General features: G+C 45.4%; 1 long non-coding RNA gene across 1 annotated transcript; it reads right to left on the reverse strand.

The window, feature by feature from the left end:
- Nucleotides 1-12,085: 12,085 nt before the first annotated feature.
- On the reverse strand, nt 12,086-52,123 carry LOC139059890 (uncharacterized). Its single transcript, XR_011514479.1, has 3 exons — nt 51,989-52,123; nt 27,270-27,340; nt 12,086-12,320 (listed from the first exon to the last, which is right to left on the reverse strand). It is a non-coding gene; the product is annotated as an uncharacterized lncRNA (long non-coding RNA).
- Between the last annotated feature and the right edge of the window lie 19,966 nt (nt 52,124-72,089).

The raw sequence follows: 72,089 nt of genomic DNA on the forward strand, positions 1-72,089 counted from the left end.
GACTCTCGTCTATAGACAAAGAATGAAAAAGAATAAGCAAAGTCTGTATCGACTTTTGTGTATATGTATACGTAGCCACAGATTGCAAGCAGACAGAAGGAAACAAACATTTTATCGGCTTTTTCTTAGGCAGACTATAGAATGACCGACAAAATGAAATAAGGACCCTATCAACTTTTGCCATGACCATCTATAAACGAGGAGTAGACAGGAATAATCGACACCATAGCAACTCTCGTGTATACACAATTTATAGAGGAAGAATGAACACGAATAAATAGAGAGTTTATTGACTTTTGTTTATAGGTATTCTATAGAGCAGACTAAGACAAAAAGAAACTAACAGCTCATCGACTTTTTTTTATAGACCGACTAAAGAAATGGAAGCACACAAAGAAATGTAAAGGTTATTACGTTTCGTCAACAGACAGTCTGTAAATTTTGTATACACAAAACAACGAATCTATAGAAAGGTAAAGTTGTCTTCAGGAAGTCTACAGACACACCATAGAAAGTCTCAACACATTCTTGTAAGGAGGAAATTACAATAAACGAATTGCGAGAACATAAAATAAAAAAATGTGAGGGCTGACGAACTTGGGTAAGAGGCATAATGACACCTGCGCTGTAGATTCGAGGAGCACAGATCTGGACCGGGGGTAAGAAGTGAATTAAAAGGCCGCAGTGACGCGCCGCATCGTAATCCGGACGAAAGAACCCGAGAGAGGTTGGAAGTTCCTGACATGGAGAAAATAAAACAAAAATAACAAAAACACACCACGCTGAGCTGGAAGAGGCTATACCGAACCTCAATCGCCTCTAAACACGTAATCGTCGTGCCGAGTTGTCTACCCAATACGGACGGGGAACGCTCCCGACAGAGGTGAAGCGTGAATGCCCAGGAAGGGAACAAGCGTTGCATGTAGGGGACCGTAGGAAACTGCGCAGCTGCAGCCAGTGAACGGAACTCCCAGTACTTTAATGGTTGCGTGGACACGCTCGGCTGCTGCGGGGCAGGCGAAGAAACGGCCTGTGCCAGCCTGCATGCGAACTCTCGCTGCAAGATGGAGAAAGAAAACACGTGCTGGGCCACAGGATCAGGCGCTAGTGGTGTGCCATGGCACTCGCGCAACACCAGCACCATAGAGGTTCAAAAGCGTTCGCACCCTTTACGCATCCCTTTCGATCCCTTTGGATCTCTTGCGAGCAGTTATTTTACTACAGTGCCGTGATATCACGATGGCACGCTCGCTCGAACGTTATGTTTCGAGCCAGTGACCTCACGTTCAGGATCGGATGGTCGTCCACTTGGTCGGGTTTGGCGATAGAAAAGGTTTAGTGCACGTGTAATGGGTTGTGGCGTGTAACGAGGGGTGCTTGAAACTAAGCACGAAAATAAAAAGAGACAAATGCACTGCATTCGTAAGGAAGAAACTAGTGTTCTTTTTCATGCAATTTTTCTTAACATGGCTCTTTTAAGGCCATCAGAATGCTGCCGTTCCTAGCGATGTTGTTTTTATTGGTGAGCCCGTTATAGTACTGTGTATGCAATTTCTTTTCCTGCCCCATGTATTCGATGGACACGTACTGAAGGCGAATTTTCGCCGTCGCCATTGCCGCTGTCAGCGAGATGTTAAGAATTAAGACCAAGTGCGGTAAGATAGCACCCCATAGATCGTATGGTGTAGGCGCGAGAAAAAGCGTACGAGGGTGAGCCGAGAAGAATGATGGCTTGATGCGGGCCGTGTTCCAGCGAGTCCGACGTTGAAGGTACCGTGATCAAGCGCGCGCTAGGGGAGAAGAGGGAGCGTCTCCTCCTCCAGCGAGACCTTGCCTGCGCAGGCATAGTTGATTGCTCCTAAGTAAACTGGCCGAACGTACCGCGTATTGAAAAAGCTTTGTACACTACTTGTGTTCATGTGCGTGAGTGTTTGTGTGTGCGTGCGAGAAAGCATTACCTTAGTGTTACAAAATTAGCCAGCTAAAGTGCGCTAAGAACAATTTATACTTGGGAGTCTCTTCCCGAGATAATGAAATAAAATTGAAAGAGATAGATGAATGACCCGGAGGTGAACAAGACATGCGTTCGGTTTGCTACCCTACGCCGTGAAAGGGGGTTAAGGAACAAAAGCTAGAAAAGAAGGGTGAGAACACTGAGAAAGCTGGTTCATTAGGGGCTGCACGTCGACACCACATCCACTTGAGGTCTGTAGAGCTTGGTTTCTCAGCTTGACATTACAATTCTTGGGACGGGCCCGCACCGCATGGGCAGCATATGTGATTGTCCTTGCAGATAAAATGCGCACTTTACGGTGGCTGCCGCATGTTGCAGAATTGACGGGATATAAGAGTGGTCTGACGAGGCCTAACTTAGCGCTGCTGCGTTCGCCGCATATTGAAGATTTGATGGGATTGGAGCCAGATTGCGTATAGAACTTGCTATGTTGGAGGCCGATTTGTGAAAGCGTACACACGTAAGGATGAAATTCAAGACATGATACTTCTAGTGCTCCTCTGGCTTGCACATAAAGTTAGTCTTTCTGCCCACATGATGATGAGGCATGAATGCGAGCAAGGAGTGCACAAGTGGTCTAAGCTTCGCACTTTGTGCAGAAACAAAAACTCGACAGATGGTATAGCAGGCCTAGTGCTCACAAACCGAAAAAGGTAAGCAGTTTAGCCCGAAAGGCCAAGCACAACTACAAGAAGTCAGAGTTGTAGTTTTATTGGCCATGTAAATGACTAAACATTCGTTTACTTACTAAACAAACGTACTTGACGCACGCTTAAGCAAACATCAACACATTTCACTCGGTGACGGTGGAAACTTGTCATAACAATGCTGCCGTGATGACGAGCATCGCCAGTGGAGAACCCACGTAATTTTGACAAAGAAAATGTTTAATGCGGCCACCCACTTCAACATTTCAAGTGTGCCACATCTCAAAAACATAAGCGAACTGCAGGACTCGGCACTTCGGGAGGTCGCACACTATAAAGCTACCAGGTATCTCCACTTGCCTTTAGCTCCTGCGCGCATTGTGCCCTGTCGCCCGCCGCAGATACTAGAGAGATTTAGATTAGGGGACGCAAGCAGCTTGCGCACGCAAGAACTAGGGGCCACGGTGCTGCGCATGCGCAGATCCAACATACCTGGCGCTGGACACGTACGCGCTCAGCCACGCGGAGAGCAGTGCGCAGCCCCAGCTGTGCTAGGAGACGAGTGGCGTCCTCCGCTAGCACGCCCTCGATCACGTGACCTCGCTCATGGGGACGCGGGAAGACTGCATGCACCAAGCCCGGCTCGCTCATCCATTTTTTCGAGTCTTTGCATTCTTGCACTTACATCCGCAGCATATGCCGCTCGAGCCGCTCAGTGTCCTCACACTTTGACTTTATCCGGGACATCACGGTGACAATGACGCTGAACATTCGCCAGGAGTGCCCGTGAAAGTCGTATAGAAATAACCATCGTTCCAGTGGTTGTGCCATGTTGCGTAATAACGTAAAAGAAAATCGCATTGTTGCATGGTAAAGCACACGGCAACAACTAGTTCCTGGTATGCTAAATTGTTCCATTTTAGAAATGAACACGACCGAGACGTCTTTAGTCGATGAATACTTTATCGAGCGGTTGCATTCAGAATATAAGTGCCAATGGCTTCATCGAGGCTTCAATTCTAAAGTTATTAAGCCTACTTGCAGCACAATAACGAAAACAATGGATGAAGCAAGTCTTGAGTTCACAAGTTTTTGTCTAAACTTGGGTCATTTCATAGGAAATAACAAGCAATTTTTCTTACCGTTAGTCTAGTTTATAAAAGAAGTGCCGCCGATCAGCAGCGGTTGGCGCACCTTGAGATGAAAATAGCAGCCAGTGATCCAGCACTTTTACTGTTGAATAGGAAGAGGGGGAAAAAAGGCGGTTAGGTTAGTATCATGTATTATGAAACATCGTGCCAGCGCACAATTTTCATAATGCTAATCACAACCAACTAGCCCAGCTGTCCATATTTAGTAGTATCATGTAGCCAAGCGAATTCGACTGCCAAGCACTCGCGGAAACTAAGATACTAGCAACGCTAATTCCACCATCATTGGTACAGAAATCCCGAAGAGCCTTACAGGGCATTTGAAGGCTTCAGAATGTTGGAATGGCATGCACCTAAATGTATGGACAGAGAACTTACTTTAATGTCCCTATGTTCCACATCTTCATGTGTACCTTTGAATTTCATTTTCATGCTGACAAGCATTATTGAGTAGCTATATTACTTCACAGCCGCTTTGATGCATGGAGAGATCATACATGGAGAAAAACCGAAACACACTAGAACCCCTTGACTAGTGCAAATAAGAGCTTTCGTTTTATTTCGGCAGTGTAGCTAAGCAGACGGAGCAGAAAGTTCTAGGAAGAGACCCATGAACTCCCATCCATTCACTATTTGATATCATATCTAAGAATAAAGCGATGACATTGTTCATACTAGTACAATTGAGACCATGTGGAAGCACGTGTTTAGCATGAGGGCTTAAAGTTCTGCCACGTATTAGCCCTCACGTTCTTTTTATTATACTCTCCGAGTTTATCCACCGGGGTGGACTGGCGACACGCTGTCGGGGCGACGCCGTGCTTTCCGTTGGTTTGCGTTTGTTTTCAGAGCAAGCCTTCAAAGCATACCCGCATTTCCTGCTTAAGAAAGTGCGTTCGCTTACGTTTTATCTGTCATTGTTTGCGCTAGAAGGAAAGTAAATTCTCCGACGACTGGGGCTCTTTCCTAAGTTCTATCATCTTCCTACGCCCATTTTTCTTTCTATTTTACATACTTTACATGAAACATGAAAGGTATTACTCCTCATTGCAAACTTAGTCAGTTTTTTTTTAAATTTGTTTCCTTTTGTGTGCATGGCTGCGCGTTTTATATTCGGCTTTGCTTCAAGTGTACCCAGATGCAGGCTCCGAGATGCGGGCTCGGCTTCTTATCTTTATATTTTCCTTGTGTAAATCTTACTGTTCTGTCTTTGTCTTAGTCCCTCAGGTGAATAGAGAGTTAGTTGATGGTCTGCATCGGTGATTCTTTGAAAAAATCCGATTATTTCAAGTTAGCGAGACGGTGAAACGCTCCCTCGCTTCTGTACCGCAGGAAAAGTCCTGCTAAGTCAAGTGCTCAGAAGGGCTTCCCAGAGGCGGGCTTCATCTTCTGAAACGCCCGTATGCCCCTTTCATCTGCGCCGTATCACACGGCTGCATGCTTTTCCCAAGAAATTGTGAGCACTATTTTCAGGAGATCAACATTGTCTACAGAGGCAGTTCCAGAGGGTCCCTCAGGAGCAGTGAACACGCTTCTATTAGGGCACTGCACAGGCTGATTGATGCCCACATCGATGTTTCCCCGCTCATGTGGCAATCTGGTCGTTGCCTTCGCTGCGGCCGAGGTACTAAATAGAATGGCTCGACGTTTCGTACTGTGGGTGGAGCGGTCCGCTACAGGTCACTCCCTTACGCGTGGGCTAACATTATGAAGCGCTGATTGGAAAACACACTCCGTCGCAGCGAATTCATTTCAAAGTCGTACTAAGAGGAATCTGCGCCTTTGCTGACAGGCCACTAGTAGCTTCTGTATGCATGTGGGAGTACTTTCCGTTCTCTAGAGAACTTGGGCAATTGCCGAACCATCCCTCCAGCCACCCTTTACGACTCAGATTTGTCCAGACGTATGTGAGCAGCATCCGCTTGGCAATTCAACGAGGTAAACTCCTGCTCTGCGAAGGTATTCTAGTTTGGAATGGCATGGGCTTCCGCAAGCTTCAGTTCAATGAAATAAAAACAAACTTAAATGTTTTTTCGTCAACATTGGCCTACAGAAGTCCTGTATGCTTGATGCATGGGTGCTTGCACTCGCTGAAAAAGTTACCTGCACACGTGGGCCGAATTGCTAGAGCAGCATACGAGGACTCCCAGCAGGGCCCCTACTCTAGCGCCATCATTACTATAAGTAACAACACTACAGCCTCAGTCAAGTTCTGGCTAATATACTGCGCATCAACAGTACTTCATTGCAGCAGGGAAAGGTCCATATAGGTGGCCCTCAAAAGCGACGGTAAGGGCCGATTTGCGCCCGAGCCGCACGCCGCACCGCCCACCTGCCGCACGCGTGCGGTCATGCGAAAAATCGCACACATCGCGCACTGGTGTACATATATCGGTTTACATTGAGTCCGCACATGCAGTAAAAACCAAAATTTGTGCACCGGTGTGCGACATGTGAAATATTTAACACAACTCCACGCGTACCTTCCTTTTAGACTCGTTCACTGTGCATAATAAAGGTCAATCCTTCGCTATACGCGTAATTTCACTGCAGAGACGTTCGTTGTACACCATTAAAGAGTGATAGAACAAAAAATGTTACGCACATAAATTTAAGAGACAGCAAGAGAGGGTGTGGATCAGAGCGCAAACGAGGATGGTAAATATTTTAGTTGACATTTACGAGAAGCGAATGGAGCTGGGCAGGCGGTATAATGCGTAGGGCAAGTAATCGGTGGAACATTACCGTTACAGAATGGGTACCAAGGGAAAGGAAGCGCAGTCAAGGATATAAGAAAATTAGGCAGGGGGATGGGAAATGTGTAGGAGCAAGTTAAAATTAGTTAGCGCAAGATAGGGGTAATTGGGGATCGCGGAAGAGGCCTTTGTCCTGTAGTGGACCAAAATATAGGCGGCGGCTGCTGCTGTTGCTCCTGATGAAGATGATGGTATATGCACAAATATATATACACTTGAGCTACGGACCATCGCAGGAGTAGCCAGCTGCCACGGCAAACCCGGGAGAGTAGGCTAACATTGCTTTGCTTTAAACTGTGGGAGTAGATGTGATTGAAATGTTGCTTCTTTCCCCCGCCCCCCCCAAAATAAAACTCGCTGCCATCTGTTAAACTTTCGGGTATGATAAGCGCGCAAGCAAGAATTAATAGGCAGTGACGCATTCTGAATTTGGATTTACATCAGCCTTTAGTAGGCTCTAAGTCATCTCACGCATGAAGAGCAGCTAACGTAAACACAGGCAAATGTACGCACATGAACAAGGCAGCCAGATGACCAATATAGCTGTACAAATCAGCGTGAGCCTATAATGACTCAGCTTTCTGACATCACACGAATGAAGTGACCCTTCGCGTCTACCTAGGCAGGGAAAATGTTTAGTCGTTGCTAGTCGGATATTGTGCTTGCAGCATGACGTCCATACCATGTCCCACGATAAAGGCCACCGCACGAAGTGTCGAGATCTCCTTCGCGCTAGGAGGCAAATCAATTGGCGGCCAGGAAACTCCGACCTGTAGCAACATCATGAACACCACGACCACTACTACCGTCGTCACCTCCACCTTGTATCTCACGTGTGATTTCAAGTGACTCAAGTGTATATGACGCAAACCAAACATTAGAATTAAAGAAAAAAAATTTCCATGCGCTGGCATTAGCGATGTGTGAAACGCTCTCGCAGCAACCCTTGAAAAGGTCGAGTCCAGGGTTTAACGTTCCTAACTAAAACTTGGGCCATTATCGAAGCCACCCATGGCTCCCAACTGGGGCTATTAACGAGAGCACGCGAACAGGAGACAAGCGTGTTGACATTTTGCCTTTTTTATCAAATTGTTGCAGCCATACGAAGGGAAACATGAAAAAAGTGACCACAAGGACCCCGTGGCCATTGCAGAAGCACAATGCAGGAATAAATGTGGTGTTTACACGCCAGCTTGAATCTATATCATTTGTCCCATGGCGCCATTAGTCTCGTGGCACTTTTTCGCGTTTCGGGGACTTTCTTTCAGGCTTGAAACAAATACTTTTATGTGGTCCGTGCTAAGCAACAGAAGGCTGTGCAGGGAGTTCTTCAAGATGGCGAAACATTTTTTTTCACTGACACTGTTGCTGTGATTATAATTTCTGAGAAGTTGAATAATTTATAGTAACACGTTATGACACTGTACGAAATGCAAATTAAAATAGTCTGACTTGCTCCAGGTAAAGGCAGACCATAGTACCTTGCTTCTGTCCAGCTACGCGGGACGCCCAGTACATGCAGGACAAGCAACTGTCCTTGGTCGTTTATATACCTCAGTACATAGCCACTTCGGACAAAAAAAAGTTTCTAGTTCATATAGCAAGTACTTGCTATCACTGCATACTTCAATGAATATTCTTAGCGACATGAACCCAATAATACAATGAGGATAACAATAGGAGCTTGTTGGTACGGCATATCTTATTTTGTTATAGCGCAAAAATTAAGCTTGACAAGGACAATAGAAGGCACATCTGACACACACAGCGCTACTTTCAACAACAGGTTTATTTCTCGTTCTCGTCGCTATATATACACCCTCGACCCGTCATACACCACGTGTAACATTTTTGGAAAAATAAACAAAAGATATAAACTGGGAACCACACGTAGGCATTTTCATGATTCACCTATTCAACGCAATGTACACGCTCAACGCGAACAAAGATAATTCAGCTCTTTTGATGATAATGAAATGGAAGGTTTACTGACGCATGCATCGCCGAATGTTGATATGTGTCTGGCTTCTATTATCAAGCGCGTCATTTCACACCTGCTTCTACTCATGATCACTGTTTCTTTAAATCTTGGTTCGCACTTGCATCTCTGGCAATGGATGGCAAGAAAGCCTCAGCGGCCACGTTCTTAACTTTGTTACTATGTTCTGGTAGCCTGTCATTTATGCATCTACCTGTTTGACCGATGTAGGATTGTCCACAGCTGAGAGGAATACGGTATACCACACCGGCGATGCAATCAACGAATTTGTTTTTATGTTCTTTTTCGCATGCGCGACGTGGGTTTCTTTCCGGCCTTGTGTTTTTACAGAGGCTGACCAATTTATTAGGTGCCGAAAACACAACGATAATGCGGCTCCTTCCAGCAATCTTCTTGATTCTATGAGAAAATCCGTGTATGTAGGGGATGACGGCAACCTTTCCTTTGTGCATGTTAGTGCTCGACACGTGCACCTGCTCCGAACTGCTTTGCTGCGCCTTCTTAAGCAGTCCTTCTGCGACTGACACAAGCACGTGGCTCGGGTAACCAGCGCAGCTTAAACGCGAGGCTTGCCGTTCGAAGCTATCGTACATTAGGTGTTGGCATGATTTTTTCAGTGCTTCGCTGAAACACATCTTCGCGATTCCCCACTTCACAGGCTTTGTATGCGCGGAATGAAATGGTAAAAGTGGCTTACTTGCCCTAGGTTCGTAACACCAGCAGGTTTCGTTATCGGTGAGCACAAACTTAATGTCAAGGAATCTAATCCTCCCGTCACATGGCATTTCAAAGGTCACTTCTAGTGGATTTAGACAGTCACGAATAGTGATAATACAGGAGCACATTCATTAGTAAAACAAGCAGATGAACAGTCAATTAGAACTAAAAAGTCGTCAACATATCTAAAAACTTTTACAACCTTAGATTCGTGAAGGCGCTGTGACAAGTTTGGCTAAAAAGAGATTACTTAGCACTGGTGCTAGGCAAAACCTATACACACTCCTTGTTTCTGCAGATACAGGATACCTTTGTTCTCGATAAACGTAGATGACAAATAAAACCTAAGTAATTCTAAAAAATTGTCAATTGTCAATTGTCAGTGCTAAACCTAACGGCACCATATGTATCTATGCAACTGTCAATACAGGTTAATAATTCTGATTGTGGCACAGAATAATAAAGGTCTTTAACATCGGCAGAGAAGGCCTTTAAACGTTGATTTTCATGAGCTCTTACAAAATTTAAAACCTCCTCAGAACTCTTTGTCAGGAAAGGGTCACTGATGTCTAACAAGTTTAGTTTTTCTTGAAGGTACATGGCGACAGATTTCTGCCTCGTGTCCCTCTCAGAAACTATCACCCTGAACGGTAGACCTTCTTTGTGAGTCTTAGCGCTGAAAAATACTTCCAGACTTGTGTAAAAAGATGAATTTGCAAGGTGTGATGAACAGCATCAAAAAAAGCAAGAAGGATTGTCTGGAAGTATTTTTCAGCTCTAAGACTCACAAAGAAGATGTGTTTCAGCGAACCACTGACAAAATCATGCCAACACCTAATGTACGATAGCTTCGGACGGCAAGCCTCGCGTTTAAGCTGCGCTGGTTACCCGAGCCACGTGCTTGTGTCAGTCGCAGAAGGACTGCTTAAGAAGGCGCAGCAAAGCAGTTCGGAGCAGGTGCACGTGTCGAGCACTGACATGCACAAAGGAAAGGTTGCCGTCATCCCCTACATACACGGATTCTCCCATAGAATCAAGAAGACTGCTGGAAGGAGCCGCATTAACGTTGTGTTTTCGGCACCTAATAAATTGGTCAGCCTCTGTAAAAACACAAGGCCGGAAAGAAACCCACGTCGCGCATGCGAAAAAGAACATAAAAACAAATTCGTTGATTGCATCGCCGGTGTGGTATACCGTATTCCTCTCAGCTGTGGACAATCCTACATCGGTCAAACAGGTAGATGCATAAATGACAGGCTACGGGAACATAGTAACAAAGTTAACAACGTGGCCGCTGACGGCTTTCTTGCCATCCATTGCCAGAGATGCAAGTGCAAACCAAGATTTAAAGAAACAGTGATCATGAGTAGAAGCAGGTGTGAAATGACGCGCTTGATAATAGAAGCCAGACACATATCAACATTCGGCGATACATGCGTCAGTAAACCTTCCATTTCATTATCATCAAAAGAGCTGAATTATCTTTGTTCGCGTTGAGCGTGTACATTGCGTTGAATATGTGAATCATGAAAATGCCTACGTGTGGTTCCCAGTTTATATCTTTTGTTTATTTTTCCAAAAAATGTTACACGTGGTGTATGACGGGTCGAGGGTGTATATATAGCGACGAGAACGAGAAATAAACCTGTTGATGAAAGTGGCGCTGTGTGTGTCACATGTGCCTTCTATTGTCCTTGTCAAGCTTGCGCTATAACAAAATAAGATATGCCAATAATACAGTCGTCTAACACGCCTCGTCTCACATATACGTTTTTGTTGTGTGCGTACGATGTGAGCTCACTGCAGTAAATACCGTGTGAAAAAAAAAGAAGAATGCGGATTTGTGGTGTAGCAATTAGAGAGCTCGTCTGCCACGCGACAGCCATGGGTTCAAATGACGCTGCAAGTTATGCATACGTTCTGTGAAATATCACGGTGTGCAGATGTACGAAATCTTGCTTATTCACCGTGGCGCGAGTCTACTGTGTAAAAAAAAATCAAAATGAAGAAACCACTGCTGCGCGCAATTTCTTTCGAAAGGAGTGGCTTAAAGCACGGCCGGCACACATTTAAGCCGCAATGTGAGCGCCCTTATTTTGGGCCTTTATACCCCAATGAAATGCCCCTTTTACCCGGCGGGTCAGATGGTAAGCGTCCTTATTTTGAATTTTAATACCACATAAAATGTCGCACTGATACGGCAGACAGCTCGTAAGCGTCGTATTCTTCAAAATTTGTACCACATAAAAGTTCCCGTTAACAAAATGGGCCGTATACATGCGGACCGCCAAACTAGGTGCTGGATATAAATGAGTCGTATATTTTCGGGCCCCATAGTAAGCGTCCTTATCTCGAACTTTTCCCTTGTATAGTCAGTGCTGTTGTAAGCGGGATTTGTCTGAGAGTGCATGTTGACGCTACAAAGACGGCTCCCTCTCAAATTGAAGCGCCGTACACCAGCGTTATTTGTACTACCACACCCAGAACGCATAGCTTATCGATCAATGTTAAGCGCCCTTAAAGAGGCACTCATACACTTCTTTAAACACAATAAAAGAACCTTGCCGATTGGGGGTCGTGAACATGTGAACCGAATAACATTGCATTGCATGCAGCAGGGAATTTAAAAAAAATCGTATCAGAAGCAGTGAACGCACGCTTGCTATCGCATCCGAAATGACGTCGTCGAAAGCTGATCGAAAACAGTTGACCAACGGTGCTGGCTGATTTCGTGATAGCGACAACATTCACACTAATACGTTACTGCTATATGTTTTAGATGACTAAATGAAGAAGAGATATGTAGTATATATGTCTGCGATCTCAAAGAGAAAATTGAATCCTTTTATTTTTTTTTTGCACTGGCGTAGCAGCGACTGCTGCTTGTAGCCTCCGCGATGGTAGCGGTATGCTCTGCAGCCTAGTCTACCACGGTCGCCACGGGGTCGCGCGATGAGTCCTTTCGCAGCTGTGACTCTCGGCTTGTGGAAAGGGGCCTTCACCTCTTCGCCTCTCCGCTGTGTAGCTTGCATGGCGCTACAGAAGAAGAAGAGAGACAAGACGGGTATTCGGTGCGATAACTTTACTTGTAGTTAAACGATTGGAAACATGTCTGTGGCATGACATTCGTGGGACGACGCACTTTAAATGATATACCGTTCTATGATTAGTGAGAAAAGTGTCCAAGGCCCCATCAAGAAGGCTGAGGTTAATGCACTTGCATGGTCGGTCTTGATTGCAAGCCGACTTCCGCACTCCGACCTTCCTATGCGTCCGCTTAACCCATTGAATAATTCCATTTTTAAGAATTATTAACATTACATCCAATCTTTGGAACTCCTTCCGTGTTCCTCTATCTGTAAAGTATTTTGCGTAATAATAAATATCGATTGATTCATTGATTGATACATACCCCCTTATGTAATGCCCAATCCAGGGCCATTAAGGGATAATAAATGATGATGATGATTATAAATACCCTCCACTATTCTTCCTTTCTTTTGGCAATAATGTTCTTACTCCATTTGTTAACGACCCTGCAAATACAGCACCTTATTGTCCGACTAGAATATCATAATCTACATGAACTTGCTCTCAGAATCACATTATTTTTTTCATTCAATATCATGACCATATCTTTCAGTTTACGTTCCATGTTTACTTTCAACTTTCGTTGTTACTTAGCGTGTTTTGGCCTTACATGTTAGTGCGGGTACAACGCGCTGATTGTATAGTGTTCAATGATATCGCTTAAGTGCTGTTGACCATCCGTGAGAGCGTGTTAAATGCGTTACAACAAATTTGTATTTGTTCAAACATTTTGTGTTATCTGTATGAGAGCAATTACTATTCCTGCATAAACGGTCTTCCTCACTCCTTCAACAAGGCACTAACCTTTGATCCCTTAGCAGGCTATAACACACTGCGCAACTATTCCGCACATTAGTTTTCAAACTGACCCCCTGGTCCTGCTTATTTGGCTGCACAATCAGTTGAGCGTGATGTACTTTATATAAGGAAAGATACGCCACAAAAATAAGGCAAAACAAAGACGAAGCGTTCGTCTTATTCCTGTGACATTTGTTTCCTGTTACAGTGGGTTATTTTAAGAAAGTAATGACTAGTATGGGGGCGTTTCTGGTTCATTAAAGCACAAAACCTTCTTGTTGGTCGACAGATGCTCTGTAGAAGAGGGCAAAAAAATCGACTCCGCTGTCCCGGCCCTGCGAAAGTTGATGACCAGTGAAGCAATTAAAAACCACCGCTACAGCTCCACAGGGGGGCAGGGGGGACAGTGGATATGTAATGCTTTATTCATTTAGGGTAGTGGTAACAACGGGAGTAAGGGTAATTTGGACAGCACGCCTCCGCCCGCAGCCGTGCCGCAACAACATTAAAATTAATTTCTTGGCTGCTACTTTCATTTACGAAAGGCTAGGGGTGTCACTGCCGAGAGTAATTAATCTTTACCGGCAAATGTATGCGGGCAGTGCTATGTGCTTGCTTCACATTGTTATTAGGAGCGCCTTATCATCAACTGTATGGTTTATTTTATTTTACTTACTTTATTTATGCATACTGCAGCCTATGGCAGGAGTAGGTTAGAGAAAAAGAAGTCATAAGAAAAACAAAACAAAAAAGAATAACATATTAAATATTAACAAGAAATAAGGCAGATGACACAAATGAAACTTAATATAACAGCAACACTGAGAGTCAGTACAAAAAAGAGAATGAGTCAATACACTGTAACAGCGAGAAAACACATAAAATCAGGTGTAATTAACTTTAACAAGAAATCGTTTATTGCCAGTGACTTAACTGTTCCGGGAATTAAGTTCCAAAATTCAATAGTACGTGGGAAAAAGCTGTATTTAAATTTATTAGATCGAGAAAAGTAAGGCTTAATATTAAGGCTATGGTGACTCCTACTTAACCGAGGAATGTCTGAAGGAATATATATGGGATGTGAGACACCATAAGGAAAATTGACGATGCTATGCAGAAACTTCAATGACTCAGTGTGACGGCGTATGGATAAAAGGGTTAGGTTCAAAGAAGATAAGGCACGAGAGGGTGAAAAATAGTGATCATAGCGGCGATATATGAACCTAATAGATTGTCGTTGTGTACTCTCAATGGAGTTAAGGTCGCACTGCTTATGAAGGTTCAAGACAGGAGAAGCATAATCTAGGATTGGGCGAACTAAAGTTTTATACATTAGTAACTTAATTTCCTTTGGAGAATTATTGAAAGTGCGCCTCAAATACCCGAGCTTCCGTATTGCTTTAGTGCAAATGAAATTAATGTGTTTTGACCAGGATATGTTAGTGGTAAATATGACGCCAAGATACATGTATTCCAAGACCCTGTGCAAGGGTAAGTCGTTGAAAGTGTAATTGATCAATAAAGGAGAGGCACTATTACAAAACGACATTATCACAATTTTAGTGAAATTTATTTTCGTTTGCCAAGTGTTGCACCAGGGACAGAAGCTGACAAATAAGGAATATATTTCAAGATGATCTTCTGGTGTGCTAATCACGCGATACAAAATACAGTTGTCCGCATAAAGGCGTATGCGTGAAGTGACGTTTCGAGGTAAGTCATTTATCTATAGTAGATATAGTAAAGGACCAAGAACCGACGCTTGCGGCACACCAGATGACACGTCAACAGAAGAAGAATTAGTTGAATTATAAAATACGAATTGTGACCGATGAGAAAGAAAACTGGCAATCCAGCTAACCCAGTGAGAATTTTTGAAGATCATGTTAAGCTTTATCAAGAGATTAGAATGCAGTACAGTATCGCAAGCCTTGGGAAAATCTGCAAATATAGTGTCGACCTGGGGTGCGATCGGAGATGGTTGTTCGGCGCGTTCGTTCGGTTACCGGCGCGCACGATTGGCCTACTCCGCGGCGACGTCGCCAGCCGCGGGGCGCCGCCCCGTTTTTGGTGACGTCAAAATGACGACACGCTCCTGTCAGTCATCCGCCCACCGAGCATTTCGTCCGAACGCGACGGGAGTTGAGAAGTTTGGAGCGATCGTACGGCTTCGCATGGCGCGTCTGGTGGATTGGATTGAATCCAACTGGCGGCCTTTTCGGCTGCAGAATGGCAGGTTTGCGAAACGCGTTTGAAGAAATGACAGAAAGTGAATTCCGGCGTCGTTTTTCTTTCTCGAAACAAATATTTCGTTGGTTGCACAGAGAAATCGACAACATCATCGGTGCCAGCGAGCCACTGGGATGTCGTCGCTGCCTCTTGAAAAGAGCGCCACTCTTCCCGTCGTTTTTTTTTTCTTTTTCCTTCTCGCTGTGCGCGACACCACCTAGGGACGACGCAAAGAACCTAATAGTTATAAATTGCAGTAGTCACACGTACTGCTATTTGAAAACGTGTTTGGGCTTGAGAAGAAAAAATGCATTTTTTTAGACGAAGATTTCATTCAATTGGAAGACGAGAAACATTTGGCTTTGTAGTATGCTGTTTGCAAGCAGACGACAAACGACGGAGGTAAACTTCCGGGGAGGTGACCGCTTCCTGATTGGCTGCTCTCTGCGCCCCGCTGTCACAAATTTTGCATACTGCAACTTTGTGACGTTGCAGCAACTGAACAGAACGCGTATCCAACAAAATATCTCCGATCGCGCCCCTGGGTGCCGATATTAAGGGCGCAGAGAATGTCGTGTGAGAATTCAACCAGTTGTGTTAAGGTGCTGAAACCGTTCCTAAAACCATGCTGAAAGTTAGAAAGGATGTTATTAAATTCCAGAAATTTCATTATATGTTTGTGAATTATGTGCTCCAGCAACTTACATGAATATGATGTTAATGAAATAGGTCTATAATTAGATAAGAGCTGTTTATTACCAGATTTGAATAATGGATGTACTTTGGCCAGCTTACATGAGGATGGAACAATGCCGGTATTCAGCGACTTTTGAAAGATGATGGTTAGGTAGCGAGCAGACCACGATGAATAAGGAACGAGAAAAGAATTGGGTATACCATCAGGACTGGTCGATCTGTGAGTATCTAACTGTAGTATTAGGTTCAGTACACCATGCTCATTAATCATGATATCAGTAATCGGGGTTGCCACTTTAGGAGGGTCAAAGGATGGAACTTCGTAGGTATCTGATGAAAACACAGATTTAAAGTAAGCATTAAAAGCATCAGCTATTATTAACGCATTATTAGTTGCTTCATCATTGACGATTATAGATGCCGATGTAGACTCTGTTGGCAAGAAAGAGCGCCAAAATTTGCGAGGATTAGTTTTTAGAAAATATTCTAAGCGTAAATCGAAAAAAACGATTTTTTGCTGATTTTGTAATTACTCCCAGTTCTTCCTTTGCCCTACAAGACTTGATAGCTTTATGATAGTCTGATAAACGCTTAACGCACCTGAGGCGTCCAACGCGGCATGATACGTGAAGGATATCAAGTGTGATCCAGGGTACATTGAGGTTCTTTTTCTTTGTTTTTAGCGGAACAAAACGTTGCATGCAGTCACTGACAATAGTTTCAAAGTTGCTGACTAGTTCGTTGATGTCACACATGTGACTAATCGTGTGAAATGCACCAAAAGAAGAAGCAAGAAAATCGGAGATAGCAATATCATCAGCGCGAGCGAAATCAGGAAACGTGGTGAAAGTCGACAGCAGCGCGAAAACGGGACAATTAATAGTAACTGCCACAGCCTTGTGGTCGGAAATTCCGTCAACAATATTACATTCAAACCACACTGATAAATAATTGAACCGAGAAAGACCAAGTCTAGCAGCGAGTCACCCCTTGTTGCTTCGTTAACAATTTGCTTTAGATCGAAGAACAAGGAAATGTTCAGCAATTCTCGACAGATGGATGTATACCGACCAGAAAGCGTAAATGATGGCCAATGAATACCTGGAGTGCTGAAATCGCCAATCAATATAAGATTAGACAGTTTGGGTGTTTGTATATTCAAATAATCATTAAGGATGCGCACAACATCGACAGATGAACCTGGCGGTCGATAAAGAATGCCGATTACAATGAACTGTTCCTTAAGAAAAATTTTACACCAGATAGATTCCATTTCTGCTGGCGCCTTCATAATGGAGAACCTAATGTCAGATCGATCGATAAGAGCGACCCCTCCGCCTTTGCTATCCTGTCGATCCGCTCGTATCGCCAAGTAGCCTGGGGGAGTGAATTCAGAATCATGGACGCCATTGTGAAGCCACGTTTCCGTAATGCCCACAATATGTGGGGAGTACGAACACACAAGAGACAAGAAGCCAGGAAATTTGTTTATAATGCTTCTAGCGTTAATATTCATAATCGAGAGTTTTTCATGCCTGTGCTTAGGACGTCAAACAGAAGACGTAGTAGAATGTCGGGCTGTGCGTTTGGGGGACTGCCTGTGGTCTTTCTCAAGGGCATCCTTATCATCGTCCTAGAACGTACCGACATTTATCAATGAGAATGTAATTGAAGTGAAGCTTCACCTCAGAGCCATTGTTGCGATACATCTGGGACGCTTCCCAAAGTTTTTTTTCCGAGTGCACGAATTTCCAAGGAGAAGTCTTCGGTTGCATGATAGTCGGTGTCTTTAAATTTGTGTATGTTCTATAGTATGGTTGTTTTCTCGGTTTGTATGCTTGTTCTGTGCTGTGTCTGTCTGTCTGTAAGTATATATAACTATGCCTATATAACTATCAGTGTCCATCGCCACTATGATTATAATCCGTCGTGATTGCTCAGTGGCTATGGTGTTGAGCTACTGAGCGCGAGGTCGTGGGATCGAATCCGGGCCACGGCGGCCGCATTTCGATAGGGGGCGAAATGCAAAAACACCCGTGCACTTAGATTTGGGTGTACGTTAAAGAACCCCCAGGTGGTCGAAATTTACGGAGTCCCTACTACGACGTGCCTCATAATCAGAAAGTGGTTTTGGCACGTACAACCCCATAAATAACAAAAATTGTCATGATTTTATAAGGCTCAAAAGTAAGGTTAAATGGGTGATGATGAGTAAAGGAGTGTTAACTTATATCGCCGCATGTGCCAGCTATCATGCAGCAAGATTTAAAAATATGCAAATGCCATGCAACTGGAGAGAATGTTTTGCCGTTACTTGGAGACGCTCAGATTATTTATTGCATTCCGTCTAATTAAATAATTTGTCCTAACTAATTCATACATTTCACGACTATTAAGAAATGCATACTGGTAAGCGCAACTTCGTAGACGGCACAAGAGAAGACACCATCGCACGGCATCAGCGCTACTCGCGACAAATTTTCATTGTGAAACGTGTTGCCCGCTTATCTCCACCGCTGCACAAGATCGCGCAAACTCACTGCCCCTCAAGCCACAAATGCGTCATATCACAGAGTGTGCACATTACACACACACACACACACACACACACACATATATATATATTGTTGCGCCCACAAAAGGCGTTACTTTGAAGCCGGGTAGAGTTAGCAGCGATGGCCTGGATCAGCTGAGCGCCTGGCGAGATTCAGCCAGCCAGCCACACGTCGTCTTTTTCGTTCACCACCCTCCGGTGCCCCCGCATACTTTTTGTTGAGGCGTGAACCCACTATGCTCCTAAGAGAGTCACATTCGTGAATCCACTACACACCTAAGAGCGTAACATTTCCCTCCGCGCAGACGAAGCCCGCCGGGCAAGTCTAACAGGCTATCGAGAAATAAAGGGCTTTAAACGGGCGACATGCGAAAGTTCAGTCTTTGCTGACCGTCGGCCATTTGATGTGAGACGTGCTATGCGGTAGGTTAATTCGCTGATGCGCTCCGTAATAACATAGGGGCCAACATAGTGGGCCAGCAGTTTTTCACATAGTCCACGTTTCCTGGTTGGTTTCCAGAGCAACACTAAATCACCAGGGTCATATATCACGTGTCGGCGTCGGCGGTCGTAGCGTGCCTTCGAGCGGTCTTGTGAAAGAAGAGTGCGTAAAGAAGCAAGTCGTCGGGCTTCTTCAGCAAGACAGACTGTCTCTGATATACAAAGATTATCGTGGCTGGAGAACGGGAAGATAGTGTCTAGTGTATAACGAGGCGGACGAGCGTAAAGAAGAAAGAAGGGACTGTAACCCGTAACTTCATGCTTTGAGGTGTTAAATGCGTACGTAATGAAAGGTAGCACGCTGTCCCAGTTCTTATGATCTGACTCGACATACATGGACAGCATGTTAGTGAGAGTTCTGTTCGTGCGTTCCGTAAGGCCATTTGTTTGGGGATGATACGGGGTGGAATGTCGAAACCTTGAAGCACATAGACGAAGCATCTCTTCGACCACGTCTGCAGTGAACTGCCGCCCACGATCGCTGATGATGACTCTGGGAGGTCCATGTCGAAGAATAACAAAACGCAGCAGAAAAATGCACACTTCGGTTGCAGTAGCCGATGGTATTGCAGCTGTCTCACAGTAGCGTGTCAAGTGATCGGCACACACGATAATCCAGCGGTTCCCATCGGATGAACGCGGGAAAGGACCGAGGAGGTCGATGCCAACTTGCTCAAAGGGAGTGCTGGGGGGTGGCACTGGATGGAGTTGACCAGGAGGAGCACTCGTCGGACGCTTATAACGTTGACACTCGTTGCAGCTGGACACATACTGGGCGGTCGTCTGGCGCATTTTGGGCCAGTAGAACCTTTCTTGAAGGCGGTAGAGAGTTCGCGCAGAACCCAAATGTCCAGATGTTGGATCGTCATGCATAGCGCGCAAGACGGAGACACGGAGACTCTCCGGGACCACCAGAAGATATCGTGGGCCTGTAGTAGAATAGTTCTTTTTGTAAAGAACCCCATCGCGAACACAGAAACGAGTTGATGGTGCTGATTGCCTTGCAGTAATGAACAGTGGTTCTAAAGTTCTGTCTTTTTGTTGCTCGACCTTGAAGGTATTTATATCAGGAAATCCCGGCTCCAGTGATGCAATATAGCAGTCGAAGTTGTCCGCGTCGCAGTCCGTCGTTGGAAGCGGCATGCGCGAGAGGCAGTCAGCGTCGGCGTGTCGGCGGCCGCTTTTATAAGAAACGGTAAAGTTATATTCCTGTAAACGGAGTGTCCAACGCGCAAGCCGGCCCGACGGATCACGGAGATTAACCAGCCAGCAGAGAGAATGATGGTCTGTCACCACAGTGAAGGGGCGCCCGTACAGGTACGACCGGAAGCGCTGTACTGCGAAAATAACTGCAAGACATTCTTGCTCTGTAACGGTGTAGTTACGCTCGGATTTACTTAAAGAACGACTCGCATAGGCGACGACGTGTTCCTTGGTGTCGACGCGTTGGATAAGGACAGCGCCGATGCCAATACCGCTAGCGTCCGTATGAACTTCTGTGGGAGCCGCATGGTCGAAGTGTCGGAGAATGGGGTGAGACGTCAGACGAGACTTCAGCTCACGAAAACTAGCTTCACATTCAGGAGTCCATTCAAAGGGAACGCCCTTCTGGAGGAGGCATGTCAGCGGATACGCGATGTTGGCAAATCCACGAATAAACCGGCGGAAGTACGAGCAAAGCCCTAGGAAACTGCGTAGCTCTTTTACATGGCGAGGTTGCTTGAAGGCTTCCACCGTAGCAGTCTTCGCTGGATCAGGTCGTATACCGTCCTTATCCACTAGGTGTCCCAGAACGAGTGTTTGGCGCTCTCCAAAATGGCACTTCTTCGAGTTGAGGACCAAACCCGCTTTGTCCAAGCAGTCTAGCACAAGATCGAGACGTGCGTTGTGCTCACTGAACGTGCGCCCGAAAATCACTACATCATCTAGATAGCACATGCATACTTCCCACTTCAAACCACGCAGGATGTTGTCCATGAAGCGCTCAAAAGTTGCAGGCGCATTACAGAGCCCGAACGGCATCACATTAAATTCAAAAAGTCCATCTGGCGTTACAAATGCCGTTTTCTCCTTGTCTGCCTCGTGCATCGGAATCTGCCAGTACCCCGACCTCAAGTCAACAGACGAAAAGTAAGACGCTGATGAGAGGCAGTCGATAGCATCATCAATACGCGGAAGAGGATATACGTCCTTTTTAGTGATGGTGTTGAGGCGGCGGTAGTCAACACAAAATCGCCATGAACCATCTTTCTTCCTAACCAGGATCACTGGCGCTGCCCACGGACTACAGGATTCTTGGATTACATTCTTATTTAGCATTTCGTGGACTTGGTCATTGATCACCTTGCGTTCCGATGGTGAGACTCTGTATGGTTTCTGTCGCAGTGGTTGGGCAGATCTCGTATCTATGCGATGGTGTATACGAGAAGGAGGAAACAATGGTGGCCCCTCTTGCTGGGAGAAGTCAAACAGTCGGGCATGCTTTAGCAGAATATTCGCCACTTCGTGACGCTGCTTAGTGCTGAGCGACTTGTTTACCATAGTGAGAAATGAGGAGTGCGCCGCAGGGCAGACATTAGCGAAATGGCGCTCATCCGCAGAATCACGGGTCTCTGTAAGAATGGCGAGCGATAGCACGTGATCTTCATGGTAGGCGGCAAGTTTCAGACCCTGTGGTAGTATTGCAGGTTCACTCGAACAGTTTACGGCCCATAAGTTGGTGCGTCCCTGAACAACTGACAGCGTGCAATACGGTATCAGTACATTCCTCTTGATGCAACTCAGGTGAACGGGCTCCACGGTAGCGTCAAACGTTCCGTCGGTGGTTGGAAAACAGGCGACTGAAACGTACGTTGCGGATAACGGAGGCACAACGGTATCCCGGGATACACAAAGCACACTTTCACGATTCGGTGGGCCTTCCATAAACGCAGCAGAAAAGCTCGTACCTACACTGATTTCACCCGTTTTGCAGTCGACAGTGGCACCACACAGTTTCAAAAAATCAAGGCCCAGGATTACGTCATGCGTAGAATGCGGTAGAACAGCGAACTCCGCGTTAAATATTTGGCCACCCAAGGTTACGTCTACATTACACACGCCCACAGGATACAACAACTCCCCACTCACTCCGCGAAACGTATCGGCACGGTCCCAGCGAAACATCACCTTTCGTCCTAGGAGGCTTTTAAACGCCAGACTCATCACTGAAACAGTTGCTCCCGTGTCCACTAAGGCCATGGATGAAACCCCGTCAATTAATACAAACACCGTATTCTTAAACATACAAATGGTTGGAGGTATCTCTGTCGACAGCGAAGATTGTCCAGCGACCTCACCTCCAACGGCCGCGCTGGCTAGTTTTCCGGAGGTGGCGACGGGTATCGACGCCGCGGAGAGGGCGATCGGCTTACACGAGGAGCGGGTGGTGGCGTCAAGCTGCGATCGGATGCTGGAGAACGGTTCCGCAGCGGCTCCGGGTGCTGGTGAGGCAAGCGTCCTAAGTATGTGTGCGAAGGCGAGTATGTTTCGCCCAGAGGAGCGCGGTACCGCCTAGACATCGTCGATCGGTCGAACCTCGGTGGTTGGCGGCGATTGCAGTACCTGGCAATGTGACCCAAGTCGCCACAGCTATAACACACAGGCAAACCACGATCGATGAACTGCCCTTCGAAGCGCTCAGCCGTGGGGGGTCGTGTAGCAGAGCGAAGCGGCTGAGCCTGCTGCACAGGAGGAACGGTCGGTCTGCGTGCAAACCTGTTGGAGCGAGGGTGTCCTGCAGGTCGGTGTTCGGTCGTAAATGTGTCCTCACGTGGCCATGGAGCACCTCTGCGGTTGACGTCTGTGACACATACCGCCGGTTGCCAGGAAGCGCAGGGTGCGGCAGGCGCCATGTGTTGCGGGTAATAACCGTCAGGTTGTCGTATGACGTCGCGCGCAAGTTCCTGGTGCCGCAGCAGTTCCTCACGCACGATCTGCCGTATAGTAGACAAAAGATCGGCAGACGGGCTCTCATCTACGCTGGCAATGGTTGTCACATTCGCCAGGCGTCCAAACTTTGGCACAATGCGACGTGTTTTCAACGTCTCAAACGTACGGCAATGACGCACGACATCTGAGACGGAATCAACGTGTTCCCGACTTATGAGGAAATTGTATACATCTTCTGCAATTCCTTTGAGGAGATGTCCGACTCGGTCTTCCTCGGACATCTGCGGATTTACGATTTTGCACAGCTTGAGGATTTCCTCGATGTATATAGTGCATGTTTCTCCAGGAGCTTGAGCTCTTTGAGCAAGTGTTCTCTCGGCGCGTTTCTGTTTGGCGTGGGTGTCGCCAAAACACTTCTTTATTTCCTCGACAAAGTGCTCCCATGTTGTTAGGGAGTCTTCGTGGTTTTCATACCACATCAGCGCCGTCTCACTCAGAAAGAGCGCGACATATTCAAGCTGAGTGACAGAATCCCAACGGTTGTAGCGGCTCACCCTTGCGTAGTGCATCAGCCACTCGTCGACGTCCTCGCCCACTTTTCCCGCGAACGAGCGTGGCTCCATGTAGTGCCGCAAAGGTCCAACTGGCGTTGACCTTTGAGAAGGTGAAACTAGAGCTGGCATTTGTCCATCACCGTCCTGAGCCATAGGGAAGGTCGTTGGCAAGAGACCGGCAAGACGACGGCTCCGGCGAAGTTCTGGATGTTGCGACTCCGTGGTACGTCCTGTCGTACCCCGCACCTCCACCACTCTGTTGCGCCCACAAAAGGCGTTACTTTGAAGCCGGGTAGAGTTAGCAGCGATGGCCTGGATCAGCTGAGCGCCTGGCGAGATTCAGCCAGCCAGCCACACGTCGTCTTTTTCGTTCACCACCCTCCGGTGCCCCCGCATACTTTTTGTTGAGGCGTGAACCCACTATGCTCCTAAGAGAGTCACATTCGTGAATCCACTACACACCTAAGAGCGTAACAATATATATATATATATATATATATATATATATATATATATATATATATATATATATATATATATATATATATATATATATATATATATATATATATATATATCCAGAGCGAGAGAGAGTGAGGTAAACTACAGGATGCCACGTGAGGCCCGCAGACGTCACCCCCAGAAGTCAGATATATTTCCGGAGCCCCTGCCTGTCTCTCAGCTATTTGCCTTAATAAAGACGTACTAGGAAATGCAATAGCGGAAACTGTTCAACAATGTCAAAGCATACCTTGGGACGAGCCATGATGGTGGTGATAGTGTATAGTTGATGGAGCAGCAGTTGGGAAGCGATGAACTTAGGGGCCAAAATGGACCTCCTTTATGGGCAAGAGCTAACTCACACAAAGCCTTTTCTTTCATTTCACTAAAAACAAAACATGACAGAAGAAGGCAATATGTGAAATATCCCGAAAGTAAACATTTTAACGACTGTTCAAATGCAGGCTTCCCTGATTCGTCAGGCAAGTCTGCCTGACGAATCTATGCATACGATATATAAATATACAGAGAGAGAGAGGTGAAATACAGGATGCGACATGGGGCCCAATGTAGAGTGTATTACCATATACACTCTACATTGGCTACAGAAATACCAAATGTAGAGTGTATTTTCTGTACAGCTTACTATGCAAATGTTAAATATGTTATTGCAGCAATATACCGACACCCTAATGCAACCATTGCCGTATTTGACGAGCTTTGGCAACTTTTGTATGTGAATGTAAAACCGGTAATCGTATTATATTATCAGGACATTTTGATTTGCCTAATGTCGACTGGCAAACATTCCCACTTGAAAACATGGCCCTCTAGGGGAAGCTATGCTGGACATTGCTTTTGCCTTTGACTTATTGCAAATTGTGGAACAAAACACACGAATTCAAGGCAGTCCTCAGTGAATTTTTGACTTTTTTTTGCCGGCGCATCAATTAGTGCCAAAACGAATTGCGAAATAGTACTTGGCATATCGGATCACGAGGCTGTACTACTCACCGTTAAAGACACCGTGTTAGATAAGAAACCTGAATGTTATTACCAAAACTTCTCTCGAGCCGATGATGTATCAATTATTGATATACTTTCGCTTAATTTCGCCGACTTTTCAAGTAGCTCAGAAGACGTAGTGTCGCTGTGGTGCAGGTTTAAAAAATAGTTAAAGAGTGCATTGATCGCTTTGTCCCGATGTCGACTAAAAAGAAAAATCGCAATAATCCCTGGATCTCCCACGAGACATTGCGGCTCCAAAGGAAACTGAAACGTTGAAAGAAATAATTTAAAATCGAAAATGTGCAGTCGGTAAAATAAAAGATCGACATTTCTTCTCAGCTCAAAAGTCAAGTGCATGCCGATAAACAACGCTACTATGGTGAATCGCTACCAAGTTTCATAACCACGGCTCCAGATAAATTTTGGCGTTCTATTTCTCCGACCTCCAAGGAATGTGATTTATGTTGATGGTAAGGCAGTTCGCGAAAGCAAAAAAATATAGCAAATGCATTGAACAAACACTTTAAGTCCGTCTATACAAATGATAATGATGTAATGCCACCTTTCAAAATGTGTGTGCCGCCTATTGGCCTCGAGCTCCACCACTGGAAAAGCTGGCGCCACCGTCGGCGTGACGTGCTAGGAGGGATCACGTGGACATAGCGGCCGCGTCGGCTGCTTCGGGAGCACCGAAGCGAGCAGAAAACGAGAGTCTAAATTCCCTCGTACGATGCGGTCCTCATTTAGTGGCGAGATTTCCGCGCTTCGAGTGTCTCCTTTACAACGCTTGAAAGCACTACAATAGGTAGTGGCTGCCTTTGAAGGCGTGGAACATGGTAGATTACTGCTCGGTTGCCGCAGTGCCGGACGGACGCAACGGAGGCCGGTGTCAGCCTTTTTCACACGTAGCCGCACGACGAGAAGCTGCGTCAAGCTTGTCTCGCGAAGCATAAAACCGGCAAAAAGTCATCGGCTACAACTCGGGTATGCAGCAAGCACAGACGCGAGGAAGATTTCTGCTACGGCGCCGGGTCTGCGATGTTCGGAAAACGCGCACTGAGACGCTCGCCCGAGTCCGCTGCCAGACTACAATGTCATGACTGTTTGGTCTATGAACTTGTCGATGCTATAGATACTAGCAAGTTCATTGGAGTGGAAAAGGAGTGGTAGGAAGCACATTAAAAAAAAAGCATGGCATATGGTCATGTTTGTGTTATGAATTAATACACTGGATTACAAAAAAGAAGCAGTGGGAAATCGCACGCTGAGGACACCAATAAACACACAGTGCGACGCAAATCGAGAAATAATATTGAAACATTCAAGAATTTAGAAGAAAAAAAAAGATTGAATCGTCGCGACGGCACATCACAGTCCCCGTAGGCATCGAAGTCTCTACAATGAAATTATTTTTTAACAGCTCTGACAGCGCCCACGCAATAATGGTTGCTTGTATAGTGTAAAATGCTCATATTCTGCGGCCTAAAGCTCAGGGCACGGTGCGAAAACGCGCACGCGGCGAAAGTGAAACAGTGCGCGGACAAGCATGCTGACGCGCAGTCGGTCGCTGCGAATCTGTGGGATCGCTGCATTGAGGCTTCATTCTATTACGCTCCATTTAGTTATACAAACACTATAAGAGCATATTTCACGTAGTTTGCTCTCAGCGTTTACGGACCTTTCACGAAGAAGCCGGTTTGGGAGACTCCATCGCGGCGAAGCGCACAGTGGCGTTCACTGTGCGTATTCGGTAAAGAGAGAGCGCCTGTAAACGATTCTGAACTTTCAGTTTGCCCAACATTACTATTTAAACAGTAAAAAACTTCTATCGTTTCGAAAGTACTTTCAGAAATGTCCAGGAGAGCTCGCGCGTGGTGTTTTCAGTGAGCGCTGGCAGCAAACCCTATGAGGAGCGCGCCGCGTGATCCCTCATACTACGCCAGCGAGGCGCTTCCGATAGATGGCGACTCCGTAACTCCTCGCCGCCAATACCCGATGTTCAAATAAGCGAACGAGGTACACCGAACATGCTTTTACAACTGAACACAAAAAAATCTTCAAGCCCGGACAACATGCCAAACACATCTTTAAAACAGTATGCAGAATTGACTTCAAAGTACTTGCATGTTCTGTTCACAAGGTCACTGCGCGAGGAACAAGTACCGAGTGACTGGAGGACAGCCAGAGTGAAGCCACTGCATAAAACAGGAAAAAAAGCACTGCATTCAAAACTACCGTCCAATTTCTTTAACATCTGCGGTATGTAAACTTTTGGAACACATAATCCATAATCACATCTCAGAGTTCTTCGAACCCCAATAATATATTAATAAAGCATCAACACAGATTCAGAAAAGGCTACTCTACAATTACCCAATTAGTTTTAAGAGTGCACGACCTTGCGAAAGCAATTAACAATGGGAAACAAATAGATGCTATTTTCATGGACCTTTCAAAGGCTTTCGACAGGGTCTCTCACAAAAAACTACTTTACAAATTGAGCAAAATACTGAAAAACCGCAGACTAATTAAAAGGCTCTCAGCATACCTTGATGGCAGAGAACAATTCGTTGTTTTTAATAATCATTCTTCTGAACGACTTCCGGTAGACTCTGGCGTTCCCCAGGGCTCGGTCCTTGGACCTCTCTTGTTCCTTTTATTCATTAATGATATGCTGCATGGTATTCCAATTATGGTTAAGCTTTATGCTGATGACTGTGTATTGTACTCAGAGATAGACAATATTACTGACCAGAAGTAGCTGAACGATGCTTTACTACAAATTGTCGACTGGGGTGATGCCTGGCAAATGTCAATTAATTTCGAGAAAACAGTTTTTATATCCATTTCACATAAGAAGCATAAACTAACGTTTCCGTACGGTATTAATCACATAATTATTTCCGAAGTAACACCGTATAAGTATCTCGGACTCTGGATCACAAATGACTTTACTTGGGCTAAGCACGTTGAATATGTAGTAGCTAATACTAACCGCAAGCTTTATATTTTAAGGAGGGCTTTGAAACTTTCTACTCCCACTGTACGCCTACTCGCATATAAAGCTGTAATTCTGCCGATACTAGACTATGCACCTGTAATTTGGGACCCTTTTACTAAAACTGGCACTAACAAGATAGAAATGGTGCAAAGAAAAGCAGCTCGTTTCATTTATAACAGCTTCGGAAGCACTTCAGTGACAGACCTCTTAACAAAAGCGAACCTGCCACCATTAATGCAACGAAATCGTGTATCACGACTAAAATTCCTTTTTCAACTTACTAATGGTCATTATAAGACAGATCTCACGGGAATAATTAGTTTTTCATCTGGTTATGCTACTAGGCTGCGACATAGCCGAACAATAAACCCATTTAGTATACGTAATAATTGTTTCAAGTATCTTTTCTTTCCCCGAACAGTGCTTGAATGGAATCATTTAACCAATGACCAAGTTTTAAAATCATCACTTTGGGCCTTTGTTTCAAGTATTGCGTAACAATTTGTTATGTTGCTGTGCCACTGCTATGTTCAAGTTCTGTTAACCTGATTTATGTTGTTTTCATTGCCTATGCTATAGTGTTCTTTACATATGTATTCTTTCCCACCCTGCTAAAATCCCAAATGGGCATTGCAGTATTGATAGATAAATAAATAAATAAATAAATAAATAAATAAATAAATAAATAAATAGATAAATAAATAACTTGTACAACTCAATAAATGTGTGGCAGTGGAAGACCAGCAAAGAAACCTTTTCAGACAGCGTGGCACTTGCACAGTCCATAACTCCTACGGTCCAGACGGTCTTCTCGAATAATTGGGCAGACGACACCACAATTACGTCACCGAGGAAACCTACAGTTATCTTCTGGCCTTGCCAGCGACCACCAGTATGAATTTTTTTTATTAATAGGAAAACATAGCAGTGTACTTAAGTACTTGTAAATCATGTCTCTTCGGATGCACCTTTCTTTCCTTGGCAAGCATTGTACACCGTTTTTGACCTCGTGACGAAGAGGCAGTTGCGCCTCTTCATGATACAGACGAACCTGCGCCTGTGTTATGCGTCCTACTTCTGCTGCTATACAGGCTAATTCAAGCGAGCTTCGCGTAATTTAGGCTGCAACATTGCGTTGCGTATCTTTGTTTCAACCTCCTTGGCTACATTCGCTGTGCTCTTTCCACTCGCGCCGTGCGCTGATCTCACGAGCGCGCGTGAGCATGTACGAGGGTAACGTTTACACCACACGGAACAGTAATTTCCCCTTGAATGCCTGGTCCCGCATGTTCCAGTGTTTGCTTTGCCTTTCACACCACCTTCGCTGGCATCATGGCCCCCTCCTCACGCAGGCAAGAGAACTGGAACGGCCCCTTCTATCCTTGTTTCCTCACCGCTGTGAGAAAACTGACACATGCGAAGCGCTTCGCCCGGCTCGCGGGCAGACGAAAGGGATGAGCCACCCCCGGTAATGGGGAAAACGAAAGGGAAAGGGGTGGATCAGAAAGGGCTATGAGTACGCAACTATAGTGGCGGAGGGCTCCCCGACATCAACAAAACGCTCTCGCCCATCCGGAGGTCATTTTCCCACCATCCGATCGACTTAATTGCACCCTGTGCGCCCCCGAGTTTAGTAAGCGCACGCAGGCATGCACTTCGCGAGGCCCTCTGAGATGAGCGTAGCATTGCTCGGCATTGCATCGACTGTGTGGCCTCTGGACTGCGCAACGAGGCTCAAAGCGGCTGAAGCGGCATCGTTTGTTTATAATTGCGAGCCGAGGGTGCGCTGTTCTTTCTTTAATACTTGTCGCATATTTTTGTTCGAGTTGCAAAAGTCCGCGCAGCTTTATGCGGAAGCTGACTACGTTTACGCGCACAGGCAGGGGCCACCCTTACATTTCTTGGTTATTCGTTAAAACGGGGAAGTAAGTTAAAAAATTTGGAGGACGCTTAAGCTTCGCCTTCAAGAGTGGGACGCGACGGCGTTCCCGTCGACCCGCCAAGGGGTATAAGACAATGCGCTACGGCACAGCGATCACTTACGATGCGCCCCGCATCGGACTTAGCGCCCACCTATCACGCGGTGAGCGTCGAGCAACGCAGCGTTCGGCGCGGCAACGAAACGTGCGCCTGAGCGAACGGAACGAACCAAAGAACTCGGTGTCTCGGAGGGGAAACGATCTACGCCAGCCAAACGTCGCGATCGGCACGGGCAGAGAGATAGATAGTAATCTAAAGAAAGGACCGGGAGCACGGCGAAGCGTCGTCAGGGGAGAGGGAGTCCCGCGACGCGCCTGGCAGCGGTCCCAATGCGCGCGCGGCGCGCCTCCTGTCGGGGCAGCGCCGTACATTGAGAGGAGGGGGTCTTCTGTGTTTGCCGCAAGATGGCTCTGCGTGTGCGGAAAGCGCAGAAGAAATGCAGCGGAAACGCACTTCGCAACTCGTGTAATTGTGACTTCTGTACGTTACATGTTCATAATTACCGATATACACCGCAGTATAACTTTCCACGGCTCGTTTCGAAGGCAACACCGCATTCACTAGAGGCGCGTTTGCACCGCTTGGAAGCATCGAACTCGTGGCTGAATGGTAGCGTCTCCGTCTCACACTCCGGAGACCCTGGTTCGATTCCCACCGGGCCAATCTTGGAAGTTGCTTTTTATTTATGAAGCGCCTGCCGTGATTTATCGCTCACGGTCAACGCCGCAAACGCCGACACCGACGACAACACCGACGCCGACGACACCGGCTTTTCTGCGACACGAGCTCCTTAACGCTATCGCGTTAAAACAAAGGGGAATTTTATATAACAAAGCACACGTGCCCTAAACAGCACGAGCCCGTGAAGGCAGTTTACCTGCCCATTAGCAACGATATTCCACAGAGCGATGCCTACAGCAACAACGTCCAGAGCGCACACACAAACACACAATATTCTTAATGTGTCTGTGAATGTACATACATACATACATACATACATACATACATACATACATACATACATACATGCATGCATATGTATACATACATACATACATACATACCATGAATGAATTCTTGTTGCTTTGCAAGACGATTGAACATTGCCTTTGTCTTGTGCACATTAATATTCAACCTCAGTTTTGCACCATGTCGGTTGAGGAACTGTTGTAATTCATCTCCAGTGTTGCTAAACAGCACACGGGCATCTGCAAACCGAAGGTTCCTGACATATGCGCCGTTGCTCTTCACTCCTAAGGCTTGGCTGCCTCATACATAGATACATACATACATACATACATACATACATACATACATACATACATACACACACATACATACATACATACATACATACATACATACATACATGGGCATGGCGGCAACTCAATGATGCAGTAGGCTAATCTCCTTCTGTACTTCACGCAGATGAGCAGGTGTTATGGAAAATGTTGTCGCGCTAACGACCCATTTTTGATTCTGCTGCCGTGTCCAATGCTCATGTAAGCAAACTTGTAGACTCTGGGGAAGATTTGCTCCTACTCTCTGGAGATGTGAAAACCAACCCCGGTCCTGTACTCAACCAGTTCACAAGGCAGATGCAAAGTATTGCAAATTATTTAAAAGAAATAAAAGAAAAGCGGCTAGCTGCTATCGGTTTGAAACTAGCTAACATGAGCCTCCTCGCCAATAAGATAGCAAGCTGTGTAACTGAAATAACTAACCCTGAGAAAACGCTAGACACACTCGAACTTAAGATCGAGGATCATGAGAATTGATCTAGGCGAAACAACCTAATTATATATGGTGTACTGGAAAGCGATAAAAAAACTGTAGCACTTGGACAAAACAGTAAATGACAATATTATTGGAACTACAACCGGTGACCGAGCCGGTGACCATAGAAAGAATACATAGATTAGGGAAGCCTAAAGGTAACAAAAGAAGAACAATAATCCTACGGCTAGCTGATCATCGAGACAATTTAGCGGTTTTGCAGAACTACTACAAGCTGAAAGGGAGTTGTTACTCTGTAAGTGAAGACTTGTCAGTTTGAATTCCTAACATACGGAGGAAACTGTACAACTACGACAAAACAAGAGACGAAGCTGGTGAAAAAGTGACCCTAGGTTATGACAACCTTCTGATTAATGGTGAAATGTTTTTCTGGGTTGATGGAAAGAATCAAGTGGTTACCGGCAGCCACAAAGCTAACGCCTCTGCGAAAGAAAACAAAACGGAAAGGCGAGCCGTCGAGACTGCGGCCCCGTCCAAAATACAAGTAACTTTTATAAATCTAAATTCGCGTAGTCTTCAAAAAAATCACATTTGCTTCAATCTTCATTAGTAGAACTAGAACCCGACTTCCCAGCAATCGCGGAAACCTGGCTAATGAGTGACATTCATAACCAGGAAATAGGTAGCCCCCACTAAGCGGTAATTTGGAAAGACCGGCCCACAGTAAGTGGCGGTGTGACTACTTTAATAAGCAAAAAGCTATCTTTCAAAGTTCTTCCAGATGTTAAAGGCATAGAGGCAGTATTTTGCAAACTGCTGGTGGGCTCCCAAGCTATCACTGTGGGCAGTGCATATCGCAGCCCATCGGCTTCCATTGACACCACAACTTCACTTTGTAAATATATGCAAAATACCAGACTAATTCTTCTTGGTGATATCAACATGCCAGAAATATATTGGAAGTGCATGCGTTTCAAGTGCGCTAATTCTCATGTAATTTTTGATTTATTGCTCAATTTGAACTTGCATCAACCCACGCGAGTGCATGCATTATCGTCCAACATTCTTGTTTTAACTTTTCTAAGCGATCATTTCCCGCATGATAGTATTAAATGGAAATTATTCCGGACATCTCGAGCCATCAGTTCATCCTCTGCACTGTAATTGTGAATGAAGCGGGATTTCATCAGCAGTCATCGCTTTTCTTTATCCTTGTTCCAGCCATGTTGATGTGAAAAGCATAACCGACTGCCTTTCTTTTTACTATTATTCCTTCGTAGAGCTTTCAGATAACTTATCCGCTCATATCGATACGCTGTGGAGTAGGTTTACAGACATCGTGACATCATGCATAAAAACTACTTACCGAGCAAGAGAAAAAAAAAACAAGTAGATTAAACCTCTTGATCACGCGTGAAGTAGTACATGCGAAGCAAAAGGTAAACCGATTAAGAATAAAAGCTGAATACGAAACCAACAAGCCTAGCTAGAAATGAGCTTGCAGTATCCGTTAATAATATGAGGTGTAAACCAAGATGTGCTAAAAACAATTACTTGGGAAAGATTATTTCGGTTTTTTTTTAAATGCCCCAAATAAATTTTGAAGCTATCTGATTTAAAAAAAAAAAGTGATGAGCACGCGCATTTATCCGAAAACGACAACGCTGCTGTTAACTCCTCTAACGATTACTTCCAATAAGTTTTTACCATAGGGGATGGAAAGATACCATCCATGGAACCTTCCGACCGTACACAAATAAAACCACTGAAAGTTACCGAGCAAGGATGTCTAACCTTTTATTAAACACAGATACACAAAATGGCATGGATGGGTCCTGTCAACTTGCCAAGCATATTTATTAAGAGGTATGCGTAGTCAGTAGCTAAATACTTATGCATAATATTTAACAAGTCACTAAAATCTTGCACGGTTCACACAGACTTGAAGACAGGCAAAATAATACCCATACATAAATCAGACAGCAAAACAGCGGTCTCAAATTACAGACCAATATCACTGACTAGCTCTACGTGTAAATTACTAGAACACGTGATATTAAAACACAAAGCTGTATATCTGGAACAACAACATATCATGCCTCCTAGAAATCATTGTTTCCGTAAGGGTATTTGAACAACTAGTAAACTTTTAGAATAATTACATGATGCAGCCCAGGCATTTACAACCACAACCAAACTGATCCCATTTTCATAGATATTTCTAAAGCGCTCGACCACGTTTCACAGTAAAAAAAATAATAATAAACATATTAGAGATAACATTTGGAGATTCTCTCATAGTTCACTGAATTAAAGGCTACTTGAGCAACCGCTCACATTAACTACAAATACGGCGCGCTGCCTCTACAATAACTTCAGGCGCATCAGACTTACCGCAGGGTAGCCCCAGTCTTATTCACAGTATTTATTAATGACTTGCCTCTCTCAACAAAGTAAAGCTCAGGTTCCTGGCTTACCATAGTGTTATTTACCGGAAAATTTATACTCTTGCAGATAACGTAATCTTCAATAGCGCGATAGAGGCTGTCCACAAGTGGTGTAAAAACTGGCAAGTTTCTCTGAATGTTGGTAAATGTGTTTCCTTGGTAATAACCCGAAGAAGCAGAAGTCTAACTTTTCTTACACTGTTGACAACTGTCCTCTGACTAAATTAAATGATCACAAACACTTAAGAAAAACAACTTCAAGTGATCTCAGATGGAAGACTTACACTTAGGACATTACTAGCACAACCCTGAAGCGACTGTACTCAAAAGACCTCTCAAACTAGCACCGTCAAATACCAAAGTAATAGCTTATACAACACTTGTCCGATTTATACTAGAATGTGCTAGCACTTTCTCGTTACCTTTTACCCAGCAACAGGTGAGCAAAATACAGCCAGTACAAAGAAAACCAATAAGGTTTATTTTCACTAAGTGTAGACTTACAGACTCACCAACTCAACTACCTAATAATGCTGCTATATTACACTACAAAACTGAACCAAACTAGCATGGCTAAAGCTGATGTTCCAGTTTCTACACATGATAAAAACCAACACCCCAAGAATTATTCCTTGCTCAAATGGAAGACCATGTCGTCATACGCACGCCCACACACTAACCCAATACTATTTCAATACAAATTACTTCAAATACTCATTTTTTCCTATAGCAAATAAAGACGGCAACTCACTGAAACCCGCTGTAGCTAACGAATCGTCAATAAACATGTTTATCAGCATGATTCACAATGAATCGCTTGCTTGCCAAGTAGCATTATCTTCGCAGTAGAAACATTAAACTTACTGAGTGTCTTGCCTATGTCACTGTTACAAACGTATTGTTTTTCTTTTTCTTCTATGCAGATGATATAACCAAACATTACAGAGGTAGCTCGATTTGTTTCGCTTGTACTAGTGTGCACCTCATTCTGTCGGTAAAGTTCACTGACCTATATTTACGTTATATATTATTTTGCTATAACTGGGTGCTTTTTTCATCTTAAGCACTGCTGTCTCACAACACTATGGAATGGGGCCACGCAGCCAGGCTACGTAACGCAGCATATTGATTTAGGCTTGTTGGTTTACAATATCCTCACAACGCGATACATAGGACGAGACAGGAGACGACGCCCATGTCTGTTAGAATGACATGATGCCACATTCTTAAAAAATATTATACCTTTTGGGCTTATCTTGTCCCGTAAGAATATTCGTCATCTGCCTCACTTGAGTAGTGGCCATATTTTGTGTATTTCGACACAAACTTCAGCAAATTACGGCGGTGCAATATATTAAAGGAAAAGCCTAAATCGTTGTAAGTGCCACAATCGAGGACATGAGAAAAACACATGCGAGCAATCAGTGGGAAGCGATATTAATATGGTCTCCTCAGGAATTTCACGCTGTTGAAATTGAAGCTTACAAAGTTAAACAGTTTACTCCATAAATGCTCTTGAGCAAAGTCCGTAATAAAGCTTAGAGATATAGTAAATACTTAACAGTTTTCACCAGAATAATATCCAGCATACTATTTACATTCAAGCAGCTTTTCAACTGCAAGAAATATAAACAGTTTCTACTGTGATGAAGATTGGGTTAGTTAAAGCAATTCATGCAAGCGCAAAACTGTGCGAATTCTTCCCGATCGCGCATTCCAATTTAGATTGTACTTCGACGCTTTCTTTGCGCTTTCCTATTTTCGTAAATATTCTAGTTTGAAATTGCTCCCAATTTTATGCCCTAGTATTGGTCTAATACAGGTTAAGTACACGACTAGCTTAAAATTAGAATGCTCGCTTTATACCTCTGCCACACGAGCACGCAAAACCTCTCTTACATAAGCCGTGTTTTACCAAGTTTAAAGAATCATTATTCACGAGCTGAACACGTCTTACGAAAAACGTGGAACTAGCGCAAGGAAGAAAATCAGCCAAAATAAGCTGATTTATCTCAAAACATCCAGTGAGAACTGTTGTATATGCTGCCATCGAGTGAAAGCAGGGAAACGTAGTTCCCCGAGACAGCGCCTGGTCGGCGATCTGGCAGCGCGTGCTCTTCTTCTTGAGACAGAACACGTCTGGGAGACTATTAAATGTGTGCGTATGTGAGTCCTCGTCTGGCCGTCTCGCTCTTCTTTTCAGGCGACAACACGGTGTCAGAAAAACAGGTTGTGCTGGCGGACATCGACTCCTAGACCTCCTCCGCGCGAGGGACGATTCCAACAACGAAACGGCGGTGAGCTGTTCCCTATACGCACATCTCAGAACTCAAGCAACGCCATCCCTTAACGTTCCAGACCATGGCGTCATTCGTAATTCTACCACCGGACGCCTTCAAGTTTTCGTCGCCGAACGAGCGGCTGAAGTGGAGACAATGATTTGAACGTTTCCGAGCATATTGAGGGATGGGCGTTAAGTACGAGAAGCAGAAAGTAGACGCGGTGCTCTGCATCATGGGTGAGCGATCCGAGGAAATCTATGCTACATTTGCTCTCTCTGGAGAGAGCTTCAAATTTCGACAAATACTTTATCCCGCGACGCCACGTAATCTCTGAACGAGCCAGATTCAACACCAGAGTGCAACAAGACGGTGAGTCGGCCGAAGATTTCGTTGCTGCGCTTCACAGACTTTCCTATGACTGCGAGTTCGGCTCTCTTCAGGAAGAGTTCGTGCGCGACCGCCTCGTAGTTGAGTTAAACGATAAGCAGCTATCCGCAAGGCTACAGCTCGACGCAGATGTCTCTCTTCAGAAGGCTGTTGAGTCTGTCCGCCCGATCGAGAGCGTCTGTCAGCAACAAGTGGAGCTCCGCCAGGAAGTGCCATGTGTAAACAAAGTTGCGTCTGCTCCCCAATCTACTTGGGGTACTTCGAAATAGGCAAAAGCGGCCCTTATTCACGTGGGGCAAACAAGCCACCTTCATCCTCCGGTGAAAACAGCACGCAGAAACCATGTCATTGGTGTTGTCAAGAGCGTCACCGTCGTGCTCTGCGTCCAGCATACTCGGAAATCTGCAGTAATTGCTGCAAAAAGTGTCATTACGCTTGCGTATGTATGTCGCGGTGCCTCGATCGTAGCAAAGCGCAACGAGTAATTTTAGAAGCAGCATTCCTCAGAGTAATGAAGATGTCGGATCCTGGAACGTGGGAGGCAACGCTCTTGGTTCAATTCAAGTTCATTTAGTAGATTTCAAAATTAACACTAGCTCCTACAAAACAGTCCTGTCGAAGCAACTATTCCAGACGCTCAGGGATAGAACTTTCTCTCAGCTCTTCCTTGCCAGCTACACGGCTCAGACGGAAAGCTTCTTCTAGCCGCGGGAGGGGAAACTCGAGTACATCTACCGCGAATGTACGACAACTCACGGTGTCTACATCTTAGGTTAGTTCCGCACTCCGTTGCTGGGCAAACCAGCGATCAAAGTACTCCGGAAGGGGACATTTGTAAAAGCCATTGCTGGGAAAGTGAATCCGAAAGAACAATTTCCGGCGTTGTTGCAGGGGCTCAGGAAGCTGCACAAGGAAAACCGAATTCAGCTGCAATTCACTGCTTCTATTTTAACCAGCCACCGCTTGAAATTTAGTCTGTCGTGAACACTTCTAGAAACAGATGTCATACATTTTGCGAGGCGTCACTAGGTTTGTCTGCCACATGGACCACATTTTTATCTGGGGTTCGATTGAGCATGAGCACAATGAGACACTGAGCATTGTGCTGTAGCGAATCGTAAAGACTGCATTGACATTGAAAGAAACCAAATGCTTGCTTTATGTTCGGCGCCTCACGTTTCTCGGATATTGGCCAGGCCAATACGGCATACGACCCGAAGAAAAGAAAGTTGAAGCCATTGTCAAAATGGAGAGCCCAAAAAGCAGGACCGGGCTGCAGAGAATTCTTGGAATGGCAACATACCTCGCGAGATTTGTTCCCGATATCTCTCAAGTCCTGTAGCCACTTAACATTTCGCTGTCAAAGAAGCAAGAGTTTGCTTGGGATGCTCCACAACAGCAGGCTTTCGACAGATGGAAGTCGCTGTTCTCGTCTCGCCCTGTCCTTGGAGTGTACGATCCATCGAGAGAAACGATCATCACTGCAGATGCATCGTCCTGCGGACTTGGTGCAGAAATCCGGCAGGAGCAAACCAATACGGACGGCAAGTTTTCTGTCATCGAGCCTTAACGACCTGCCACCCAGGTTGCAAAGACTAAAGACGATAATCATGCGATACCACGGATATTTATTTGAAAGGCATATGCTGCTTGCATTGTTAGGGAACTTGGCGTAGTTTAGAAGGGCTACCAATTTATGTTTCCATTTGTGGTTGTTTGTATCTAACCGTTATACCACCCAACGGGTTCACTGCGTAGTCCATAGTCATATGGGCACTCAGTCGGGCTGCTGTGCTAAGGGGACAGGGTTTAGAACCAACAGTGGAAACAACTTCGTTGGATGAGTATATGGCAGTGTGTACATACGTGCAAGTTTCAACAAACCTCCTTTACACCGACCATCTATTGCAAGGTGCCCCAGGTCGGCGGGAAAAAAAATTGATACATACATACATGCATGCGTACATATATACAAACACACATGCATGCATACATGCACAGTGAGCTCCTGGAAAGTCCGTGAAGTACCCTAATAACAGTAGCACGCTAAACGGTTTTTCTGACCAGCTCCTGATGATTGCTGAAGTTTACTTATACGCTGTCCTGTAGTGAAATTTGTTAGGTTGCACTGGAGTATGCGAGTCGCCTCAGAGAGCCATCAAGGAAGTTGCGACATTGCTAGGAAGTTGAGACACTGGTCCAAAGTACTCATGTATTTCTGCAGAACACGTTAGTGCGATCTTATAGATACTTCGGTTGCACAGGCAACAAAGGGTTGAGCATTCCGTTTCCCCTCTGTAAATCTAATCTTTTTTCTTGATGACTTTCTAGGGTGCCCAATTTATTGAGTTTAGAAAGTGATGAGAAAACGAGCTCTTACTTGTGTCCATGATATTGGCACGTCTACTTCTTTATCTTTATCGGGTGATCACGTTTCATCGCCTAACAAATGTTATCACACAGCGCAGCATGCGCCTGGATGTATCAGAAATTTCTCGAAAGTTATCGATAATTCTATACTCTCTATGTTGTCAGCAAACCTTGTGCACGCTGATTTATTCGCGTGATGCGAACGGTGGAGGACTTTGTGGAAGACACGTGGGTCACAGCGATTATTCTGGAACGTTCGACGACTGATGTATAAAAGCCGACGCGCTTGACCCACTGATGCGCTTTTCCAAGATCGCCTACTGTGTTGGTCGCTGTCGCCTTCTTTGAGTGTAGCCTGTTTTAGAGGTCACAAGTGAGCCCAATGGAACGGTTAGTTCATCATTTTTAGTTTTGCTGCTTTCTTCTCCGTTCCTGAACGTGAGGGCTTGAGGTCAGAATGCTTCAAACAAACACGTACCCCACGCAGAACAGACTACATCACTACATGACTGACCTATACAAAACATCATATTGCGAAAATTGCCATAGCACACTAGACGTACATCACTTGCTCTGGCCGTGTGGTCGGACCCACGCAAAGAAGGATCAAGACTCTGCCAGGCTACAAGAAGCATTACGCAGCACGGACCTGGCGGAGCAGCTATGGGCCGTCCAGCGAGCCAACGATGCGGCCAGGGAGCTACAACTCCCGGTCCCAACGTGGGAGTAGCCCGCTCTATGGGACCTTGCGTCCCGTAGCTCACAGGACCTCTCATTAAAGTTATTCAATCCAATCCAATTCTCCGTTCCTATAACGCGACATTTGGTGGAGGTGCTAGTGCGTTCATATACCGAGCGCCCCCGCAAAGCCGCGATCCAGGCCCGAAACGGGAAGACAACACCAACGTGGCTGTAGACCAGATAACTATCCGCAGACTAAGAACTGCCCCGGAGCCCGGACTTGTGCCCGATACAACCAGGAAGGCCGTGACCAGCTCAACAACCAGAATGACATCCCCAGCGTCCCTCATCATGTTTCAACAACCCAGGGAGCCCCGTACCTTCCATGGAGCTTCTTCCGAGGAATGCGCAAGCCTGGTTGGAAATCTTCGAAAGTATCTGAACATTCAACAACTGGACCTCTGAGGATAAGCTACACCATGCTTATTTCTCCTTCGTAGATGCCGAGAGGACTTGGTTCGAGTACCATGAGTCCACCCTGACAGCGCAGACCTGTCCAGGAGTAATTTCCTGAGGACCTTCGTGAGCGTTGTCCAAAAGAAAGTGCCGAAGTTCTGCTTTAAACCCGAGGGCAACTACCGAACGTGACCATTGCCATCTTCACGGAGCACATGACCCGCCTTTTCCGGCAAGCCGACGCAGAAATGTCGAGGAGAAAAAAGTCCACTTCTTCATGCGAGGCGTAAAACAAGAACTTTTGAGTTCTTGTTTTACGTAACAAGAACAAGAACGTAGCTGAGTTCTAGGTAGAGGCAACAGCGATTGAGAAAACTCTGGAAATTCGCACTAGGCAATGTAACCTCCAAGTGCTCACGCCAGATTGCTAAAGAACCGAGGCATTGGGCTCCATTCATCTCCAAGAGAACATCAGGCCCATTTTCCGTGAGGGACTGTGAAAGATGCTTTCTTCGTCGCAACCTCAGGCATGCTCGGTGACTGACATGGTCAAGAACGAAAATCAACGGTCACTGGGCGTTTCCGAAGTGCAGCCAGAATTGTGGCGTCACGTAACGGAAAAAATGACCTGCTGCACCGACGCCCATCGTCAAGGTCCCACTCCATACCACGCTAGGGCCCTGTAAACCCCGCAATTCCTCAGTGTAGCCCACGACTAGCATCCCGTTTATCGTCGCGCGGCCGGAACCTGCCTCCATAACCCCAGCCATATACTTTCCCAGCCCGGGGCTGGTCTGCGTGTCCATATCAGGAAAACTAAAGGCAGGAACCGATGGAGGTGCTGTTGTTGTTCGTTGAACTGACGAAGATATTCTGTCACAGTAGAAGGCGCCGTAAAGACGATCTTGACGACGTATCAAGGAGACACCGCCATCCCCACGAAGTCTAGCAGCAAACAATAGGCCGATAAAAAAAGACTTGACGTTTCCACGTTGCTGCCACATGTCTACACGACGCGGCTGGGATCCGACGAAGTGACCTTAGTGCAAGGCAACACAAAGAGCCACCGAGCTGGGCATGCGTCTCGCTGACCATGCAGTCACTTCCTCAGTAGACACAGGAACCGACTACTCTGTGATGAATGGACCTCTGGCCACCCACTTGAAAGACATTAAGACTGCCTTATAAGGCGCTAAAATCTGGACAGATGGAGGACAGCTAAGATCGCCTACTGGAAGCTACACAGCCAGAAATAATGCTCATGACTGGACCTCCACTACCACATTCGTTATCCTCCAACGGTGTTCACGAGAAGTAATTCTCGTCATGGGCTTCCTGAACCAGCACCTCGCAATCATCGAGTTGAAGCCAAAAGTCGATAACGCTGTGGCTGACATGGTTAAGATCTTTCCCAAGAAGACCCACACTTCGACATAAATCCAAGTCTCCCATGAATAAGCAGCAATAGCTCAGATGTCGGCTCCGACGATACAGACTTCTTTAAACGTCATCGATGATTCGACACACAGCGGTCGCAAGACATCGCGCAAAGCCGCACAGCGCGCTTGACCACTCCTCCAGAACACTTACCGAGCTTCAACGTGAGAACCTGAAGCTATAAGGCCACAGTTAGACGAACTGCTAAGCACGACATCATCCGGTCGTAGAAAATCCCGTGGGCATCTCCTGTTGTCTTGGTTAAGAAAAGGGATGAAACCTACCATACTGCATGGATTATTTTCGTCTGAACAAGATAACGAAGGGGGTATACCCCATCCCAAGAATAGACGACACATTGTATCGGCTTTGCAACGCAATATTGTCGATGGATCTCAAGATTGGCAAGTGGCGAATAAAAATCTACGAGAGAGATCGAGAAAAAACCACCTTCATCACGACAAACGGGCTCTATGACTTTAAGGTCATGCCATTCGGTCTGTGCTCGGCGCATGCAACGTTCCAGTGCGTGATTGACACTGGTGTTAGCAGGATTGAAGTGGCAGGCCTGTCTTGTACACGTGAACGATGTCATCACCTTCCCCAGGAATTTCGACGATCACCTTAGGTGGTTTGCGGCATACTAGTAGTCATTAAGTCATGGGGGCTCACTCGGAAGCGACAAAAGTGCCGCTTCCCTTACGATCAGCATCAGTTCCTGGCCAATGTCATCATCAAGTCGAGAACCCGCCCTGACATGCAGAAGACAGGTGCCGCAACAAAGTTCCAGGGTCCCATCGACAAGAAGGCAGTTCGTAGGCTACTTGGCATGTGTGGGCACTGCAGGCACATATGCCAGGCAATGCGCACCACTGGTACGCAGTGGTGCGAAATGTATTTCGGAGGCCACAACCAGGTTTCGCAGTGGCTCCGTCAGATGGCGCCAAGTGTTTATGAGAAAGCACGAAAGAGGATTCGCGCTGCGTTCACGCCCCCCAAATAACGGATTTCGATGGTGGCTATACCGTGTGTGTTAACATTGATTGAATGCTGAACGCAGTACCGTTGACAGTCATTGTGAGATTGGTTCTGCCGTTTAAAGCGCATTATCATTTAGGCGCCCGTTCATGCGCTGAGCATGGGCATGCCTCACCGTCCTTCCTTGGCGTAACCGAGCAAACCGGCACAACCAGGATTGACGGCTCCCATCACACGCCTTCGCTCGCACGTATAGCTTAGGGCGCGCGTTGACGGAATTAGCGCCCTTGGACTACAGAGAACCTCATGGCGGCGGCGCCGCCGATTGGGACACCGAGGGCGGAAATGGGCTTGGAGTGTCCATATAGTTGCTATCGCAATAACATATTTGCAAAGCTCAATTATTTAGACTTCTGTAAAACAGCTAAGTTGGTCAGTAATTGTTTTGCATTTCGCGCATGTGTACACAACATACCATTTTTTTACGTTTAAATAGAAAAATCGTAATAATCAGGTACAAAAATATATGCTTTAAAAACCTGTTAGGCTCTTTCAAACTTGGAACATTCTTGAAGTGTGTGGAAGACACTTTCGACGTTGTTATAAGGTTTCCTAAAGCTAACAATTTAGCGCGCGCTTAGAAATTAAGCTTACTTCCATTTCTGATAAAATTTGCTATGTAAATATATCGCCGAAGTAAATAAATATTCAGGAAAATATTACGCCAGCCTTCTCAACCAGCGCAGATAGAAATAAGGGAGCTGAAAAGCAGGACACAGAGCAAGGCTCTTTAGCTCTAGGCAAAAAAATAATATCACAGTCCAAGATATCTGTTCCCGAAACGAAGCACAACAAAAGTATTGCATGCGTAACTCTGGTGTATCGAAACTGGTGGGTACTTACGTCACGAAAGACTTTGGGAAATCGTAATTATGATTATGACGCTACTATAACTTTGAACACACAGAAACTAACGATTTCTAGAACACTCTGGCATGCTCAACATTTCTCGAGTTTTCGTCACATACTTACAAAGTTGGTTACTGTATTGCTAGAAATAAATCCACCACCCAGGGAGTGAGTGAATCTATCTCTGGCAGCCCTGCAGCCCAAAAATCTAACCATGGACCAACGGTTGCAGGCATTCCACTTTGCGTTCAAAAGTCGATCTTAGAAACATCTGGAGCGGGTGTAACGTGCCACTTTCTCCCATTCATTCCTCGCCACAGGGAGCTCTGCGAAGCGCTGTGTTGTAGTACATTGGCTTCTGGATGGGCTCATGCTTTCTTTTTGATGCCGCTAAAGTTGGTGCGGCCAGCCTATAGTGCTGTCGCATTCAAATAACTATGAAAAGTGTAGTAAACGTTGAGAAAAAAACGACAACTTGCCTCCGATAGACGCCGGCACTACACCGTCAGCAAACAGCCCGTCGTTTTCTTTTCTTTAAACAGCAGTTCGTATGCCAGAGTGCATTTTTTATATTTCATTTGTACTAAACAAACAATGAAGTGCAAGGCTTCTCCAAACACAGCAAAGGCAGCCTGACAGGTATGAAATATTCAACCGTAGGCGTCACGGATATTATAATCGTGCAATCTGCAACCTAGCTAATAAATTGTCGCATCGTAACATCAAGTGTGACAGTCGAGAAACTCGCTGCGCTATGTGCGATCAGAATAAACCAGATCAAGGTAGTAATTGATAAAATGATGCTGCACGCATCTGAACCATCGACGTAGTGGTGTCAAGGAATGAAAGAAGGCATATCTCGCACACTAGCGTTGAGGATTGGGCGAGTTGGTATTGCATTGTGAAACTGGTACAGCGCAACACGGCAAAGAAGAAGCCCTGCATGTCAGGTCGATCGACTTTTGTGTGCTGGATACCTGGCTACACAACTGTCACCTATAGCAGAAAAGCTACTAAAGTAGATAAACAAAGAGAGTAACACAGTAGCTCAACAAAAAACATTCAAGCAAGGAGGATAGTAGTCATACCATATTTTCATCAATCAATCAATCAATCAATCAATCAATCAATCAATCAATCAATCAATCAATCAATCAATCAATCAATCAATCAATCAATGAATTTTATTATTATTACACAATACAATTACAAAGAAAATGTAATACAGAAGGAGGTCCCAAAGTAAAAACTGTCAAGGGGGACCTCCTGTTACAACATGCACAAAATATGTAATATAGGATTAGCAACGAGGGTATGAACAGCGTGAAAATACAATCAACATATTAGAAGAAAAAGCTGAAACATCGGGTAGTTGAAGATTATACAAAAATTAGCAAGAATAATTCCATATTGAAATACACTTGAAGGTACTATCATCACAGTAACTGAATAGAAGTATAATGATTATGAACAAAAGTGGGCAATCCAACAGTGCAACAAAATTAATTTACAAACGACTGATAATCTATCAACATAAATCGAGAAAAATAATGAAACATGGCTACACAGTAATAAATGTATACACACACGCACACATAGATACACACCTATATATAGACACACATATAAAAGTATGTACACTTGTCGAATAATCAGGTAAGGTATGTTGTTAATAAGAACTGTTTTAGAAGCCGCCGGAAACAGTGTAATGAAGAGCATGATTTAATATTTGATGGCAGTGAAGTCCAAAATGAAATTGCGGAAAAGAAGGCTGTCATTTTACCGTAGTTAGTGTTGGCTTTAGGAAGCAAAAGATTATTATTTTCAGAAAACCGCGTGTTATTTGTATTGAAAAGTTGCGTTGAGGGAAGTAACTCAGCTGGAATGTCACTGTTTCTACTTCTATACAATATAAGACATAGTTTCAGTTGAAATGTGCAAGTTAAGGGTAGAATCTCAAGAGTGCGAAAAATTATTTGGACCGCCCGGTTCTGAAGGTGAATGAGGGTTGTCAGATGTGCAGGATATGTGTTGCCCCATGATGAAATGCAGTAAGTAAGGTGACTGTTAATGAAAGCGTAGTAAAGTTATTTTAGTATATATTGCTGAAAACAGCGTCTTGTTCGAATGAGCACGCGGATGCCGAAAGCAGTCTTCTTAGTGACAGAGTTTACGTGAATGTTATATTTAAGTTGGGGGTCTAATGTAACACCAAGGAAAGTTACAAAATTAGATGGGGTAATGACGTAGTTATCAATGTATAGCTCAGGGGTTCTTGTAGGCGTGTTTTGGGACGAGTGAAATAACATAAACTTTGTTTTAAGAGGGTTTACGTTTAGCAAGTTATTTTTACACCAAGACACAAGATTCGTGACATCGGTGTTTAACTTTCTGAGTAGACTGTTAATGTCTTTATCACTAGTGAATATCGTTGTATCGTCAGCATAGAGGATGCACTCAGAACTGTTAAGCGATGATGGTAAGTCATTAATGTAAATGAGGAATAGCAGAGGACCCAAAATTGATCCTTGTGGAACGCCCTGGTTCGTTGTTATTGGGGTGGATAAAACGCTTCCATATCTAACAACCTGGGTTCTATTAGTAAGGTAGCTTTGCAAAATAGCTAAAGCAGGTCCACAAATTCCAAATGATTCAATTTTAGCGTACAAAATGGAGTGGTTAATAGTGTCAAAAGCTTTAGTTAAATCAACAAATACCGCTCCCGCCCATAGCCCATTGTCGATAAACTGCTTTAGGCGGTCAGTTAGTTTTATCAGTGCTAATTCAGTTGATAAGTTAGCACCAAAACCAATCTGCTTAGAAGTGAAAAGGTTAAATTTTGTTAGGTAGTTCGTTAGGCGATTTACAAGGAGCTTCTCAATTACTTTACTAAAAAATGGCAGTATCGTTATAGGGCGATAATTAGAAAAGATATTTCGATCACCTTTTTTAAATACTGGAGTTGGAAAAACGCCGGTACGAAATGCAGTGCTAATAATATCAGAGAGGACAAAAGATAACTCACGAGCAACAAGTTTGATTTTTGATGGATGAATTGAATCTAGGCCACAGCCTGTTGTCTTGAGCCCTATTATAGTGCGATGAACTTCATTTGGCGATGTGGGTTTTAAGAAAAAGGAGTGAGGCACGCGGGGCAACTTGGGCAAGTTAGGGACACCGGCTGCAGAGCTCTTGAAAAATGATTCATAAAATGAATTTGCGACATCTATAGGATCAGTTAGAGTGCTGGTGCCGTCAGTAAACCCTGTCACAGGTGTGTCTTGTTGATTAAGATTTAAAAATTCTTTAATTACATTCCAATTCTTTCTCCAGTCATTCCCATTTTCGAGCACTTTATTTTCATAGTAGGTTCTCTTAGCCTATTTAAGTAAGACGGTGAGAGTTTGTGAATATAATTTGAATCGAGCCTTAAGGGCTAGGTTAAATGGTTGGAGTTTTAATTTTTTGAAGAGGTTATCTTTTTTATTTATAGAGCGCAGTAGTCCTCTAGTGATCCACGGATGCCTGGGGGTGGAATACCAACGTGATGTGGAGGATAAAGACGTACAAGTATTTATAATATCTGTTAGTTTCTCATTTAAAGTGCTGAATGCTTTGTTAACACAAGATTCCTCGGATAATAGGCCCCAGTCAGAGCCGGACACCAAATCCACAAATTTTCCTGAATCAAAAGAACTCTTAATCACCATTTTATTTTTATAAGTAGTTTGAGTATTTAATAAGAGAAAAATTGGATAATGGTCGGTCAGATTAAAATGGACCACACCAGCTTTTTGATTAGTCATGATATTACTGAGTGCATGGTCAATAAGCGTATTTTGACAGGAAGAAGCACATCGTGTTGGAGAATCTAGCAAAGATTCCAAACCATGTCCAATGAAGCACTTGGTGTACTGGACACAAGAACTATCGTTAATATTTGTAATGTTAATGTTAATGTCGCCGACAATGATTGCATTATAATTTTTTGGTAATGAACGAGTTTAATAAACTATGAAGTTCACCACAAAAATCATCGTAAGATGACGATGGGGAACGGTAAATTGAACCAATGATAGTTTTTTTGTTGGTTGGTAGAAAGTGATTGTCAAATTCAAGCCAAACTGATTCGCATTTGGCCATGGAAAATGAGATATCTGCACGCCGTTTATAAGATAATGTGTTGGAAATAAATATTCCCGCCATCAGCCAGACGATGAAAATATTCCGAATGATAGCCCGGTATGGAAAATGAGGTATCGTCAGCTGCAGATAGCCACGTTTCCGATAGACATATGAGCGAAAAGTGGTGATTGGTTAATGTTGTGTCTTCGTCACGATAGTTGTGCGCATGCGCAGTGTACTTCTGCTCCATCTTTCCACTCCCACTTCCCTTCCCACTTCAGGGGATAAATGCTATCGCATGCCCCGAAATAAACGCCTTCTATGTTCGAGCGGTCTGTGCCTCGTAACTATTCGGGCCGCATGCCGTGGCTATGCTACAGTGGCGACGAGCCAGGGTACCCCCCATTCGGTGAAAGAAGACCCGGAATCGGCAACCGCGAAGGAAGCCTCGCCGACGACAAGCATGGCTCATCATATGCTCCCTGCATTCAACGAAGATACAGAGAAGTGGAAGCCGTATCTCATTAAGGCAGATGCCTACTTTGAAGCTAACGGAATCACCGATTCAGCCAAAAAGAGAGCACTTCTCGTGGCAGCATTGAGCACGCAAACCGTGCAAGTATTAGCCGGCAGGGTCGCACCGCGAGCCCCAAACGCGTTGAGCTTCGAGCAAGTTGTCAATGTGGTAAACGAGTACTATGATCCGAAGCGACATGAAATAACGGAAAGTTTCAAGTTCTTTAACCGCTGCCAGATGGAAGGAGAATCTGTCACGCAGTTTCTGGTGGAAATACGCCGCATAGCCGATAACTGCAATTTTGGCAACGCCCTGGAGCGGATGCTCAGGGATCGTATTGTATGCGGTGTGCGGTCAAAGGCCCTACAGAAGCAATTACTGGCAAAGGCCGACCTCACGTTAGCGGAGGCTGAAGCGCTCGCAATTTCAGATGAAACTGCCGAGAATGATGCTATGATGAATGCAGGCGGCTCGAAAAACGCCCTCCGGGGAAAACAGAAACGCTGAAGAACATCTAGAATGCGGAAGGTGCGGCAGCTCAAAACACGATGATGTCAGTTGCGGATGGGCAAATGCACGTTGCTATCGCCGTGGGCGGCGGGGACACCTTGCTAAGAAATGTCAAAGTCATCCTAACCGCGGAAGGTTAGCTACCAGGGCGATGCACGCAAATACACTGGCTATAACGGAAACAACGCCAAGGGACGAGAGCAGTGATGAAGTCCACCTTTGGAGATTGGTTTCGGAACGTAAAAATTTTATTGAGCCGCCAATCCGCCGCTCATTTACATGGGGCGGCGTTCAAGTAGCCATGGAAGTCGACACCGGGTCACCAGTATGCGTCATTTCTCGGGAGCTGTACATGAAGCATCGAAACCATTGGCCTGCCCTGAAGCCATCACGTGTGAAGTTGTCTTGCTACGCAGGGCGGTTACCGGTGCTGGGCGACCTGACATTACGTGTGGGCTTCAAGGACGTGCTCGTGGACTGTCCCCTCACAGTGCTCGACTGCGAAGGGCCAAGCCTTTGCGGAAGGGACCTGCTTACGCTGCTGGACAAAGCTGGTGCACCGGTGCTACATGTGACACCGGCCTGCGGAGCCACAGAAACGAGCGAAATGGACACCTGCAAGGTTAAGGCCATTTTCACAGACTACCAGGATATCTTTACCACAGAACTCTGTCTAATGAAGGCTCCTCCAGCAAGCCTGCACCTCAAAGATGGAGCAATTCCAAAGTTTTGTAAGGCGAGACCTCTTCCTTATGCTTTACGCGACAAGGTAGCTTTGGAGCTGGACCGACTCGTTTCCCTTGGCATCTTATCGCCAGTCAGCCATTCGGATTGGGCAACGCCCATAGTACCGGTGTTAAAGAAAGATGGCTCGGTGCGGATTTGTGGTGACTTTAAAGTTACATTGAATCCGGTTTGCGCACTCGAACACTATCCTATTCCTGTAATCGAGGATATGTTCGCAGCTTTAAGTGGCGGTGAATGTTTCAGCACCCTCGACTTGCGCGACGCTTACAGTGAGGTGCCTCTAGACGAAGCCGCACGCAAACTTTGCGTAATAAATACGCACAAAGGCTTATTTTGCTATAACCGGCTTCCGTTCGGAATATCGTCAGCACCGTCGATCTTCCAGAGAAAAGTCGACACGATTATCAGTGGCTTACCCGGCGTTCAAGCCTATCTTTATGATGTAATCGTGTCCGAGCAGAAAGGCGATAATGGAGAGCGACTGAAAGCCGTCTTAGAGCGTTTTCGGGATCATGGGGTTAAGTTACGCCATGACAAATGTAAATTTCAACAACCGGCAGTTGTATACCTCGGACATCGCATTGACGGCGAGGGCCTTCATCCACTAGAAAACAACGTGGAAGCTATCATGCGCACACCTTATCCACGGAACGTGACCGCACTACGGGCATTTATCGGAATGTTGACTTTCTATGCGAAATTTTTGCCAAACATGTCAACGTACCTAGCACCGCTGTATCAACTATTGGAAAAGAACGCACGGTGGCAATGGAACGCACCGCAAAAGGCCGCCTTCGATGCAGCTAAAGAAAGTCTGAAAAATGCGCCAATTCTTGTACATTTCGATCCTGCAAAGGAACTCAAGCTAGAGTGCGATGCGTCTTCACTGGGTGTCGGAGCGGTTCTGTTTCACTCGATCAATAACGTAAATAGACCGATAGGTTTTCGCTCAAGAACACTGACCCAAGCAGAGCGGAACTACTCCCAGTTAGAACGCGAAGCGTTGGCTTTGATTTTCGGTGTAACGAAATTCCGGGACTATCTTCTAGGTCGTGAATTTACGTTGGTTACGGATCATCAACCACTCGTCAGCCTGCTGAGACCCGACCGCCTGACGCCGACTATGGCGGCTGCGCGAATTCAACGCTGGGCACTGTACCTCGGAGGCTACAAATACAAGCTTCAGTATGTTCCTGGGAAACAACTACTGAACTCGGATGCCCTCAGCAGACTACCACAGCAGACCACCGGAGACGCAGTTGAAGGTGAGCCCCCGGAGTACGTACTCGCACTCGAAAGCTTAGATGAAGGGGTGGTCTCAACGCGTGAACTGAAGGACCTAACAGCCGTCGACTCGACATTGCGTAAGGTTCAAGATTATGTTTTACACGGTTGGCCAAAAAGCAAGACAAATATAAAGCCCGATTTAGCACCGTATTATGAGCGTAGGCTAGAATTGTCCTTGGCACACGACCTCGTGTACTGGGGAAATCGCGTCGTCATACCAAGTGACGCCAGAGAGCGTTTTCTACAACTTCTTCACGAAACCCACCAAGGATCATCGGCTATGAAAGCTGTGGCACGCTCCCTATTTTGGTGGCCAGGACTTGACCGCGACATAGAGCAGCGTGCGGCCAACTGCAGGAATTGCATAGCAAATTTACCCATGCCACCGGCCGCACCTCCCCTAAACTGGCCGAAGACGGAAGAACGGTGGTCGCGGATTCATATCGACTTCGCAGGACCTGTAACCGGGAAGATGGTCCTAGTTGTAGTGGACGCGCACTCCAAATGGATCGAAGCGATTCCCATGAAGCATGCAAATGCGGAAAGCACAATAAGGGCTCTGAGAAGAATATTTGCCCGTTTTGGTGTGCCACGTACAATAGTATCGGACAACGGCACACAGTTCACGAGTAAGGAATTTGCCACATTTACAGCAAAAAACAACATCACGCATCTGTGCACGGCACCTTTTCATCCACAGTCAAACGGAGCTGCTGAAAGGGCGGTGCGAACGATAAAGGAGGGTATTAAGAAAATGACGGGAGGCGATCTCGACGAAAAATTGGTACGGCTACTATTCAATTATAGACGAACACCTCTGAAGACTGGAAAATCGCCTTCAGAGATGCTCCTCGGGTATCAAATAAGATCGCGTCTAGACACCTGCTTCCCTGTGACTGTTACAGGTCCAACTGAGGAGAGCCACGACTGGACACTGCCGCCAGACAGCAGCGTGTACGTCCGCAATTACGGACAGGGAGAGAAGTGGATACCTGGTCGTGTCAAATCGGTGACCGGAGCACGAATGGTAACCGTAGAGACTCCCACTGCCATTGTCAAGCGCCACGTCGATCAGGTGCGCCGCCGCTCGGATTCATCACCAAGGTTTCCGGATACGACTGCTCGTGGTCCAGGGTCCAACCAGACGCCAGGTCCCAGCACGGCCACCAATGCAACCAGTTCCTTGGAAGCGGCCGCCCCATTTAATTCTCCAGATGCAGGCCAAATTGCGGATGACAGCATTCGACCTCACACCCCTCCTCTCCCAACTAGCTTGAGTCCGGCCGATGCTTCGCAGCAAGTCCTGCGCCGCTCAACGAGGCAGCGCAAGCCAGTGCAACGGTTCCATTTTTGAGGAGAGGGCAGTGTTGTGTCTTCGTCATGATAGTTGTGCGCATGCGCAGTGTACTTCTGCTCCATCTTTCCACTCCCACTTCCCTTCCCACTTCAGGGGATAAATGCTATCGCATGCCCCGAAATAAACGCCTTCTATGTTCGAGCGGTCTGTGCCTCGTAACTGTTCGGGCCGCGTGCCGTGGCTATGCTACAGTTAAAGTAAGAAAGTTAACCATATGATCAAAGTTTTTGGGTAAGCTTCGGACGTTAAAATGTATGATAGAAATCTGAGAAGTGGACGAAGAAATAAGTAGTTGCTTCAGCTCATGAACAGTGTGTGACGCCATTGTGATTCCCAGTCATTAAGGCACAGGTATAGTGCTTTTCAGGTAAAAATGGATAGATCATCGACTCCAGAGATGCGGTACACCCTACTGTCTGTAGACTTTCTTGCTTTGATACGGCAGTTGTCGACCCAACGGAACTGCCACTGGTTTTCCCTTTTAAGAGCCAGTGCTTGGGCAAACAGCCGCTTGTTCTCTGGAGTCAGGTGATCGTTGACGAATATGGGCTTATCCTGATTCGTTATGCCAATAGACCTGGTTGACAGACGCGCCTTCCTAGCCTTTGTAGCGAACTCGGTCTTCTTTTGACGAGAACAAAAACGCGCAATAATGTTTGAACCACCTTTAGCAGGGACCTTGTGCACAACATCAATTTCTGCAGGACTCACAGGACAACCAATTTTTTCTGCGATATGTTGCAGAATTGCTTCACAGCTTTCGCCCTTTGTTTCTGGTACACCTTTGATTTCCACATTGTTCATGCGGGAGTATTGCTGCAACTCAGCATCCTGTTTTGTTAGCTGCTCGTTCGTTCGCGAGAGCTCCTCATTTTCTTTGACCAGGCCTTCCTGCTTTGTCTTCATCGTTTCAAACGTTTCATTAAATAGGGCGATGCTGTTACGCAATTCCTCAACTTCTTTTCGCAATGAATCCATCTCTCTAGATAACTCAGCACACGTTGGCATTATGATTTGGCAGCAGTGGGTACGGCAAAAATATGTGAAAACGAATTCCTATGCAGTGATACAAATGAAAGCAACTTGCGTAGGCGACAGAAAACGTTCAGCAGAATGCTCCGCTGCCGCGACCTCAGCTGCCAAGTGATGAATTCTGCGGTGATCCAACTATATATGGTTTCCGGGTGCCGATGGTTCCTGGGGTGATGTACAGGTGGCGTTCGTCACGGGCGGCACGTGGCGCTTCGCTGACGCAGCCAGTCCTGTTAAATCTTCATGAGTTAGGGCACACATGCGTTAAATAGGATGGTCGAAGCACTGCTGACGCTGGTTCACGGTAGTACTGCGCCCGATCTGTGAAAACCTGCGTAGGCGACAGAAAACGTTCAGCAGAATGCTCCGCTGCCGTGACCTCAGCTGCCAAGTGTATAGTATAGTGTATAGCTGCCAAGTGTATAGCAGTATAAAAAAGATTGTCCGCAAGGGTAACGTGCAAGTAGTGTTTTCTACGCTGCATGTGCTACGCAGGCACTGTACGGTCGTAAATCCAATATATCCGCGCACTACTGTCTCCTCGACCATGCAGAACAAGTGTTCTGGGTGCTGCATTTTTGGGGTTCTTTATTCAATTTCACTATCATGCGGTAACAGAAGTATTGGCCATACTGGTATCCGTCTTTAAGAAAGGCTAAAAGAACATTATTATAATGTGCACCGAGCAATGCAGGGACACTTAGGAATTCAAGGCGAACCCGATACCGAAGCACATGAGTCATGAACTCCATGAAAGACGACGCAAGGCTCCCGTCGACAGACAGCGCCGACAATTCAAGGGTGAACCATACGTAACGTACGTGGACGTGGCGGCGTTCCCTGTAGGGGACCTCTTCGCGGTAGGAGCCGTGAAAGGGAGAGACAACTCCTTGACCCTCGCGGCCTCCGTAAGGGCAGAGACCCCAGCTGCGGCTGAGACCATAGCCGCGGCGCTGGTAATAAAGCAAGAAGACAGGGTAGGCAGGGAAGTCCATGTCGTTACCGACTCGCAACAGGCCTGCCGTAACTTTACCAACGGACGAACACCGCTGCTGGCGGCTCCGATTCTAGGCCCGAGGCTGCAAGAATACCATCAAATGACGTGGACGCTGGGCCACGCGGGTTTAGAGGGGAACGAAAGGGCAAACGACCTAGCTCGAGCGCTAATCAACCGAGCGGGGCAAGACCAATTGTCTCATCCATCCCCACCCTATACCTTCATGGCCCTGCTGTCTAATTACGGCGACCGACTCGAGATCCAGCGACTCAACCGCATGATTTATCCTCCGCCTCGCCGAAAGCTCAGCACTGATGCCGTAGAAGATGCTGTAGCTCTCCGACTTATTCAGACCAACACATTTCCAAACCTACACAGATACAGTAAAATGTTCCCACATACAAATCGCGGCATCTGCCTCTGGTGCGGCGACACACGCCTTACACTCTTTCACATCTCGTGGGTGTGCGGGGGCAAACCTCAACACTTAAAGACGCCCACCACGTCATTTGAGCGGTGGGAGGTACAGGTGACCGGCGAAACCCTGGCGGGACAATAAGCTGTCGTCCAGCAAGTATGTCGAGCCGCCATGGCCAGTGGAGTCCTGTAATGAGGACACCACCCACTCGACCTCAAGAGCAGCTTCATCGATGGTCCGAATAAATGTTTTTTCTCTCTCTCTATCTCATTGTCGTGTCTGTGAATGTAAGCCGAATGTTTTTCGGTGTGAAGTGGTAAAAAAGCACCTGTCATAACTTACGTGGGACAGTGTTGAAGCGTATCTCATAGAAAGGGCGGTCAGCATGTGCGTTAGCGCGCCATTCTAGTGCTTATCTTTGCAGGAAGAATAATTTCATGATGTGTTTAGGCGTGCATGACAGAACTGTGCGTTCTGTGACTCATCATGGTGTAGCCTTCCTTTGGTGTGACGTTTTGTGAAGTTGTGAAGTGTTCTGACAACATGTCCGCGTGATTCCTTGTAGCTATACATTTCGTGCAACCTTCCACAAACCAGGCGGAAGTCAGCGCTCTGTCCTTTCATGTGGGCGACTCGGCTGGTTTCTTCTTTCTGTGTAATTGAAATGGGAAATATTTTGACAAAGGAAAAATCAAGACAGCAAAAAAGGAAGCACCCAATATCTCTCACTTGCCCTTTCTGGTCACCCCAATTTCGTAATGAGAAGAACTCGCCGCGCGTTCCGTCTTTACACCTTCCGTTTCTGCGAACGTCAACAGAAGAACGCACAAATGGCGTTGAGCCATATCTAATCAGCTGTACTTTAAAAATGAATGAAGAATCTTGGAACAACAATATCTTCGAAATGCATTTTATTGCAAACGAGCTGGGTTTACACACCACATCAACAATGGAGTGGTTAAACTCAAGACGCACTATAATTCACTTCTTGCCAATGGGATCGAGACCATGGGCGGTTCCGACATCTTTACCGAGGCCACCGGCAAACGCTTCATTCGGAGCCATAATGATCAAAGCTGAAACGAAGCATAAAGCAGCTTAAGCACAATTAAGGACCTTTTTAAAGTTCAACTCTCCTCAAAATCATGGTTAGTTTGAAGTTTATAACATCAGAAGTTGCATTGAATGTTCTGCAGCGAAAAATCTCAAATCGAGGAATAACGATATTTTCGCCGTATTATACATTGAAAGAACCAGAACACCATGCTGGACTCCATTTTCATATCATCGTGGTTTTGGAAGCGGCAAAGTTTTCATATTCAATCCATTCTAGCAGCCACTCCGACAACCAGGTAATAATTCGTCCTGCTCATAGTTTGTCCTGTTCCGAGTTTACCCAGCTTCATAGGGTTCCTCGGCACCTGCAGCTGCAAATTTCCTAAGATTTCGCGACCGCCAAGAGTGCTAGGCATATTGAGAATATAGATGGCGTCTTTCTCGTATTTCTCATTTTTACATTATTTTATATACTTCAGATTTTATAGCAAGTGTAATAAATTCAATAACAAAGCCTGGTCGGATCCAACTGGATTGAGTGTTCTAAGCTAAAATGTGGTACGTCTCCTATTGTATTACTTGCATACCAAACATGCACATGCTCAGCATTCCTTTGATGCACAGACATTGTTTAGTATCATAACCGTTACAAGAATCAAACTTGAGATGAATACCCCAAACTGTGCCACAAGTGTGAGTTACGTATTTCTTGTTACAGTGAAAGTTGAATAGAAGTGATCAATCTTTAGACAATAAATTTATTCGACGCTTACAGAATATTCTTGCGAAACATCGACTAATTGCATAGCGTTAACAGCAATGAACCATCGATAACGTTCTGTTCAATATAATTGCACCGGTTGCGACATTGTTTGGAGAAAATGGTTGACATATGTATTAGAATAACGTTGAAAGAACGAGACTTTTATAATATTATTAAGTGGACTAGTTGCGGTGTAAAGGTCATTCTGGCGCATTAGGTTTGCTGGCAAATTTTATTTCTTTTCTCATTCAATTGGATAAAGTCGCAGTCTGATCTCGTTTCATAAGTTCATATTGTGGTTTTGTAATTTTGAAATTTGATCATGCTTTCACCTCTCGAACGTCTTAGAACATAATTTTATTCTCAGTACATGAAACATTGAAGTGTAGTTTTTTATTATTCGCGTAGTCTCGGTGTTCATAAAGAATGTTAGCCTACGTCTTGTGCGAGCATTATCTTATTGACGCCGCAATATTATATCAGAAGAAAAAATGGTAAACTACATTTTTCCGTGGCTCAGTGATGATGACCAATTGTATCTACCGAGCATTATTGCACTTCCTTGATGTAGATATTATAATAAGAACATGTTACTGCTTCGTAACCGTAGTGCATGAGTTCGTGTGCCGATCTAGTGAAAAAATTAACGATTTTTTGTATACTACAGGTTATCTCTACCAATTGCGATTGCGGCGACTGCCAGAAGGTACATTCCAAATAGGTGGTTCATCTTGCTTTGCACTACAGATAAATACAATGCGCCATCAAAGGAGTTTCACAAATAAACTGGATTGGCTTCCATGTAAAAACACTTTTCTATTTGCATCATTAGGCCCTAGTGAAGGCAGTGTATATTGTTCTTTTAATAATTTCCTGGAATCGAGATCGATCCAGCCCCTATGAAATGCAACTTCCAAAGTTTAAAAACTTAAAATGATGTTCCACTAGCATGCATATCAAATGCTGTTACACCCTTCTTGCAATATAGAAAAATAGCCAACATTAGTATTTGTATTTTCCAGTCATGCTACTAATGTCCGCCTTATAGGTTAACTATGGGATCTATTCTTGAATTTGCTTTTTATTGTATTTTCTTTCTGTGTCTTAACCCCGCCTTTTTTAATAGGAAAAGCCGAGTGTTCCGGATTTAATTGTACGTAAAGCAATGTGTGAAAATGCATATGATTATTTAAAACATCGACCAACTCGAAATAAATCTCTACATACAACTAACATGTGTAAGTTTGTTTGATAAGTGTATTTTCCTATTCTACATAACTAATAACAGGGCCATATGCTTTCGAGTAGGATTATTCTCAATCCAGCCAAGATTTTATTAAAAAGCTTTGAAATGTACCCTCGCTGGTCGCCTAAGCCATGTAAGTTCTATAGGGTTTATTAAGATATAATGCATAACAATTGTTTTGTTTCGAAGAACGTTTATAAACAATCCAGTAAGCATAGGACCTGAAATGCCAATAAAGCTCAAATGTGACTAAATCGAGCCATAAAATATTGCACACTAATCTACCTGCAAAAAGAGCTGCGCTCCCCAGTGGTTTTGTCGAAACCAAGGTCCCAAACGCAGCTAGTTGAACATGCAGGAATGTATTTCAGACGGTTCACGTCTCCCTTATATATTATAAAAGGCATTTGAGGTCGTAGGCATTAGCGGATGTTGCGAGCAAAGTAACCTGAAGTTCTAAAGCAGCATGCTGCAGGATATTTTGATAGGCATTTTACATTTACATGACACCGGCAGTCGACTGATAACGAGAGCACGTGAAACACAACAAAACAAGGGGACTAAAATAATCTGCCTTGCTTTAGTAAAACATGAGGGGAAAATAACAATGACGAGGGCAAAACATCGATAATTGTTTCATACTTCCAGCAATTTTTGCTTCGACTTAAGAAGAGAGTACAAGCACATGTTATTGACCTGCCTTGTATTTTAATTCTGCCAAATGACAATGATTGTGTAGCCGCTTGCATAAAGGAACAATTCACTTACAGATTTTGACTGCGCGTGGTCGGGGATCTGGCAGCGCATGCTCTTCTTATTGAGACAGAACACATCTGAGAAACCATTAAACGTGTTGTGCGTATGTGACTCCTCGTGTGGCCGTCTCGCTCTTCCTGCCTGGCTACAACATGGTGTCAGAAGAACAGGTTGTACCAGCCGACATCGGCTTCTAGTCCTCCTCCACGCGAAGGACGATGCAAGCGACGAAACGCCGTTGAGCTGCTCCCTATTCGCACATCTCGGTACTCAAGCAACGCGACCCCTTAACGTTTGAGGCCATGGCGTGATATCGAATTCAACCTGCGGACGCCTTCAACATTTCGTCGCTGAACGTGGGGCTGAAGTTGAAACAATGACCTGAACGTTTCCCAAGCTTTTCGGGGTTGTGCGTTAAGACCGAGAAGCATCAAGTAGACGCGGTACTCTACATCATGGGTGAGCAAGCCGAGAAAATCTACGTCACTTTTTCTCTCTCTGAAGAGAACTCCAAGAAATTCGACGCAGTCATGGAGCAGTTCGACAAATACTTTATCTCGTGACGCAACGTAATCTTTGAACATGCCAGATTCAACACCAGAGTGCAACAAGTCGGTGAGTTACTGCGCTTCACAGACTTTCGAAAGACTGCGACTTCGGCGCTCTTATAGAAGAGTTTGTGCGAGAACAACTCGTAGTTGCGGTAAAAGATAAGCAGCTATCCGCCAGGCTAGCGCAGTTACGTATTCGACGGCTAGACGCCGAGGGCGGCAGGACGACCGGCCCAAGGAACAGACGACCCACGCAGCGCCAGGACGACAAGGACGTTTATTCCTTCCGTGACGCGCTTTTGGAGCGCTAAGCAGCCAATCAGGTAGTGGCAAAAGAAATGAAGTTATCGCGGCAAGCGGGGCAATCTTACCTGCGGATTACAACGTAGAATGCGACCAGCACCGCGAATGTTACAGCTCGGCCAAAGCTACCCTTTTCGCGAGCGTTCAAGAGGATTACGCTTCTTGAACAACTGGAGGCGGGAACAGGTGGGCAACAAGATTGTCCAGGCACAGCACTGAAGCGTTTGCAAGATCGTATTGTCCTTGCGCTTGGAAAAGACGTTGAGTTTCTCGGTGGCGCAGGCGGGCAAGTTGAGCTGGACATCGCAGTAATGGTGGAGAAGGCACCAAGCGTTTTCAGGCTCGAACAATCGGCCCGTGGAGAGGGGTTGACACGTCCAGGAGGAGATGACGCTCATAATTACCACTGCTCGCCGAGTGATGAAAGGCTGCCGAGCACGTAGCGAAAGAGAGCAGGCCGCAGACCTCTGGCGTAGGGTTCATCCGTCAGCCGGCACGATAGTATTTGAAGGGGCATTTGCAAGAGTGGAAGAAATGCAGTAACAACCTCAGAAGTAACCTCACGTCCAAGTTTAGGAAAGCCCGGCAGTTGAATTCACTGGGAGCAGAACACGCGAAAACTGAACACGAGAATGAAAAGACTTGCATTTACTGGCATGCACACGAGAAAAAGAAAGAAAAAGGAAACTAGGGAATGTGGCTAAGGCAGTCAGCATTGGCATGGCGTTTGCCTTTCTTGTGCCGCACTAGAAAATCGAACTGTTGAAGCACTAGACTCCACCTCATCAAACAATCATTCTTGTTTGACATTTGGTTTAACTACACTAAGGGGGAATTATTGGTTTCAAAAATAAAGGAAGAACCTTTGAAGTAATATAAGAGCTTTTCGAGAGCGCACACTATGCAAGCGCATTCTTTTTCTGTTGTGCTTTAGGCTTGCTCGCGTGACGTTAGCTTTCGACCTGCGTAGACAGCAGGGTGCTTCCCGCCTTCTTGTTCACCTGACTTAAAACAACGTCCATTCCGTGGTCACTGGCATCACACTGAACAAAGAAAGGGCGATAGTAATCTGGTGCCGCGAGAACCGGTGCGCTGACAAGAATCTTTTTAATCGCAGCAAATGCATCCTTACGCGGCGTATTCCAACGCAAAATAGTAGGCTCGGTCTTGCGCAGAGCATCTGTAAGCGAACTAGCGATATGTGCGAAGTTTGGAATGTAGCTTCTGTAATAGTCAGCTAAACCCAAAAAGGAACGCAAGTTAGTCTTTGATTCTGGCAAGGGAAAGCTAGTGATGGCCTCAACTTTTAACATGGAAGGGCGTCGCTTCCCTTGGCCAACAACGTGCCCCTAGTAATGGACTTCAGTGTTTGCAAGACAGCATTTGCTCAGTTTGAGAGTCAAGCCTGCTTCGCGGATTCGAACCTGCTGCAGATGGTCCAAATGCTGTTTCGAAGTACTAGAAAAAACAGCGATGTCATCGAGGTAGGGCGCAGCGAAAGACTCGGTGCCTGTGAACACTTGATTCATTAGTTTAGAAAATACGAACGGTGCGTTTATGAGGTCAAAAGTGAGCACCAGAGGGCGATATGTGCCTGTCGGAGTCATGAAACCGGCGAACGTACTGGCGTTCTCCGTCAGTGGCATTTGCCAGAATAGCGTACCATATCTAACGTAGAAATGCACTGTGCCGCGGAAACTTTCTCGATCAAGGCTTCAACATTAGGAATGGGAAACGTCTTCGTTTTTGTTATCGCATTCAGCTTACGATAGTCAATACAGGGTATGGGTTCCTTGCCCGGACATTCTACGATAAAGATCGGTGACACGTATTCGCTTTCCCCTGGTACAATTAGACCCAGTGCCAACATGTTCTAAACGGAATCGTTCAACAGCTTCTCATGGCGGGGCGAAAATCTGTGCATCCTTGTACGGAAGGGTTGGTCAGACGTCAAATCAATGTCGTGTTCCGCAAGGTTTGTGCTACCGGGATAGGGACTGAACAAATCGCTGAAGTTGAGTACGAGCTCTTTTAACTCCTTACTTTGCTCGATTGTCAAAGAAGCTCGGTTAGCGACAGATTCGAGTATTTCTTCTGCTGACGGGGAAGAGCAAGGGGTTGGTACTTGAGGGACTGGAACATTTATTTCCTCTGCTTCGTTTAGGACGATGCTCAGCGTCTCCATACATTCGATAAATGGCTTCATTAGATTTTAGTCGTAGATTGTCACGTCATTGCGTTTAGCGGGTGTCGTTACCAGGTAACTGGTGTCTGAAAGCTTTTGCGTGTATCCACGCATGTCGAAATTGTCAGTTCGTTCAAGGCTATGCAGCTGCATTTCTTTTAACTTCAGTTCTATCTCTCTTTCATTATCTGTAGGGAAATTGTCTTCCAACATTCCTCGACTTCGTCGTCTTTCGCTCCGCATTTGGATATTGCTTCAATAATTGCAGCTTTACGCATCGACTTCTGTACAGGGATACCTAACTCTTCGGCTAGCAACACTAGGTTGGGTTTCGTTAATGATGTGAGGTTCATCACTGCTGAGAACAAGTGCTACTCTTACACGTACTAATATTTAGGAAAGTCAAAAACTCTTGACTACCAAGTAAATCCCGCTAATGTTCCCAATGAAATCAAGTAAGCCGTGCTCTCACCAAACCGGACGCCAAGGCCTCCGCCGACGCGCGCTCCATCCGCTGTCCGCTGCCACCAGCTGTCACGTATTCGACGGCTAGATGCCGAGGGCGGCAGGACGAACAACCCAAGGAATAGACGACCCACACAGCTTCAGGAAGGCAATGTCGTTTATTCGTTCGGCGACGCGCTTTTTGAGCGCTAAGCAGCAAATCAGGGAGTGGCAAAAGAAAGGAAGATTTCGCGGCCAGCGGGGCAATCTTATCTGCAGATTACAACGTAGAATGCGACCAGCACCGCCAATGTTACAGTGCTCGACGCAGACCTCACTCTCCGGAAGGCTGTTGAGTCCATCCGCCAAATCAAGAGCGTCCGTCAGCAAGAAGTTGAGCTCCGCCAGGAAGTGCCATGTGTGAACAAAGCAGCGTCCTTTCCCCAATCCACTTGTGGTACTTCGAAACAGGACAAAAGCGGTAGCTATTAACGTTGGGCAAACAAGCCAGCTTCAGCTTGCGGTGAAAAACAGCATGCAGAAACCATGCCGTGGGTGTGAGCAAGAGCATCGCCCTCGTACTCTGCGCCCAGCACGCTCGGAAGTCGGCAGGAATTGCCGGAAAAAGGGTCATTGCGCCTCCGTATGCATGTAGTGGAGCCTCGATTGTGTCGAAATGCAACAAATCAATTTAGAAGCAGGATTCGTTGGACTAATCAAGACGTCGGATGCTGGAACGTGGGAGGCAACAATCTTGGTTCAAGGTCAGCCAGTAGATTTTAATATTGACATTGGCGCTAAGGAAACAGTCCCCCCGAAGCAAATGTTCCAGACGCTCAAGGAGAGACCTTTTCTCTGCTCCCCTTCACCAGCTACATGGTCAAGACGGAAAGTTTCTTCCAGCCGCTGGAGTGGCACAAGTCGAGCTCATCTACCGGGACCATACGACTACTCAGGGTGTCTACGTCTTAGATGAAGTCCGCACTCCATTTCTAGGCAAGCCAGCGATCAAAGAACTCCGGATGTTGACATTTGTAAATGCCATCACTGAGAAAATGAATCCGAAAGAAGGCTTTCCGGCATTGTTACAGTGACTCCGCAAGCTGTACAAGGAACACCGAATTCAGCTGCTACGAGGAGCGAAAGCTTTTACGCTCAGCTTTCAAATGCGCATCTCAGTTCCTTTGTACGAATGACAAAGCTGGATATATAAAGAATGCAGAAACTCGGCGTCATATCACCTGTTGACCAGCCGAGTAGTCTGCACCAATGGTAGTCTGCGTGGACTTCACAGAACGGAAACACCACGTTCTGAGAGAATAGCATCCTAACCCTTCCGTGGAGCACACTCTGGGACTTCTTCATGGAGCTAAAGTATTCTCAAAACTGAAAGCTAAATCTGATTTTGGCAAATTCCACTTTGTGAAAATTCTAAAAACTCACCAAGTTCCTCTCACCTTTTGTACGCTTCTATTTCAACCAGTTACCCTTTGGAATGGAGACTGCTCCTGAACACTTCTAGAAACAGAGTTCATACATTTTAAGATGCGTCAGTAGGGTTGTCTATCACATGGCCGACATCCATATCTGGGGTTCGAAAGAGCATGAGCACAATGAGACACTTAGAAATGTGCTGCAGCTACCCGTCAAAGCTGGCCTGACATTGAATGAAAGCAAATGCTTCTTTAATGTTCAGAGCCTCACGTTCCTTGGACACTAGTTAGACTAAGAAGGCATACGACCCGACGAAAAGAAAGTTTAAGCCATTATGAAAATGGAGAGCCCAAGAAACAGGACCGAGCTGCAGAGAATTCTCAGAATGACAACAAACCCGCCAGATTCGTTTCCAATCTCTCTCAAGTTCTTCAACGAATTAATATTTTGCTGTGCAAGAAGCAAGAGTTCGTTTGGGATGCTCCATAACAGCAGGCGTTGAACAGATGGAAGTCGGTGCTCTCTTCTCGCCCTGTCCTTGGAGTGTACGATCCACCGAGAGAAACGATCGTCACTGCAGATACGTCGTCTTTCGGATTTGGTGCATTAAGCCGGAAGAAGCAAACGAATGGCAAGTTGTCTGTCATCGCTCATGCTTCATGATTACTCTCAGAGACCGAGATGCGATACGCTCAAATCGGGAAAGAGGTTGTTGCTTTAGTATGGGCATGTGACAAGTTCGGCGATTATCTTGTCGGCAAGCTGTTCAAGCTGGAGACGAACCATAAGCCGTTGGTTCACTTCGAAGAGCCTTGACGACTTGACACCCAGATTACAGGGGCTAAAGGTAATTAAGAATGATGCGATACTAGTGCCAGATTGCATACATTCCAGACAAAGACCTTCTAGCCGCAGACACGCTTTCCAGAGCCCCTCTAAAGAAATGGAAGGCACAGAGCTCGAAGAAAACGTGGAGCTTTCGTATGTTCTTTCAAAACCATTTTACCCATAAAGGAGCCCTAGCGTTCAACGGTTACAGGCATCCCAACACACAGAGGCTGTCTGTGCGCAACTTCGCCGGTGGAGCAAGAAAAAAAGAGTGGCCCTCCAGTGAAGATTTACCAGTGGACCTAAAACCCTTCTCTAACATCGACTCCACTGCAGCTCATTCGAGAGAATGATTTACTGCTCTATGCTGCTCGAGTTGTCGTCCCTGCCTCTTGTAAAAAGGAAGTCCTACGAATCTTAGATGAAGGACACTTCGGCATAACAAAGACACTTGCTCGAGCCAGAGATTGTGTCTGGTGGCCCACTATATAGGAGCTGATGTCACGTTCCTTGTGAAGCAACGTCATCAATGCGTCGAAACAACAAGTAATAGGAAAATCCCACTAAAATGTTCCGAATTTCCAGAAAGACCCTGACAACGCATTGCAATGGACTTGTCTCACTATAAGAGCCATTGGCGGTTAATAGCAACAGATTTTTATTCCAGATACCCTGAAATGAGTCACGCCGAGAAGTTTACGTACGCAGCTGTAGTCAACCACTGCAGGTCATTTTTTACACGCGACGGGATTCCTGGTGAAGTAGTTTCCGACAACGGTCCGCAGTTTTCGTCGACTGAATTATTACTCTTCGCTCAGGACTACGCCTTCAAGCACATGACCTCTAGCCCTCACTCTCCTGAAAGCAATGCACTTGCTGAGGCGGTGGTAAAAATCCTCAAGACTTTCATGACAATGGCGAAAGGCCCTTACTTGCCGCTTCTAGCTTAGAGGTCGACTCCTTTGAAGAATGCGTATAGCCCTGCGGAACTACTGATGGGTCGTCGGCTAAGAACCAAACTTCCTCTTAGTTCCACCAAGCTGACACCCCAACTGACGGATGAAGAAAGCCTTCGGAAGTTCGAGGAACAGTACCGGAAACGTGAAAGTAAAGACTTCGACAGATGTCATGGAGTGCGGGACCTGCCGGAGCTATTCTGCAAATACTACATTTCTTTGACAGACCTCAATTGCAAAGCGAAGGAACAAGCCCCAGCCGATGAGCCTCGGTCCTGCTGGGTTAACACCGACACTGGTGCTGTACGCAAGAACAGGACCCAGCTAGTTCGCTATTCCCCTCCTAAAACCAGTGCAGAAAGTGTTTGTATCAGTAACAGTCTAGCAGACGCCCGTTCATGCTGCGAAAACACTTCTCATATGCATACTAGAAGTGGGATGTGCGTGAAGCCACCTTCTGCAGCAAAGTTCACTTCCTCTGTTGGGGAGAGGTTGTATATGGTCTCACCTAGTGAAAGAGGGGAGACATAGTTTCCCGTGAGGGTGCGTGGTTTGCTATCTGGCAGTGCGTGCTCTTTTTCTGGACATAGAACACATCTGAGAGACGCATAAACGTGTACGTAGTGTCTCCTCGTCTGGCCGTCTCGCTCTTCTTCCTGGTTACAAGAAAAACTCATTTTATTACACGTCCCTGTCAAGTAAACTTTGTAATACCATATTAAGAGCTGTCAATGTAAAGATTCATTGTAGTCGTTTAGAGAACGCATGAGTTGCTTTCAAGACATATTCGACCTGCTCACGAGGGTGTAGAGCAATATGAGCATTACTGGATTTCGTACACCTTCTGCCAGACACAAAATTATTTTTTTGTGATGAGCCCAGGTGACAGAAAGAGACGCATTTGCCTAGGTTGTTTTAATATATGATAATTGTGGGCGCCCACTGATTTTGAGACTACTCCTTTTCGGCCGTAGAATAGATCGACGAACTCAGCTTCCAGAAACGACGGCTTCTGAAAAAGAGATTGCTTCCTATCCTGTGTCTTTCAGATGAAATTCTTTCTAGGGAGAAGTCTTTTTCCTCAGAAGACTTGGGGTGCCCGTGTGACAGGGGTATTATTTTCACTAAGGAAATCATTACTTTTGCTTTAAATGCATAGGTTTTTGATAGTCAGTTGTTTTCAGACCAATCTTAAGATAATTTGCAGAAGTAGGCAAATACGCTTGTCAAGTGATTGGCTGATAGCTATGATTGCTTTTGTGGCATACACGTCCTACTATGAATACAAAATTTCAATGCTATACTTCGTTACTAAACCATCAAATGCACTCGTAACAATGGATTTAATTCTTGCAATGGGTCTACGCCGCTGCGTCACGCTTTGCAGCATAATGATTTAAGCTTCTTGATGCTGATGCACAGTAAACTAAGAGCGCGACACACCGAATGATAATGTAGTCGACGTCCGCGTATGTTAGCATGCTATGATGCGACACTCTAAGAAAGTGCGTACAACCTTTCGGGCTTTTCTTGTCCTACAACAATATTCGGTATCTGCATTGATTCCGCTTCCGTTGTTGAAAGCTCTGCGCTCGCTGCTTTCTTGTCGAGAATGCGATGTCGCACTCCTGACGCGCATCTCATTCACGGCCTGACCGTACCGGGGGTGCAACGTTTAAGAGAGGAAATGCACGCAAGGCATATTACGATTACGCTGCGGGACACGATAAGCCCCAAAGGGTGCAAACTTTTTTTATGAGTACGTAAGAGAGTGACTGCAGCTCCTAAGAAACTGCCTTGGTGGCTTTCGCGCAAACGGAACCATTCAATGATAACTTGTATATATAATTGCAGCCCTAAGTAGATGTATTCCCTTACGACTTCCAGTGCCTCACTGCCTATTGTAAATTACTGTTCTCTTCGAGACTGTTAAACATTACTTTAGCTTTCTGCAGATTAATTTTTAGACCCACTCTTCTGCTTTACATCTGCAGGTCAGTGAGCATGCATTGCAATTGGTCCCCTGAGTTACTAAGCAAGGCAATATCATCAGCGAATCGCAAGTTACTAAGGTATTCTCCATTAACTTTTACCCCAATTCTTCCCAATCCAGGTCTCTGAATAGCTCCTGTAAACACGCTGTGAATAGCATTGGAGAGATCGTATCTCCCTGCCGGACGCCTTTCTTTATTGGAATTTTGTTGCTTGCTTTATAGCTACTTTGGGCAGGTAGTGACGGCGCATCCCGATCATGAGACGGAAATGATCAGAAGAATAAGAATGGTCTGGGGTGCGTTTGGCAGGCATTCTTAGATCAAGAACAGCAGGTTGCCATTGTTCCTCAAGAGGAAAGTATATAATAGCTGTGTCTTACCAGTACTCACCTACGGGGCAGAAACCTGGAGGCTTACGAAAAGAGTCCTACTTAAATTGAGGACGATGCAACGAGCTATGGAAAGAAGAATGATAGGCGTAACGTTTAGGGATAAGAAAAGAGCAGATTGGGTGAGGGAACAAACGCGAGTTAATTACATCTTAGTTGAAATCAAGAAAAAGAAATGGGCATGGGCAGGACATGTAATGAGGAGGGAAGATAACCGATGGTCATTAAGGGTTACGGACTGGATCCCAAGGGAAGATAAGCGTAGCAGGGGGCGGCAGAAAGTTAGGTCGGCGGATGAGATTAAGAAGTTTGCAGGGAAGGCATGGCCAATATTAGTACATGACCGGGGCTGTTGGAGAAGTATGGGAGAGGCCTTTGCCCTGCAGTGGGCGTAACCAGGTTGATGATGATGATGATGATAATTGCAGCACATACACCCCCGTGTACAAAGAAGGATGGTGCTGAGAGTGTAGTCCACAACACAAATTTCATTGCTGAGGTTTTATCCTTGCTGGTAAGTTTGGCGAGAGAACAGACTTTGGAGCAGATATCACTTGTGCGCAACTACAAGCAATATATATGCATCATTTCGTCTGCGGTTGACAGTAAGCATGGGTAGCCCCGGGATATCTCTACAGTGATGTGGTGACTTCGCTGCTGCCATATTCCAAATGCTGCACATACGATGAGGATAGCGACATGAGCTTGTCGACAAGTGATCTTGTGATTTGTTGTAGCACAGGAAGAACGACACGCAGAGCATGCACACAAGATAACAAACAACGCTGAATGACCAGCTGCGAACGGATGCTTACGTCGTCGATGTCTCCTCACACTGAACTTAGAAACTGGCGTTGCGAACTACAGAAGAAGCTTATAAGCTGAAGCGTCGTTATGTCAGAAAGCGCCCACACTATTTGTTCCTACTAAAGCTTGGTTAACTACAGCGTAACGCAGAGGTTTAGTTTTTTTATTGCATTTGACGGATTATGCGGCGAAATGCACCATATCTGGCTGAAAGCAAACCTGGGCGTAGCACCGGCCCCATTCTTATGCTCGCAATCTTCTGAAGAGACCCCTCTAAAAAACAGCATTGCGACGCGTGCGAATGCACCGCTTTTCTTAGGTGCAGTTGCAGTATGTGAACCAGCTTTAACTCTAACCATGAACGGCAAGTTTCTGCATAAGAAGTCCATTTTTCTCTTGAAGACTTGAATGAACCCTACTCTTTAGAATAAATGCAGCAACTGCTTTCCACACTTTACTAAACGATTCTTTACAAAAATGTTATTTCAAACAAGCAAAATCAAGCCGCCGTAGTATCATAACTGCCTTACACATTCAGAACAGAAGCAAGTTGTAAGGTTTCCTTCATATCTCAAATTAGGTCTATATATACAATTAGGCGTCAATATGGTCAATACAGCTGAATCGCATTATTCTATTTTCCTGTGAAAAAGTTTACGATATCATCTCTACATTAGAAGATTAATAACGAGAAGGTTACTGTACGTGAACTTCAGTAAAAACATATATTGGTATTTGTTACGGAAGTCATGGATGTTCGCGCATAGTCTCTAGAAAGTGTTTCTAATCTATTAAAAATCAATTAATCTATGAAGTATGGCATTAGTGATATGTTCTTGGTTTATCGCAATTCACGAAGCTGTAGTGACATGAATGGGCCCATGTTTTCTTTTTCATAACGCTAAAGTTGATGCGGCCAACACAGTTCTGTCATATTCAAATAAATATGAAAAGTGAAGCAAACGTTGAGAAAAAATAAGACAACTTGCTTCTGGTAGATGCCGGCACTATGCCTTCAGCAAACAGCTCATCATTTTCTTTGTCTTTAAATGGCGGCACATATCCCACAGTGCACTTTTTTATTTTGGCATGTGTACTAAACAAATAATGAAGTGCTTGTCTGCTCCAAAAACTGTATTGACAGCCTAACAGGTACAAAACATTCAAGCGCAGGTCTCAGGGATAATATAAACGTGGAATCTGCAATCTTTCTTATAATTTGTCGAATCGTATCATCAAGCCTGAGAGTCGAGAAACTCGCTGTGCTATGGGCGATCAGAATAAAGCTGATCAAAATAGTAACTGACAATATGATGCTGCACGCATGCTGAACCATCGAGGTAGTGGTGTCATGGAATGAAAGGGGCATATCCAATACACTAGGGTTGAAAATTCGGCGAATTCGTATTGCAATTTAAAACTGGTGCAGCGCAACATAGCAAGGAAGTAGTTTTGCAGGTCAGGTTCACCGTCTTTTGAGTGCCGAATACCCGGATTCACCACTGTCAGCTATATCTGAAAAGCTATTAAAGCAGGTAAAGAAGGACAATAACACAGACGCCCAACAAAGAAATAATGAACGAAAGAGGCTGATACTCATTTCATATTTGCATAACGTCTCCCACACTATAAAAAAAGCTTTGCCGCAAGGGTAACGGGGAACTAGTGTTTTCCGCGCCGGATAAGCTACGCAGGCTCTGTACGGTTGTAAATCCGATATATCCGCGCACTACTATCTATTCGACCATGTGAACAAGCGTTTCGGGTCCTGCGTTGTTGGGGTTGTTTACTCAATTTCACTATCATGCGGGAAGAGATATGTAGGCAAAACTGGTCTCTGCCTTTTTGAAAGCCTAAAAGAACAATATTTTAATGTGCACCGAGCTATGCAGGAACACTTAGGAATTCAGTGTCCCGACTGTGGATCTAAGCCGAATTTTTATTGGTGTGAAGTGCTAAAAATATACCGATCACAGCTTACGTGGGAGGTTGTTGAATCTCATAGCAAGGGCTGGCAGCACGTGCGTTAGCGCGCCATGTTTGTGCATATCTTAAAAGGAACTGAAATTTCTTGATTCGCTTAACCGTGTATAACAGAACTGCACGTGCAGTGGCTCATGACGGTGTAGTCTTCTTTTGGTATGATGTTTTGTGAAATTGTGAAGTGTTCTGAGGACATACGCTGATTTTTGCTTGCAGCTATAAATTTCGTGCAACTTGCCCCAAACCAGTTGGAAGTCAGCGCTCTTTCTCTTTATCTGGCCGATTTGGCTTCTTTCTTCTTTTCAGTGATGCACTGTAGCAGTTTTAGAATATCCCGTACAGTAATTAAAATGTGAAAGATCAACAAAAAAAAACGTGAAAATTTACCCCGTTCGATTCTTGGTCGCCTTGATTTCGTGATGAGAACTCGTAGCACGTTTCTTTTTTACACCATCCTTTTCTATGAAAATCAGCAGAAGAAGGCACGAATTGCCTTCAGCCATATCTAAACCGCGGTACTTTAAAAATGAGCGCAGAATATTGGCAGAACAATATTTTCAAAACACGTTTTATCCCAGACGAGCTGGTTATGCAGACCACGACAACAATCGAGTGGCTAGGCTCAGGACGCACAATAGTTCACTTCTTGCCAGCGATCCAGACACCTTGGTCTGCTTCGAAATCTGCAGCCAGCCAACCGGCGAGAGCTTCATTCGGAGCCATGATGATAAAGCTGAATCGGAGCAGAATGCAGCTTAAGGAGAAGTAAGGACATTTGTAACGATGACCTCTCCTCAAAATGATGCTTAGTTTGAAGTTTATAATATCAGAAGTTGCATTTATGATTCTACAGCCAAAATAACCAGATCAAGGAATAACGATATATTCACCGAGCTAGTTCTCCAGCATTATACAAATAAATGAAAGATCCAGTGCACCATGCTCGACTCCGTTTTCATATTACCCGCCGTGGTTGTGGCTATGGTGTTGGGTTGCTGAACACGAAGTTGCGTGTTCGACACCCGGCCAAGGCGGCCGCATTTCTATGGGTGTGAAATGCGAAAACACCGCGTACTTAGATTTAGGTGCACGTTAAAGAACCCCTGGTGGTCGAAATTTCCGGAGTCCCCCACTAGGGCGTGCCTGATATTCAGAACGTGGTTTTGGCACGTAAAACCCATATTTTTTTTAAATTTTCATATCATCGTGGTCTTGGAAGCCGCGATGTTTTGACATTCAATGCATTGTGGCAGCCACTGCGAGAACCAGCAAATAATTTACCCTGCTCATAGTTTGTCCTTTTCAGAGTTTACCCAGCCACAAAGGGTTCCTCGACACACATTAGGTGCAAATTTTCTGCTAAGATTTCGCAACCGTCGAAAGTGCTCGGCGCATTGTGAATATCGTAGAAATCTTCCGCTTATTTCACATTTTTACTTTATTTATATAATTAAGATCTGACATCGTGGGCAAAAAATTCAATAACAAAGCATGGTCGAATCAAACAGGATTGAGTGTTCTGAGTTAAGGTTATTTAGGTCTCCCATTGTATGACCTGCATACTAAATATATACATGCTCAACATTCGTTTGAT

This window comes from Dermacentor albipictus, chromosome 5, assembly GCF_038994185.2.
Source record: "Dermacentor albipictus isolate Rhodes 1998 colony chromosome 5, USDA_Dalb.pri_finalv2, whole genome shotgun sequence".
Classification (NCBI taxonomy): Eukaryota; Metazoa; Arthropoda; class Arachnida; order Ixodida; family Ixodidae; genus Dermacentor; species Dermacentor albipictus.